Source organism: Pinus tabuliformis, chromosome 9 (genome assembly GCF_031772625.1).
Source record: "Pinus tabuliformis cultivar Carrire ecotype Pingquan chromosome 9, CPIR1, whole genome shotgun sequence".
NCBI classification, from domain to species: Eukaryota; Viridiplantae; Streptophyta; class Pinopsida; order Pinales; family Pinaceae; genus Pinus; species Pinus tabuliformis.
This window is the reverse complement of record NC_142307.1, coordinates 1,481,652,244-1,481,724,332: the sequence shown is the minus strand read 5'-3', so window position 1 is coordinate 1,481,724,332 and position 72,089 is coordinate 1,481,652,244.

Here is a 72,089-nt window from a genome sequence, read left to right as displayed (position 1 = left end):
TTTCCTGAGGGTGATAGGGCGTACTCTTCTGATGATACACCTGAAATTCTTCGAGCATCGTGACAATAGTTTCATTGAGGAAGTGCGTACCCCTATCACTCATCAATATCTTCGGACATCCAAACCTGGTCAACACATACTCAAATAGGAACTTCGCAGCTGTAGGAGCAATATAATCCTTCACCGGTTGTGTTTATGTCCATCTTGTCAAATACTCCGTTGCAATAATAATGTACCACGCACCTGTCTTCTTCCTTGGTGGTTGTATCAGACCTATAAAGTCAATAGCCCACTTGTCAAACACCTGTAATGAAGTTTGAGGATTTAAGGGTAATTCATCTCTTCGCGATGGCTTTCCTGTCCTTTCACAAGCATCACATGGCTGACAGTACGCCTTAGAATCCTTATGCACTGTTGGCCACCATAACCCTGCGCGCATAATCTTCTGCGTGGTCGCTCTACTTGCATAGTGTACTCACGTTACTCCTCCATGTGCTTCGGCGAGGATACTAGAACACTCAAACTCCGGAACGTATCTGCGCAGTATTTCATTAGTACCCATCTTATACAAGTGCCTTGCTATCACATAAAAGTCATCAGCGTAGACCACCAGTTCCTTATTCTGCTAAGTATAATACCCTTTCAGAGTTGTTCCAGTAGTTAGAAACTAAACTATATTTGCAAAATTATCATTTGCTACTCGTACAACAAATAGTTGCGCATCTGGTAATCCTTCATCTAAACTAGTCGGCTCTTCACCTGTATCAATCCTCAATAGATGATCTAGTCCCGCATTCAACTATTCAGGCTTCACAATCACTTCAAAATCATATTCCTGAAACAATAATAACCACCTACAGATCTTTCCCCCCAACATAGGCTTGTTGACCAGGTACTTGAGAGCGGAGTGATTTGTATACATTTTGAAATGCGTGCCCAATAAGTAATGTGGAAATTTCTACAGTGCGTAGACCATCACCAATCCTTCGCGCTCTATAGTTGGATAGTTTTTCTCGGCCTTAGACAATTTCCTACTTGTGAATGCTATTAGATGATCAATCTCGCCTTCTCCTGCCTGGGTCAGTACCGCAACTAGTGCAATGCAGGAGGCATCCACATGAACGTGAAACTCCTTCCAATATGGGACCACAAAGATAGGCACAATCACCATCTTTTCCTTCAGGGCATCCAGGCTGTGCTGACACTCTTCATCCCAGTAGAAGGATGCATCCTTCTTTAGTAACTTCTCCATCAGCGTGGTTATTTGAGAATAAGCCTTGATAAATTTTCTATATTAACCAGTGTGCCCTAATGTTGTGCACAATTGCGTTACATTCCTTGGAGCTTCCAAATTGACAATCACTTCTAGCTTCATAGGATCTACCATTAATCCCTTCTTGTAGACCACATGACCTAGCAGTATCCATAAGGCACGCAAAAGATACACATTCAAATTTAGGGTGATTTGGTATCTGCGAAAAGTTTCCAACATGAGGTGCAGACTAGCAACGTGGTGTTTTACCAACCCAAACACAGTCCAGTCATCAAAATACAGTTCTAAGAATTTATGGATGAATTCTTTAAACAATGCAATTACAACTATTGGAAAGATCGCAGGCGCATTCTTTAGCCCGAATGGCATCATTGTGTATTGGAAATATCCCCACTCCATCGCGAAGGTCGTCTTACTGCGATCCTCCAGCACGATCTTAATCTGATGGTACCCTAAGAACCCATCATTGAATAGATTAGCTTCTTTCCCTCCAACATTTTCTAAAACTTCATCCGTAAATGGTGTTGGAAATTGGTCATGAACACATGCATCATTGAGCTTCCTTAGGTCTACGCATATTCTGATTTCTCCCTACTGCTTCTTCTTTTGAACTACAATAGGGATCACCCAATCATATTCTTCTATCGGCTCAATATTTCCTGCTTCCAGTATTTTGTCTATCTCTTTTCACACCTTTTATTTATACTTAGGATTCAATCGGTAGGGTCTCTATTTCATAGGATTCGTATTAGGCTTTAAAGTGATCTTCATGACACCCAGATCCCCTATTATTCCTTTCAGGTCCGAGAACTTCGTAGGAAACAAGTCCTGGTATTCGCGCAGTAGCTCCGCGACTTTATCAACTATATCTTCATCCTAATAATCTCCTATCTTTGCAAACTTTTGCTGCGCGTTAGATCCAATGTTTACTTTCCTAGTCTTCAAAGGTTCTGACATATCAGGGTTCTCTACTTTAGGTCCTTCAACCTTGTGCTATCCTTTAGTCTCTAGAATATTGATTTTTCACAGCTTCTTCTTCTTCTATAGTCACATTGTAGCATTCCAACATATGGCGTAACTGTGTACTCTAGTCTGATTGAACCCATTCTACCGGATCTTCAGGCATTCAAAAGATAGCAGCCTTAATCTCCTGGGCTTCATCAATGCACTCAAACCCATCCTCAAATTTGAAGGTTAACAAGAAAATTTCCCTTAAGATATCCCATTCAACTGTCCCATGGTGCAACTCTGTTTCAAAATACCAGTTCATTGGGATAGTATCGAGGGTATGATAGAAGATATGTATCCATTTTGGCTGTGGCTCTTCTCCCCAAGATTTAGTCCACTGTGCCAAGTGTTCATGCAGATCATCCTTTCTGCTATATTTCTCAGTCATCCGGGTATTAGCATATCCAAAACGTAGCTTCATCATTCTCTTATATTCCTTTGAATCAGCGAAGCTTTCCTTATGCATACCCCACCAACGGGCATGCGTATCGCGTAGTGCCAATTCAAGTGTCTGGAAACGACGTTCCTCGGGCACATCCCTTTCAAACTCATCCAAAAAAAGATTAACATCATTGATGTCATCATAATGTGGAAGTTTCCTTACCTCCGTGGATACGCATCGCAGTTATTTTGTCATCATATTGCAATGTAGAGTAGAGACCTCATGCAACCTATTCTGTCAGTGTTCGAGCTCTTCATCTGAGTCTGAGGTACAGGAGCCGTCTCTAACCCACACGATCCACCCATCTGCAGTGGGATAGAACCAATCTTCATCACGCGCAATAATCTTGTAGATGATCCAAATCATTGTCCTCCTCATAGTTGTGGGCCGTTTTAGTGTACCGTGCTCCTTCAGCAGGGTCCAGTGGCACAATAAACCTGAGCACCTTCTTCTCAAATGTCATCTTTTGCTTCTTCATATTAATCACCGCATCCATGTCGAAGGCCCAATTAATTCCTACTAGCACAAGGTAAGAATTGTTGTCATCCACTATTTCAATTACCTCAAAGTCAGCCAATGCTCTCACTCCTTCAATGTCCACAGTTACCCCATACAGGCGCCCCATAGGAATGATCTTCTGCTGATTGGCCATGCGTAGCTGTATAGGAGACCATTGTAGCACAGGTCTCCCCATCCTTTCCCATGTCTGCTTAGGCAGTACATTCGCATCAGAACCCAAATCTAGGATGAATTGGTCCATTTCATACACCCCGATCTACGCGGTTAGCCTCATCTCGCGCCCGGTTCGCTTCTTGTGTTTACCGAGTTTCCTCACAGCGTGCTATTCTGAATGAATCTTATTTTTTCCCTTGCAATTATCGATCAACTCATGGAGCCCTTCTACTTCCTTCTGATCCTTCAACAACTTTATACAAGTTTTGAGAAAAGTGGTTAGCAACGAAGGATCCACATCTTGTGCTTCACTATTTCCAACTGATTTCTCTTGACTCCCTGACATAGAAGCCTCAACAAAGTTCTTCTTAGCTTCCATGAAAGTTTCTTTAGCTCGGTTGAGGTCAAACCTAACTTCCTTTTCAGTAGCCTTGCACACCCATCCTTTGGTTTCTGGCTTATTTCCCTTATCTTCTCCTATGGAGATACCACTGCACATTATAATAATAATACTATGGTCTTCTTTACGAGGCTCCGCCCTCATCATCTGGATATTTTGCATAGGTTGTTGGGTTTGCGTCTTCTTTTCTTGCATCTTTGCTATAAGTATCAGGAAATATTCTATCACATGATCGAACTATCTGCAATATTGACAAGATGGATGTGTTGGGTTTGGACAGTTGCGCGCAAAATGTCCAGCTTCACCACAATTTTAAAAAATAACGTGTCCACGACCTTTGCCAACTCCTCCTCCTCTTCCTCTTCCCCGACCTTGAAATCCTTCGTGCGTTGCACCCGCGCTCTGATCCTGAGGTCGATTTTCTATTTGTATTCGATAGGTAGGGTTTCTATCCATCATTAATTCACAACTTTGACAATGGCTCTCATCATGACCAACAAATTTGCAGAAATTGTAAAACAACTGCTGGGGGGTCTATACAAATTTCTGTAGTAAATGAAAATTGTCAGACACATGTTGTCTTGTAACTTGAAAAATAGCACACCACGACATTGCTTTTGTGCTCAGCCCAGTGGTATTTTTTGGATTTAGGGGGACAGGCCCCCCTAATAAGATAATTCTGATAAACCGGACAATGGTCCTTATTGTGACCGTGGCCCTTGCATTTCAAGCACCAAAATTCTGTGCAAACTTCAGGCTGGGCTTCCTTTCCCTTCTTTAGGCTCTGCAACTCCAGGTGCAGACTTGCCAGCTGTGAGTGAATCTGTTGTACTCCAATGTTCATATCTTGTACTGGTGAGGCTTCCAACCTCATCATGATCTCCATAGCTTCTGCTTGCGTTGCTATCTTTTATTGTGATAATGGTAATCTTAGGTGAGGCAACAACGAAGAAATGTACCAATATTTGTGTTGTTCATTCATGATGTTCATATTAGCCTGCTAGATTAGGCATTTTAGCCTCTAATCAAAATCCCATGAGGATTCATTTACCATTTGTTGTATTTCCTTAAACTCTATAATAGACTGCACCTAAGACTTAGGCTTCTTAAACTCACTAGTCAATTCTTTCTGAGTCTCTGCCAACGTCCCACCAGGTTTGTCTTGACAGTACTTGAGGTACCAAGTCAACGGCCTATCTTACAACGGTGTGACCAGCTGCGCTTTCTTTAGATTATCATCAGTGATATGATGCGTTGTACACAACATTTGCAACAAACCATAATTGCTCGAGGTCTTCGCTCCCTACCCCTTTAAAGATCGACATCTTCATTGCGTTTGCCATGTTGAATGGTGGAGTTGGATGTGTATGCAGTGGAGGTGGAGGTGTATGCGCTGGAGGTGGAGGTGTATGTGATGGAGGTGGAGGTGGAGGTGGAGGTGTATGCGATGGAGGTGGAGGTGGAGGTGGAGTGGATGGATTAGGTATCCGCGAGATACCTTGACTTGCCATCTACAACGCACTTCACGGTGTACTCAGAATAGTTCCTTCTTTGTCACTTGAAGAGGATCCCAATGATGGACTATATTCGAAGCTCGATTCTCCGTTCCTTCTGAAGGGTTTTCTGCTTCACGTAGTCCCAAACATCAAGGTAATGGCATAACCCTTTTTTCACACAAAAACATCTTAATCCAAGTTTTCAGAGATTTTAAATACTTACCTCGCGGTCCCTTGAAGAGCTTGCGCTCTGCTTCGCTATAACTGATGGTCGTATCAATCGCGAGCTCAGTGATGAATCCTCCTATGATACGATCAATCCAATGATCAACAACCTGCGAGATGTTATTTTCAAAATCTTCTGAACGCCTCACTAGCTCTAGAGTCCACACAATAGGGCCATCAAGTCTCCACGTACCCTGACTGTCCACTAATCTAGACAGCCACTCGTGCAATTCGCAAGGGAAGAAACATAAAAAGTTTTCGGTTTCGTCTAAGTATAGGTATCTATTCAACCACTATTCCTTGGATAACTGTGTATTTCTGTTCTTCTGAGCTACGAACGTGTGTTCCTTCCGATTGAGTTGCTTCTCAAATTATTTCTTAGTAGGGAACCACTTATTCGACATCACACATTACTCAGTTTGATCCCGGTCCCAGCAACGAAACCATTTGTTGGCTTGATGGGGCTTGACCCAGGTTCAGCTTTAACTGCGCCAACCAACAAAACTCTAAACTGTTAACCCTTTCGGCAAAAACCAACATAGCAGATGTTGCAGTATCACCCGAAGCAGTATTGGGGGATGCTAGAACCAGGTTTTTGCATTCAAAGGCCTGTGTGATGGTTTCCTGATACCTTTGTGGCTTAAATCTTCCTTCTCGCAGATCTACTCCTTTCGACAGACAACTACTACAAATCTATCTAAATGACCTTCATATCTTTATGAAGGTACTTAATTGTACTTATCATGCATACATATTACAGATCTACCAGTTCCACACAGTAAAGAAGCATTACTTCATATTAAATAGATTACAGAAAAAGGATACATAAATTTGCAGAAGTAAATAAAAGGACATAGATGCATCAATTTCATCCCAAAATAGTCTTCATTAGATATAAGCGTTTAGATACAGACTCTTTATCCCTGCGTACCCAGTTGCAGGGGCCAGCGCACTCAACTGCAAACTTACCAAGGTCTCTGCGCACTCAACTGCAGGAGCCTTCCCATTTCACCTAAGTACAAGAAACAAACTTTTCCTTCCTTAGCACCTTGCCCTTACAATGATTTTTCACTTAAATTTATCTCTTAGATTTGCTATGAATCAACTACTTATAGCCTTTTCTTTATAATACCATGGTTTGCAGACCATGGATGGGTCTCAAAACAACTCTATCACCTACCCACTAAGGGACTAAATCCCCTTTGACTCTACTTAGCTTCGCAGTCTGCTTTCCATAGTTCACAAAGACTTTACCTTTTCTACAAAAAGATATTACAAAATTGACCCCAGGGACCCCATCCCAACACACCTTTCCACATGGAATATTTTTAGTGTCTATGAAAACATGAGAGGTCCTTTTTCCATTTCTTTGTAGAGCATGTGACTTGTGCACTTGAAGATCTTATAGTTGATACAAAAGTAGATCAATTGTCTACAATCCATATTAGGTGGTAACATGCACAAGGGTTTATAACTACTTGTAGCCTTGATGGATTAGACAACCCTGATTGACTTGACCCAATGGTGGAGATCCATATCGGGTAGCAACCCACACAAAAATTTACTGCTACTTGCATCCCTAATGGATCCAACGGCCATGCTTGACTTGATCCAATTGTGGAGATCCATATTGGGTGGTAACATGCAAGATTATTTACCATAACTTGCCTTTCGATGGATCCAACAACCATGATTGAGTTGATCCTGCAGTCTAGAACCATATTAGGTGTGGAATTGTATGGACTTAATTTTTAACTGTGCACCCATTGATCTAATGATGGATGTTCATCGTGATCAATGGCTCATATCAATATCAAGCATGAACCATGTAAGGAGTTTTATTTTTACATGTGTTCCCAATGATTCTAACAATGGATGTCCTCCCAATCCAACATATAATATCAATATTAGATGAGAAAAAGTGAGGAGTCTTAGTAACCCATCAATTTTCAATGGAATTCACTCATGACACTTGTCTGCCACTTTTCCTCCTCCACATGGCACCTAAACTTCCACCTCATTGTTGTTGTCATAATACATAAAAATTTAAATGTTTAGTATTTTTTTTAATATTTTTTGTCAATCAAAATTATTTTCTAGAATTTTTAAATTTTTGTTTGCATGAAAATAGTACCTACAATATTTTAATTAACCCATCCATTCACTGATTCTGACCTTGTAGTTATCAATTTGACTTTGATACCTTTATAGTTATCATTCCCAATAGATTTATTCTTCCAATTTCTATCCATAATTGGGTATTTCACCCCATTTCAAAACACCTCCTCCATGGCCGATCTTGTAATATGACCTCGATAATGCCACTTATGAGGTGATGTTTTGTTAAACATGTCTCTAAAAACTCATCTTTTTTTCCTGGGGAAAATTGTATTTTTATTATCATATGATAGAAAATTACATTCTATTTATCCATGTCCAACATGTATTTGAATATATGTAGATCTCATTGATCTAGTCACAAAATTGATTGTAGAACTCAATGTCATGGCATAATCCCTCTCTAAGGATGGCACACAATTGTTTCGTGGGAAATGGTTGATCGTAAAGACATAGAATGACAATTTTTTGAGTACTACCATAGTTCCTTTATCGAAATGGATTAGATGGAGTAACTCCATTATTATTTTACCATAGTTACATTATATGAGCCTTCATATGTTGATAGAATTTATATGTATTTATATTACTTATTTTATATCAACACTTCTTTATGCTTCCTATATGTCGCAGACCTCTTTTTGAGTGCAAAATTTGAGGAAAGGTTTGCACCTCAAGAAATTTTATCCCTCTTAGCGCTTGATAGATTCAGAGTTAAGATGGATCTAGGCCGGTTTAGTGTGTGCATGTGTGTGTGTGTGTGTATATATATATATATATATATTTCATTGATCATTCATTGCCCAAAGGAAAATTATGGAGTCCTCATGCCTTTAAATAGGCTATATTACATAAGAATACCATTAGAAAAACCTTGGTTTGTCAAAACCTAGAGCCCAAAAATATGACTTGAATATTACCTGAACTACCATAACAATAATTATAAGCATTAGTTTGTTATATAACTTTTTTTAATTTTAATTTTATTTTAAATAATTTGACCTCTAAAATTTTATTTTTAAATTTTAAATTTTAATTTTACAGAGTCAAATGTTTACATAAAATTATAAAATCTCTTCCATACTGGGTTGGAGAGTGCCTCTCGGCGTAAAAAGGGTGTAGTTAAAAAAATATAGTACCATTCATTAGAATGTATTTGATTGATTATGAAGTTAATAAAAAAAATGAAAATAACCAACTTTTATCGCCATTCAATGTTAACCCTAGCCTCTCAATGGTCACCTAAGGAATCAACATTAGGTTTGTGTTTCTTCACAGAAAAACTCCTTAGTCCTCAATCCTGTCATTGTGTTTTGACGTCATGTATGTGGACTGATGCCAAATTGGCCCTTACAGTTGCAACCTAAAAATTCCTCCGTTCGACAAATTTTTATTAAATATTATCAAATTGTTGTTTTGAATGATGCAATCATGGGGATGAATTGATCTACAAACCAATAATATTGTGGGGCCTCCCAGGGAGCCCTTGTTTGACAAGTGACCACTTTTGAACAACGATATCTTGAAGATGAATGATTATACGACCTAACAGGATTATGGGGCCTCTCGAGACTACCACGGGCTAACACTCAGGGAGGTTGGGGGGGTGGAACCACCCCATAATACCACCAAATCATGTGGATGGCCAAGATATCCTGCAAGCCCACCCTGCTTATTCTTACAAACCACTCTTGCATCCCCCCACAAAAACCAATGCGTTTGTTAGGAATCAGTGCAAAACCTCATGTTGGAACCCGGAGTTCTAGTTCCAAGAAATGGAATTTAACACAGGTTAATGTGAAGGGTTTCATATTTGCCAATCTGGGTTTGCAACTTGGTATTTTCCAAGGGTCGGATGACCTAATTTTCTCTCGATACTACACAAAGTTATTAAAAGCCCTGATTCACCTTTATGTGGGAACCTTGTGAAATGTTGTTGACCTTGTAACACCCCCTCCTCCCAGGTCATCCCAAGTAACCAACCAGCAGGGAAAACATGTGATAAGATAGGTTACTTTAAGGGATTCAATCTCCTCGGTGACCTTAAGGAAATGGAATCTATGAAACATCACACAATCATCCAACATCATAACCAGAACCCTTAAGAGACGAGTCAGCCATTCTGACACCCTGTCCCTAGGTCTCACTATTGTTATGGATCACTTAGGCTATATTCGCTCTCATGCTATGGGCAAGGGAGTGACCAACAGCCTAAATTCTCTCTCATAGCCCTCTATGCGAACAGATGTGGACTTTTCTTAGCATACTTGTGCCAACGACCCCAAGATTTGAGACACTTTTCTAGCCTAGAATCCCAACCTCTGCCTAGAACTTGCTGAAAACTTCAGAATCCATCAAAGACATGATAAAAATCCCGATAAATAAAAAATCAACCATAGGACTAGGCCTGATCATCCCCAACTGGAACTAACATTATATCAAACACTTGGAATCAATGCAACCTACAAGTCTAGGATACAAGAGAAAGCATAAATGACTGAAAGAACTTATGAAACATAACCCGAAGGATCACCTCCTTCTCCATTGGACTATTATATCATCAATTAGGTCTTGCATCCATCCATTTAACGATTAAAAGTAAATACATGAAATAACCATGACATGAACCAGTCACATAACCATGCTTATAACCAACATTAATCCATATAAATATAAGGTATATGACAGCCATTAAATCCACATATAAACAAGTACAAAAGTAATAGAACTTAGCTTTTATTAAACATTGGAAAATCCGACCAGGTTTGAGACTTCTACGTACCACCCGATCATAGACATGGCTGAACCAAATCTCTCTTTCAGACAGTCACTCCCGTGCCATATTCCAAGCATGAATGTGCGATCTCAGAGAAAAAACAATCTAAGAAAAACCAAGGGAATCCAAAGGTTAAACCGTCTCCACCCTCACCAAACCATGATCACACCAAAGTCGGTGCCTCGATCACAATCGAACGGAACTTGGAATGCCATTTGGAATCCATCACTATCCTTGAGGAATTTCTGTCTCCTTGTCTCTCAGGCTTTACCATAATCTAATCTCATATCACTAGGCCCTAAGCCGAGACCAATCTCTCAGGATTTACCGCAATCCAAACCCCGATCACTAGGCCCTAAACCAAGACTTATCTATCAGGATTTACTGTGTATCCTACCAAAAAAAATCAAGGGATTCCTAGGCCTTTGGGAATGAACCTTGAGACCACCTCCCCCCCGGATTCTGAAATCCATCGGACAAACCAAAGCTCAAAACTAAAATAAACATCCCAACACCATGGCATCCAGAAAAAGGCAAGGCTAGGCTAAAAACCATTGTCTTAACCTAGCAAAACCATGCCACTGACAATAAGAGAACCATACACCAACATGCAAATCCATGCATGTCCAAACTAGCTAGGAAATCACGCATGCAAAAGGTTACTTGCAAGTATTCCCACTGAAACTACTTGATCCTTCTCTTCTTCCTTGATCCTTTCTTTCCTTCATTTCCCTTTGCTTGCTTTTCCTTCCTTGCTCCAAAGCTAGGGTGCTCCAAGAAAACTCTAACTGACCAAGAGTGAGAGAGAGAGAGAGAGAATAATGAGAGAGCTCCAAACTTGAACTGAGAAAAGGTTTCCAACTGATATTCATAATCCTTTTAATTAATGAGACCTCTAATTTCTTCATTTTCCATTATTTTCCTTCAATTTCCTCCTCAAATGCATCATGTGACCTTTCACCTTAATTTTCTCCTAATTTCCTTTATTTTCATAAATAAAGGTGCCAATAATGCCTTTTTTCCTTTTAATGCCTTTGCCTTTGCCAATTTTCCTTAGCCAAAACACACATCCAATGATGCCCACTAGGATATCTTTTCCCAACATTCAGCTTGGAATACGTATCCCTTGTGGTATTATTTTTCCTTTATTTACTTTATTACATGGAATTTTCACCAAGGTTGTTACAAACCCCCCCCCCCCCCCCCCCTTGGGGAACACCGTCCTCGGTGTTAAACCACACCAAGACCTCAACAAGACCACTAAAAATCAAACATACTTCCCATGGAGCTTTATAACTGAGCTCATTGTAGTATTTACAATGAAAGACATGCTAAAAAGCAAAACATAATGACAACATGACAATATAATAACCATACCGCATACTGGAGCTTTATAACATAGCTCATTACGGTATTTACAATAACCACATATATAGATATGCACATTTTCTAAACCAACAAATAAAAGGATATGATTCCCGTATCAACCAATAAGGGAATCCAGAGGATCACACCTCCACCCTCAAAGTAGTACCAAGATTCACCTCCTTCCCACGAAGTACAGAATCCACTGCCACAGTCAAAGTTGCATCCAATGTATGATGCTATAATCCCTCGCCATTTCTCCCCTCAGTGAACAGTTACCGACTCATTGTTTTCGGACACACTCCCAATGTGCATATGATTCCATCTAGAAATTCTCATGACTAAAACAAATATATCCACAACCTTCCCTTCTCTGCTACACAATCCCTCGGGAAATCGGTCACCCCCTTCCGTGCAGTCACTCACCTTACAAGTTCCCCAGAATCCCCTATCCCGGGCGATCCATCCCTTGGCAAGGCTTCCTTGCATCGAAATGTCAACAACCAAGGCATATACCTACCTCAACCATCATACCAGTCATAGCATGCTCATGGAAATCAATCGACACTATTGGGTACCAGTGTCCCACAATGACCCTGCTCCTGAAGTACTCTACCAACATACTGCTACATGTTCCAATTTCTTTTGTCGTTGCTGCCAATTCTTGCAGTTTATTTCAATCACCCAACCGGACATGTTCATGCATTCCTGTTCCAAGCACATAATTTCCATTAGATTCAAAATAAATTGAAATAAATTCACATCATACCTCATTAGTGGCTCGTCAATAAGGTACACTTGCAATTTTGTTCACTTCCTGCCACAACAAGTCAAAATAAATCTTTGATCAAAATATCATGCATAAACATATAACATATGGTTAGGTCAAAACACAACCATTACAGATCAACATCATAAATGACATGTAACCATCATAAACCAGAATCATAGATCACATATAATCATCATATTCCATAGTCATAAATCACATTCATAATAAAACTGAAATAAAATGCCGATACTTATCCTTTAATCAATCCTTAGCTTCTACATTTGTCCTTATTCCATATGCACACCGGATTAGTTTCCACACCCAATAAACACCCAGTGCCTCTCCTCAACCATATGCACATACACATAGTACCACATGCCTGCAAAACATCATGTATGACATGCACATAATACCACAGTACACCAGTGGCATATGTACAAAATTTACACATTACCACCTATACACCACACCACCTACACAATGTGTGCATAACATCACATGTACATGACACCACCTGCACAATGTGTACACAATGCCACATGTACACTGCACCACCTATACAACGTGTACACAATACCACATGTACATCGTACCATATGCACAACATGTCTACAATACCACATGTACATAACATCACATGCATGACATGCACACAAAACCACATGTACAACATGTACACGACACCACATGCTCATAGCACCCCTTGTACAATCATGCACACAACACCATATGTACAACATGCATAGAACACCATATGTACATAGCACTGCATATCCAACATATACATAGTGCCATATGTACACAAAACTTCCAATATGTGCACAAGACCATATGAAAACAACACCACATATCCATCATGTACATAGCACCATCTATACCCAACACTGCATATGCAATATTCGTACAACACTATCTGTACCATCCTGTACATAACATTGCATAAACAACATGTACACATGCTATGTATACACAACACCACATGTGCACAACATCATAGATGCAACATGTACAACATATACAACATATGCACAAAAATAGTACCTCACATCCAAAAGCACATTGTCTCTACCAAGAAACCTTACTCCCAGTGTCTTATCTATGCTTGTCCCAGCATGTCGCAGACCACACTGCTTTCATTTTGTTGATGTATCCTTCCACATTACCTGTCATAACATAAACATAGGCATAATACAATATCAATTCATATCCACATGATACTGACCTCATATATTTTTCATGACTACTCTTCCCACTTGATTCCTCATAGCGAGGAACTTCTTCATGCCATTCGCCTGCATAGGCAATCATTCCACCACAAGAACGATTCCTGATGACCCTGTCAGACGGTGACATAGATACATGCATGCATACATATATAATCATTAGCATAAAATGATTATCATTCTGTTAGAGAACACCATACATACATACATACATGTATACATATATAAACATCAACATAATCACGATCATAACATAACTACCAGTAACATAAGGTGTAGGTTAGGAGAAATTCCTTTATTCATGCAAAACATGAACAACATTGAGAACAATGGTTCCCAACATAGCCAAGGCATCCAACACCTCATATTCATTTACTTTACCTTTTATGGTTACCTTTCTCATGTCTGTGCTGCCACCATACATTTACCATAATGGACCCAACCAATCCAACCGACTATTATAGTCTTACCTTCCGCTGTGCTTATTCATGCACAGAGCTTCATCTGAGTATTACATTACCTATTGGGTACCACACAACTCTCTTGATCTCCCTTAACTTTCTTAGACTTCCCCAAACCAATTGCCAAGACTCAAAACATAAAGTGCAATACCAAGAAACATCCAAGAAAAAAACATGAAAACCAATAACAACACAATATCACAATAAAGTGGCATAACTATGCACCAGACACACGCAAAATCGCAAATCAAGCACAACAATCACAAAAGACCAAAAGCACAAGACTAACCACAGACACCATGACTCAATCACCATGGTTCCCAAGGAAAGCTCAACCAAAGCCTTCTTCAAGATTCATGGCAATCTCTTTTTCTATGTAACTCCCTGCATCATACTGCCATAAACACATAATGCCAGTGAATCATTAAACATAACAAGACACTAGTTACCTTACCTTGCTGTGCCAAGCATGTTTCTTGGAACCAAGCACATCCATGCCATCTCTCAAGGGACTCCAATCCCCTTGACATATCCACCTGTAACTAAAGACTAGCTAATATACCTGTCAAGTACATGTTCATGAATATAGCATGTATCCACATAATGTCAGACAAATCAAGGTTAGGAAGACTTCCTGTATGAAAATAACTCATTTGTTTGGAATTAGGGTTTTCCAAACATAGCCAAATGAATTCTTGTCCAATTCCTTTCTTTTACCTTTTTACTTGGTTGCAATCGAGGCTTACTAGTACTATCACATCACCCAACTATTAGTTATATAAGCACATCAATTGTTACCTTGTCACGCTAATAACAAGCATGTTTCCCTGCAACTTGCTCACACATGTTAGTCTCACATTCTAAAGATCAAAACAATCATATCTAACAATTTGAAATCAACCTTTACCAAGACTAACAATCATGTCATAATCCATAGTCAACTCATAGTCCTTAGACACAATGCTACAACTATCACCTACTATACTCAAGTACATATCAACTGTCTCAACATATATGTGTTAGTACAATCATCTTAAAACAAAATCATTTGAACACATACTCATATTATGCAATTCATCAAACATTCAACCAACTTGCAACATACCATGTTAAATAAATTAACTAGATGACATAATCAAACAGTCAAGCACCAAATATACGACATAAGCAAACTCGTACCTTACTATATCTCAGGGGAGGCTATCTTGTCTACACAATCAAGCTAGTTAGCACAATATAACTTCTCAACACATCAACTTAAACATAAATAAGATCATGCTATCCATAACAATCACTAACTAACATGTTCACATCCTAACTCATAAACAATTATCATTTATGCATAGCAATCACATATGTATGATCAGTCTAGATTAGTACGACACCAAATAAAAAATATGTTGGCTCATAGCTGAATATCACAACCATAACCATCTGCATAGGCCAATCCAACTTAGTGTGATACATATAAAATCAAGGTATATGTAGAAATTTTGAATAATAAACACATATTCAATGGAGATTATCTTGATCATGTACTATTGCGGAATACATACACAATACATAAGCTCCTCTACGTTGATCATCAATATAGCAGCATCAATAACAACAAAACATTAAGAGCATGCACACATTAACACAGTATGTAACCGGGGGAAAACTTACAGCTGAAAACCCCACACTATCTGTATATTAATGATTGAGAACATGTAACATTACAATAGTCAATACTATTCACAAGTATCCAACACTATCTCCACCTGTTACACACAATATAGCTCAGATCTGATCTCCAAATCTATTCCACTGCTTGCCTGCCTCCACTGCACAATACCTGCTCAAGAATGAATGAGAATGGCTTAACCAAACTCGTATTTACCTCAAAAGAATCACTCACACTGGGAATCACGTGAGCAGAGGCTATATTACTGGGCAATACTCATTGGCATACTCAATCCCTTGATTGTGCAAATCCTCATGCACAACTATAGTCACAACTGATAGCAATCTGATCCTCTAACACCTGTCCCTGCTGAACTGTACATGCACTGACATGCAACTGAGTTAACTGATGTATTATTTAGTTGCATTATGAGTTAATAATTAGTTTAACAATTCATCATTAGTCTATTTGCAGTTAGACTAATTACAACTAGTTTAACCAAGTCAAACTAAACACAACTCCATCAACTCCACAATCAACTCCACCAAACTCAACTGATTGAGTTCTAACTGAAGTCATGCATGCAACAACTCAACTGACCCACAAAGAAAGCGTATTTCCTTCTGACAGCTGCATGTGCCACATCTGTAGCTCAAACTGAAGTGCTCCAAGAGAATAAGATAAAGTTTATAGTCTAAATATTATTATGAGACAATAATATTTGACTTTTCTATTTTTGACAGCCAGTCTAAAAATAGACTTTGATCACTCCTGCTGTGATCACTCCTGCTGTGATCATCCCTGCTGTGGTCACTCCTGCTATGATCATCCCTGCTGTGATCCAAAAATAGAACTTGCGCCATAATTTGCCTGCGGGCCCACTTAGTGAAGGCGACTCTTTTCACTAAGCTCCATCATCTTGTTGCAATCTCAACACTCCCTCTCGACAAGATATGGATTATCAGCAACCCCTATCCTGCCTTGGTGGTATTCGAATTTGCTCCTGGTGAGAGCCTTCGTCAGAATATCAGCATCTTGATCCTCCGTTGGAATGTATGAAAGTAACATGATCCTTCGCTGCACACAATCTCTGATATGATGGTACCTGATGTCAATATGTTTAGATCTATCATGAAATACAGGATTAGCCGAGAGTTTAATGCAACTCTGGTTATCACAGTAAATCACAGTAGGATCCAAATGAGAACTGAACAAACCAACCAGGATCTTCCTCATCCATATAGCCTCGCATGCAGCCAAACTTGCTGCCATATACTCGGCCTCTGCTGAACTGAGTGCCACGGATCTCTGCTTCCTACTGTACCAAGAAACTGCTGTTGATCCAATACTGAAGACCCCTCCTGATGTGCTCTTTTTGTCCGTTGGGCTCCCTGCCCAATCTGCATCCATGAAGCCACAGAGCTTCACCTCATCCTCCTGTCTGTACCACAATCCATATCCCGATGTGCCTCTCAAATAACGCAATACATGCTTGCCCGCCTTCCAGAAGAGCTTGGTAGGCTTAACCATAGCTTGTGAAAGCTGGTTAACTGCATAGCATATATCGGGTCGTGTATTGACTAAATACATCAGTGACCCCACCAACTGTCGATAAACAGTGGCATCCACTTCTTCTCCTGAAGTGGCATCCTCCTTCCTCCAACCTCCAAGAAGAGGAGTATCAACAGGCTTGCAGCCATGCATGTTGAACTTCTCCAGTATCTCCCGAGCATACTTTCCCTGAGAAACAAACAGTCCACCATTGTGCTGCCATATTTCCAATCCTAGGAAATAGTGAAGGAGGCCCAAGTCCTTCGTCTCAAACTCCTTAGCAAGATCATCCTTGCATGAAAGTATCAGCCGCTCATCACTTGTTAGAATCAAATCATCAACATACAGTACAATGATAAGCAACTTACCCTCCACCACAATCTGGTATAGGTTAGGATCCGCCTCGCTCTTAGAGAATCCAAGTCCTATGAAATAGCTGTCTATCCGTGTGTACCAAGCACGTGGTGCTTGCTTCAACCCATACAGCGCTCTCTTGAGCCTGCACACATGCAACTCGCTGCTGAAGACCTCAAAGCCTTCGGGTTGCTCAATGTACACCTCCTCCTCAATGACTCCATTGAGGAATGCAGTCTTCACATCCATCTAATGGATGTGCCACCCCATCTGCACTGAGAGAGTAAGAATAATCTGTATGGAAGAATACCTTGTGACAGGTGCAAAGGTCTCCTCATAATCGATCCCCTCTATCTGTGAAAAGCCTCGGGCAACAAATCTTGCCTTGTACTTCTCCACACTCTCGTCAGCTGCCTGCTTAACTTTGTAGATCCATCTCGAACCCACCACTGATTTCCCTTCCGGTCTAGGAACAATCTCCCATGCACTGTTTCTGACAATAGAATCATACTCTTCCACCATGGTGTCTACCCATGCGGGATCCTCCACAGCTTCCTCGAAAGAGGATGGCTCAGTCACAACACACTTGCTCATAAGAGCCATGTATCCAGTGTACTGATCAGGTGACTGTCTCTGCCTGCGTTGGGCTGTAGGTGGTCCTACAACTTTCTTTGCATCTTGAGCCAGTCGCTCAGCTTCTGTCAAGCGCTTTCGCCCTCTGATGGTTGGCGCTGCATGAGTGGTCTCTTCCACTCCATGAACCTCGTATTGTGGCTGATCCACGTCCTGAAGCTCATCCTTAGGAACTAATAGCTCCTCATCTGCATGCAAGTGTAGCTCCCTCTTAAGCGAACACTTCATGGCTTTCTCCTCCTGAAATTTTATATCCCGTCGCACAACAGTTTTACCACTGTTTGGCAAATAAACATGATAGTTGTGGGGTGTATCGGTGTACCCCACAAATATCCCAACCTCTGCGGTCGGCTCCAACTTCTTCCTGGCATCCTTCGTCACATGCATGTAAACGTTAGCACCAAAAATCCTCAAATGAGAAAGATCAGGCTTCTTACCAGAATAAGCCTCCTCAGGTGTACTCATGCCAAGTATCCAGTGAGGACAACGGTTTTGCACATAAACTACTGTATTGCATGCTTCTGCCCACAAGTGAAGGGGTAGGACCTGATCATGCAACATTGCCCATGCAGCACCCACGATCGTTCTGTTCTTCCGCTCAGCTACCCCATTCTACTGTGGGTTATGGGGAGCTATGAGCTCTCTTCGAATCCTTTATGCCTTGCAGAAATCCTTGAACTCGTCCGAGATGTATTCACCACCATTATCACTCCTAAGAGACTTCACCTTCTTCCCTGACTCCTTCTCGACCAGTGCTTTGAATTCACAGAACTTTGAATATGTCTCGCTCTTCTTCTGCATGAAGAAGATCCAGCACTTACGAGAGAAATCATCAACAAAAATCACATAATACCTGTGTTTTGTTGTCGAAGCAATTGAGAAAGGTCCACACACGTCTGTGTGAATTCTCTCAAGGATTTTCGTGGCGCGACTATCCTTCTCGTGAAAGGTGGTTTTCACAAACTTTCCCAAAGTACACCCCTTTCACTGATCTGACTGCGCAAGTGTGCCTTTAAGAAGCCCTGCAGTGATCTGCTGCAGTATCTTCAAAGCTCCATGGTGAAGGTGACCCAATCTCCTGTGCCACAACTCGCCATCTGTCTAGTTAATTTAATGTCTTAAATTGCTCTACATAAATTATCAATCCGGGTATCGTAAACTGATGAAGTGTGGTGCACCATATGTGCTTAGTTAACCTTTCTCTTACTTCGTTGTTTTATAGTTTATGTTGTTTTTGGGGTTTTGTTCTTGTTGGTTTTCTAAAGTGTTTAATGCAAATGGAAATCCTATTATAAGGTCTTAAGAATACTTTTAAAGGACAAGTATGGATAAAGATTTCAAGACAAGGCCTATGTCCCTAATGGTAACTTCCAAAACTTAGCACTTCAAAAGAACTTAAAACATGTTATTAATGGAATTAGTATTTAAAAAAAAGTGTAAATATACAGCTAATTCAATCAAAATAAAATGCAATAACCAAACAATGAGCTAGTGACTATGAGACCCAGTATCCTTGCTGCTTCAGTAGAAGGACAAGATGATTCTATCATGTCATTAGTCATTAAAAGGATATGTGCATCACTAATCTACAATCAAAATAGAATGCAACAACCAAACAATGAGCTAGTGACTATGAGACCCAGTATCCTTGCTGCTTCAGCAAAAGGACAAGATGATTCTATCATGTCATTAGTCATTAAAAGGCTATGTGCATCACTAATCTACAATCAACCGGTTGAACACACTTGCATGAATTAAAATTGCATGAATGAAAAATCTAATCTATCAAACTTGAAAGCAATCAAATAACATAATGAAATCAAAGCAAAATTGAACACACTTGCATGAATTAAAATTGCATGAATGAAAAATCTAATCTATCAAACTTGAAAGCAATATTTACAAAATGAAATCTACTCTACCTTACATTATTTACAAAATGAAATCTACTCTACCTTACATTCTAATATGCTCCATGACATCTACTTTACATCTCCTTCCATGTTGAGAACATCAAAGCTTTATTCAAATTCTTCAAAAGTACAAAGTACAACAAAGTTCTCCAAAGCTTTCAAAAGCCATCAAGGAAGAACTACAAGCTTAAGAACTAGGGACTAAAAAGCTTAAGCTAAATAGACTAACTAATGAAGGAGAGAGATCTCCTATTTATACAAAAGATGAGAAGCCATCTCATTAATGAGAATCCATGAATCTCTCCCTCTACCTCTAGAGTCCTAATCAAAATAGGAACTGATAAGACACATGTCTTCTTAGAGTTACAATACAATTAGGAGATGTGACACATATCCTCATGATCCCATGATTCTTTCCAACCAAATTCGAATTTGGCCTTAGAGTGCCACATAAGGGTCTTCTAGAAGTCTCCTTTCAACCTACACATGTCAACAACCTCAACCCATTTGTTAGGTGTAAGCATATGCACATTATTTTCTAATTTTTAACCACAAATTCACTTAAAAGACTTATAATTAATAAAGATTGGAAAAACATAAATGTGGCCCAATGATAATGAAAGTGGGATGAATGTGGTGACATAGTAGTGAAATGGAGGTGAAATAGAGGTGATATAATGGACATAATAGTGAAAGTGTAATGGAAATGAATGACATTTTCAAGACTCAACATACCCCCCAACTGAAGCTATTGCATGTCCTCATGCAATATATATTACATTAACTCTTTTGATCTTTGAGCTTTGGCTTAACTTTGTATGATATCATTTGATAACTTCATATTTTTGCAAAGTGTTTCACTTGAATTGCAACATGGTTGGTTCTTGTGTTACAACCATTTTTTTGTTGTTGCCTTCTATTTTGATCTTTGAACTTTGCATAATGATATTTTGATTATTGTTGCAAAGTAAATCTTTATTGAATTGCATGATGGTTGGTTCTTGTGTGACAACCATGATTTTGTTTGTATCCACTTTATCCTTTAAGCACTTTTTCAAAAGCCATTGTATGCTCATAATAGCAATGTAATAGTTAATATATGTTGGAAGCATGTGGGCTCCTGAATATGATATGGACATGGCAATATATGAATATGAATGTATTCCCCCCCCCCAACTGATGGTATTGGCAATTTTATGAAATGAGGAAGAGAAATGTTTTTCCAACAATTATCATTCTAGATTTTTATGGAATTCTATGGTCAAAAGTTAGAAAATGACGTACCTTCACTTACCCTTTGGAATGGATAAGTTGTATGTGTGGTGGCTGAAAATTTCTGATCATATTCTTCTTCAGGTGGCTGAACAAGAGGAATCATGGATAGAGAGATAAGATGACATTTTATTGCTTCTACTAAAACTTGCTGAATCTGCTCCAAAATGCTGAAAATAATAGTCTTCATGTCTTCAAAACTCATTGGCACAATTCCTACTATGTGAAAAGATGTTCTAATGTCGAACATAGTAGGAAATTGTTGGCTTAGTGGCCATTAATGGATGCCACTAGTCAACACGAGAACTCTCACCATTGATGACAATGAGAGTCAAGATGCCCAAACACATCTTGCTAGGTACGAATGAATTTGCTGAAGTCGAGTCACCTAGAAGATCTGACGAACAAGGGACATTAATGTATTCTCATTGTTTGTCAGCATGAGGACTTGCCATTAAGACATGCAAGCCTCAAGGTGTTTTTACAAAGAACTTAGACTCAAAGGACTATGGACTCAATAATTTGCATTGAAGCAGGGCTTATTTGCGGAATGAAAATGACAGGAAATGGAAGATGGCAATGGAGAACAGAAATGGCAATGGGCAATAAGCATGTGAATGAGCCTCTTGCTTTTATTTGTGGGTTATGAATGGACAAAAAAAGATGGAAAGTGTATGTGAATGTAAATGGAAAATATGGGGTGAAATGAGGTGAATGGTTTATTATGAAGTATGGATGTGATGGATGTAATAGAGACAATAGTATCTGAAAGTTTTTCAAGTGTTTGGATCTGATTTTGCATCATCATATTTCCTCTTTGTTGCTGATCATCCTTTTATGAAACAAATTGGTCTCTTAGAGAGACACCATTCTCTTGTAGTCATTTGTCCTTCCTCCTGGAACCTGCAAAAAAACTAATACTTCTTCTGCAATGGAATATAAGATTATCAAAGGAGAGAGGTGATCAATCTCTCTAGTTATGATATTTACACACAAAACTAAGAATTTGTATTAATGAAACAAGTTTTCAAAGGAAAAATCAAAAGAATTTATACCTGCTTTGAAATTGGTGCCCAAGTTGAATGTTGCTTCTTTTCAGCAATTTATTTCATTATTTGTCATTTCAAACTCAAATGATGGATTTCTCATTGTGTAGATCTTGTTGAGATCTTTTCAATGGTACTTAAATCATCAAAATCTGATTTTGTATGAAAAAGTTAGGCTAATTTGAACAATGAGGTTTTTCTGGCTGCGGAATTAGAGAACAGTTGCGGAATTGGACTTTAGCTGCGGAATGTGCACGGTTCTATAGCTAAAAATCTTAGATACAAAGTTAGGCATTCATCTTTCATCATCAATCCAAAATTAATCAATACCTTCAGAAAAGTGAGAAAATAACTTATTCATTTCATTGATTCAAAATTATTATTTTTTTCTTGACATGCAGCGACTTAGTGTGGCGACTCAGTGTGGCGACTTTGTGATAACACACAATTTGACTTCCCTTTGACCGGGGTCTTTTTCATCAAATTTGATCGAATGAATAGGACACCATCCATGTACCAACATTCCCCCAGCTACCCATGTGACTTGTTTTGCTTGATGACACCTGCAACCTAGAGTTTAACAAAACAGCTGCGGAAAGTTGAGCCAGCTGCGGAAAGTTGAGCTAGCTGCGGAAAGTTAAGCTAAAACAGTCGATCATCAATTTTGAAATTTTTTTCATTGTCTGCATGTAGGAACTCTGTGAATGGAGCAAAACAGTTTTATTGATGGACTTATAGTTTGATAAACAACCTATAACCATGATCATAACTATTTGGCCCTTTCATAGACTTAAGCCCTTCCGGTTCTGCCCTTAATAACCGACCCATCCTTTACTCTGTTTAAAATTTGTCTGCGTGTGAGGGTTCAGAAAAAAAAAATGGCTCGATTACAGGATTTAGGATAGACTGTAGTGACTGCAATCGGAAATGGAGAACAGGGAATGGAAGTACCTGAGTTACCAAGGGAATAGAGGATGAGCAGTAGTAAACAAGTTCACAAGAAAATACGAATGCATGCGAGGAGTATGGTATAAGTGGAGTGATAACGAGTAGAGTAACGGCGGGATCCTTTTGGATCGGATGACTGTGTACACGTCTCAATAGACGGCTGCGGAAATTACGGCTAAGAAGAGCCGTAACACAATAGGTCACGTCTCAAGAGTACGACTAATAAGTGGAAGTGCAGTCAGTCTTGAGTTTAAACTCGGAATAAGCATAAGACTGTAATTAAGCTTGAATAACAGCACATAGTTGATTCCTATTTGGATTTCTCTTCCTCAGGCACGTGAAATTGAATCACACATTCAAACTATCAGTTAATTAACTCAAATTCCGTTTTTCTTCACGCGGCGGCAAAAAAGAGGCTCCAAAGAACCGAGGATTTCTCCCAGACCACCACAAATTTCTTCAAACGGTTTCTGGGTTATCTAATTGACCCACCTGGAAAAAAAACCCATGTTTTATTTTCTTGAAATTCGTCTCTGTTTGGGCAAATCGAGCGTTTTAAATTTGACGTTTTTCTGTTGTTCACGTTTTTCTGAGTTTTACTGTTCTGCAGGTGTATTACACAGGTTCAATAATTACAAGAAGCACAAAATCATCATCAATTATTGGTTCCTGAATCTCAGGTTTAGCCACAACATATTGTTTCAATAACCGATTGCCAAATTCCCTAGATACAGCAAGAACACCTCCTACTCTCCATGTTCCAGCCCACATAACATTGCCCCCGGCTTGCTCAATACGCTCCCGTTCATCAACCCTGTTAGGCTTGTGATCTTTAGACAGAGGGACAGAGTTGAAGAATTGGGGTGACTGATAGTCACAGGTTTGTTATCTGAAACGTTTCCAAACAATTGCTGTAGTGGTTGTTTTTAATAATGATACCTTGCATTTTTAAAACAACGACTTAAGAATTTTGTTGAACTTACAGCTCAGGTCGTTTATATCACAGGTTTTGTAGGTGGCGGAAATCTAAGTGGCAGCAATTGAGCTTATTGATTCATTCTAACTCAGATCAATCTCCAAATAATTATGGTGAATGCTGAACTCATCCCATGAAGTAGACCTGCAATCTGATGGATATAATGGCAGAGGAAATTGGCTCCAATAGTAAGAGGATTTGACCCCTGAAATAAGATAAAATTCAGCTAACAAATTTGTCCTTTTGTCAGCAAATGTAATCAGCTTACATGCTCTCGCCCTTGGAGAAAAATGACTACTCTGCCCTTAATAATTTAATGGATCACCAGAAGCTACCTTCAAGAATTCAACCCTCTGTTTCTAATCGATAATGTAGCTATCCAAATGTGAAATCAAATCAGAAATCTGCCACTAAATGATGAATGCCTCCTACAGGAATCAACAGATCAAAGCTTGAACAGGGAGGCATATTTCTTGTTAAGCCCATAGTGGAAGCTAGGATTGTTTTTCTCTTTTCTTCTTCTCTGAAATTGTAAAATTTTATAAAAATGATTAATGATTTTCAATTTCAGGCAGCAAATACTTCAAGAAAAACATGTTAAAAATAGGACTTTGACTGAGGTCCTAGGCTGGTTTTTCATCGATCTGAGCTGGGTGACTAGGATAGGATCCATGTCAGGACGATTCTGGAGATGCCCATGTGGTCGATTTCTTCATTGGACGCTTGTAACCTGCTAAACCTTGAAACAGCTGCGGAATTCTCAACTAGCTGCGGAATCAGGGCAGTTTCCGCAGCTAAGTTGCAAAACCTTATTAGAACAGGATACAGTGTTTTGAAGACCACTACAAACCATAACCAGACAATTTTGGACAATTTGAACCTATCAAAGCAGTTGAGTTTCATTTTTTTCATTTTTTTTTTTTATTGAATCAATTGAAATGTTGAAGTTTATTTTGTCTCCTTTTTTTTTTTACATAACAATTCTTTTTTTGATCCTCCAGATCACACAAAGTGCAGGAGGAGAGCATACTCAAGAATTATTAATTTTTTTTCTTAACAATCCTTTTTCTGATCCTCCAGATCACATGAAGTGCAGGAGGAGAGCATACTCAAGAATTGTTAATTTTTTTTTAGATGTAAGAAATAAGGTCTCCTAATTACACTTCCCCGGCAACGGCGCCAAAATGTCTAGTCAATTTAATGTCTTAAATTGCTCTACATAAATTATCAATCCGGGTATCGTAAACTGATGAAGTGTGGTGCACCATATGTGCTTAGTTAACCTTTCTCTTACTTCGTTGTTTTATAGTTTATGTTGTTTTTGGGGTTTTGTTCTTGTTGGTTTTCTAAAGTGTTTAATGCAAATGGAAATCCTATTCTAAGGTCTTAAGAATACTTTTAAAGGACAAGTATGGATAAAGATTTCAAGACAAGGCCTATGTCCCTAATGGTAACTTCCAAAACTTAGCACTTCAAAAGAACTTAAAACATGTTATTGATGGAATTAGTATTTAAAAAAAAGTGTAAATATACAGCTAATTCAATCAAAATAAAATGCAATAACCAAACAATGAGCTAGTGACTATGAGACCCAGTATCCTTGCTGCTTCAGCAGAAGGACAAGATGATTCTATCATGTCATTAGTCATTAAAAGGATATGTGCATCACTAATCTACAATCAAAATAGAATGCAACAACCAAACAATGAGCTAGTGACTATGAGACCCAGTATCCTTGTTGCTTCAGCAAAAGGACAAGATGATTCTATCATGTCATTAGTCATTAAAAGGCTATGTGCATCACTAATCTACAATCAACCGGTTGAACACACTTGCATGAATTAAAATTGCATGAATGAAAAATCTAATCTATCAAACTTGAAAGCAATCAAATAACATAATGAAATCAAAGCAAAATTGAACACACTTGCATGAATTAAAATTGCATGAATGAAAAATCTAATCTATCAAACTTGAAAGCAATATTTACAAAATGAAATCTACTCTACCTTACATTATTTACAAAATGAAATCTACTCTACCTTACATTCTAATATGCTCCATGACATCTACTTCACATCTCATTCCATGTTGAGAACATCAAAGCTTTATTCAAATTCTTCAAAAGTACAAAGTACAACAAAGTTCTCCAAAGCTTTCAAAAGCCATCAAGGAAGAACTACAAGCTTAAGAACTAGGGACTAAAAAGCTTAAGCTAAATAGACTAACTAATGAAGGAGAGAGATCTTCTATTTATACAAAAGATGAGAAGCCATCTCATTAATGAGAGTCCATGAATCTCTCCCTCTACCTCTAGAGTCCTAATCAAAATAGGAACTGATAAGACACATGTCTTCTTAGAGTTACAATACAATTAGGAGATGTGACACTTATCCTCATGATCCCATGATTCTTTCCAACCAAATTCGAATTTGGCCTTAGAGTGCCACATAAGGGTCTTCTAAAAGTCTCCTTTCAACCTACACATGTCAACAACCTCAACCCATTTGTTAGGTATAAGCATATGCACATTATTTTCTAATTTTTAACCACAAATTCATTTAAAAGACTTAGAATTAATAAAGATTGGAAAAACATAAATGTGGCCCAATGATAATGAAAGTGGGATGAATGTGGTGACATAGTAGTGAAATGGAGGTGAAATGGAGGTGATATAATGGACATAATAGTGAAAGTGTAATGGAAATGAATGACATTTTCAAGACTCAACACCATCATCCCGGCTCACCAATCCTTCTGCCTTGCCTGCCATTGTTGCGCATCCATCTACATGCAACTGATAAAGGTTCCTTACTCGAACCCCTATCTTCCAGGTCTCACCAGTTGTCTTGTTGCGCAAGAAAGCTTTTCCCTTGCTGAAAACAACATCATACCCCTTGTCTTCTAACATCGCCACAAAGATAAGATTCTTCTTCAATCCTGGAACATGCATGACTTCCTTCAATACGAAGGGTTTACCAGACTCCCTCTCAAAGGAAATGGTATCGATATCGGTCGCACTGTATCTACCATCATCGCCCATCTCGATGTGCACTCCAAGATCTTTGTCCTCCATATCAGAAAACAAATCTCGATCTCCCGTCATGTGAAAAGACGCACCACTGTCCAAGAACCACACCAATCCCATCACACTTGAAACCAAGCATGCGATCAATGAAAAATCAAGCTCAAACTGCGAGGCTAGAGCCTCTCCTGCTGCAGATCTACTAGCCTGCTTGTTTTTCTTCTTCTGCGGACAATTAGTGGCATAGTGTCCGTGCTGGTGACATTGAAAACACTTCACCTTGGACATGTCCTGCTTCTTGCCTTTCGCACCAGACTGAGAAGCTTTCTTACTCTTCCCTTTCTTTGCTTTGGTAGCCAAAGCACAATTTTCTTCATCAGCTCCCTTTGATGAAGATCTGTCCCTGGTACTCTGCCTAATCTCCTCCTGCACAAGATCTGACCACAGTCTTTCCCATCCTGGCAATTTCTCCCAACCATTGACAGAGTCCTAATAGGAATTCCAACTCTTCGGAAGACCAAGGAGAGCCAAGCTCACCAAGTCCTCATCATTGACAGTAACCCCCACACTTCCCAGCTCATCTCGACACTGAGTGAACTTCGTGAGATACTTGGGCATACTGTCACCCTTCTCGCATTTGATGTTTCTGAGTTTATCTTTGAGCGCCAGCTTCCTCTAATCGCTCTTGCTTTGGAATAGATCTGTTAAAGCCTTCCACATCAGATATGGAGAAGTCTTTCCATGCAGGCTGGACACAATGTGATCCTTCACGCCCTCCAACAGAATCCTTCGACATTTTGCGGTCTTCTTTTGCCAAGCATCAGCTTGAGTAGCATCAGTAGGCTTTGGGACATCCGTCTCTATGAACTCCTTCAGCCCGTTATCATCCAATACTGCCTCCATCCTGTCCTTCCATGCAATATAGTTTGAGCTGCCCTCAAGAGCATACTCCAATCGCAATCCGTTGAAAGACATTTCCTCATTGACACCAAGAAAACACTGCTGCAAATTCGAATTCCACCAACTCCAAACTCAACCGCCTCGGATCTAAGATTCGTGAGAACAAAATATTTCTCGTACAGAGATTGACTGTATGGGCATTCACCAGATATCTCACCTTCCAAAGGAAGGATGAATCCAGAGGCTACCTGGCCCGATTACAGACTCTGCCTGAAGAAATAGAATGTAAACACTTCCTGAATAGTAGATCTGATGATCAACAGCTCTGATACCATGTAGAACTTCTTCTACAAATCAGCTAGCTCTGATACCATGTAGAAATTTTGAATAATAAACACATATTCAATGGAGATTATCCTGATCATGTACTATTGCGGAATACATACACAATACATAAGCTCCTCTACGTTGATCATCAATATAGCAGCATCAATAACAATAAAACATCAAGAGCATGCACACATTAACACAGTATGTAACCCGGGGAAAGCTTACAGCTGAAAACCCCACACTATCTGTATATTAATGATTGAGAACATGTAACATTACAATAGTCAATACTCCTCACAAGTATCCAGCACTATCTCCACCTGTTACACACAATACAGCTCAGATCTGATCTCCAAATCTATTCCACTGCTTGCCTGCCTCCACTGCACAATACCTGCTCAAGAATGAATGAGAATGGCTTAACCAAACTCGTATTTACCTCAAAAGAATCACTCACACTGGGAATCACGTGAGCAGAGGCTATATTACTGGGCAAATACTGGGCAATACTCATTGGCATACTCAATCCCTTGATTGTGCAAATCCTCATGCACAACTATAGTCACAACTGATAGCAATCTGATCCTCTAACACCTGTCCCTGCTGAACTGTACATGCACTGACATGCAACTGAGTTAACTGATGTATTCTTTAGTTGCATTATGAGTTAATAATTAGTTTAACAACTCATCATTAGTCTATTTGCAGTTAGACTAATTACAACTAGTTTAACCAAGTCAAACTGAACACAATTCCATCAACTCCACCGAACTCAACTGATTGAGTTCTAACTGAATTCATGCATTGCAACAACTCAACTGACCCACAAAGAAAGCATATTTCCTTCTGATAGCTGCATGTGCCACATCTGTAGCTCAAACTGAAGTCTCCAAGAGAATAAGATAAAGTTTATAGTCTAAATATTATTATGAGACAATAATATTTGACTTTTCTATTTTTGACAGCTAGTCTAAAAATAGACTTTGATCACTCTTGCTGTGATCACTCCTGGTGTGATCATCCCTACTGTGGTCACTCCTACTGTGATCATCCCTGCTGTGATCCAAAAATAGAACTTGCGCCATAATTTGCCTACGGGCCCACTTAGTGAAGGCGACTCTTTTCACTAAGCTCCATCATCTTGTTGCAATCTCAACAGTATAAATGTTATAACCCTAATCATCAAGCTAACTAACATTTAACAACAACAAGTTAACCCATAAGATATTTCATCAACAACATATAATGTAATCCTTAAGTTATCTAACCTAAAGGAACAATAACAATGCATACAACCATAGGTTACTATCATTCTTGACTATCCTACACATGTGAATATAAATACACTAATCAACTAACATCTATCATGAATGTAACCATAACATCAAAATACATGTACATAAACCTAATGTATATAAACCTAATGCATATAACAATACTTGAATTACATACCTACATTCCAACATACAATACCTGTATGACGATCTAATCTTACCCCAAAGTCTAATGTTGCAACCTCATTATGATGATCTGCCTCTCCTGCTCTATCTCAGCTAACACATTAGCATCATAACATACCAATATGACCTTGATGACCTAAATTTCATACCATGACTTCACAAGGCATGTTTGACCTACTATTCATGCATGAATATAACCATGACCATACATGCATGACAACTGCATATAGACATATAACACATGAGTACCAAACCATATTCACATCACTCTAGCTAGGGTCCATTCATCAATGCATAACCATATCAACTTCAAAAACCATGACCTCATGCATGACAACAAACATTACTTCATTGTACACATTGCCACATGCAATCATCAACATGCATAAGTGATGCCTAATCAACTACACATATGCATGAACGCATGTAGTCGAGCATGAGCGATAAATTCTTGTAAGCAACCTACAACACTGATACATGTAATTAAACATATGAGAATGCAACCTAACATACAAGGATGTAATCAAGATGCATATAATCATGTAGCCAGCCATATAATCCTGACGATACATTCCACAAAATCAACATCAAGATCCTCATGATAACCTTACTACAATCATGATCAACATGATGCAATGTAACAAGCACATGGAATGCAAGTGTGAGAAACACACATGCAACTGATATGCATGCATAACTAACACATTCACCCAGGGATAGTGCAACCATTCTCTGATACCAATCTGTAACATTCCCTCCTCCCAAGTCCACCCAAGCAACCAACCAGTCAAGTAAACATGTGATGGGAGAGGTTACTATAAGGGATTCAATCTCCTTGGTGACCTTAAGGAAATGGAATTGACAGAACATCACACACAGTTATCCAACATCATCAACATAACCCTTAGGAGACAAGTCAGCCATTGAGACAACCTATCCCTGGGTCTCACTACTGTTATGGATCTCTTAGTCCATAGTTGCTCTCATACTATGGGTAATGGAGTGACCAACAACCTAAAATTGCTTTCATAGGCTTCTATGTGAGCGACTATGGAATTTCCTCAGCAGACCTGTGCTAGCGACCTCGAGATTTGAGCCACTTTTCTAGCCCAAAATCCCGATCTCTTCCCAGAACCTTTTGCAAAATTCAAAATCCATCAAAGACATGATAACAATGCTGATAAACCAAAAATCAACCTCAAGACTAGGCCTGAGCATCCCCAACAGGGACTGACATTCTGTCAAACACTTGGCATCAATGCAACCTATAGGTCTAGGACACAAGACAAATCATAAATGACTGAAAGAACTTATGAAACATAACCAGAAGGATCACCTCCTTCTCCATTTGACTATTATATCATCAATTAGGTCTCGCATCCATCCATTTAACAGTTAAAAGTAAATACATGAAATAACCATGACATGACCTAGTCACATAACCATGCTTATAACAAACATGAAACCATATAAATATAAGAGATATGACAACCATTAAATCCACATATAAACAAGTACAAAAGTAAGAGAACTTAGATTTTATTAATAATAGGCAAATCCGACCAAGTTTAGGATTTCCACATACCACCAGACCATAGACATGGCTGAACCAAATCTCTCTTTCAAACAGTCACCCCCAATCCAAGAACAACCAAGGGAATCCGGAGGTTAAACCACCACCACTCTCACCAAACCGTGATCACACCAAAACCAGTGCCCCGACCACAACCGAACCAAACTTGGAATGCCATCTGGAATCCATCACTATCCTTGAGGAATTTCTATCTCCTTGTCTCTCAGGCTTTACCACAATCTAATCCCAGATCAGTAGGCCCTAAACCAAGAATAGTCTCTCAGGATTTACCACAATCTAATCCCAGATCAGTAGGCCCTAAACCAAGAATAGTCTCTCAGGATTTACCACAATCTAAACTTGGATCACTAGGCCCTAAATCGAGATTTCTCCCTCAAGATTTACTGTGTATTCCGCCAAAACTGGTCAAGGAATTCCTAGGCCGTTGGGAATGAACCTTGAGACCACCTCCCCCCCAGATTCCGAAATCCATCAGACAAACCAAAGCTCAAAACCAAAATAAACATCCCAACACCATGACATCTAGAAAAAGGCAAGGCTAGGATGAAAACCACTGTCTTAACCTAGAAAAGCCATGTCACTGACAACAAGAGAACCATACACCAACATGCAAAGCCATGTATGTCCAAACCAGGTAGGAAACCACATATGAAAAAGGTTACTTGCAAGTATTCCTGCTGAAACTACTCGATCCTGCTCTTCTTCCTTGATCCTTGCTTTCCTTCCTTTCCCTTTGCTTTCTTTTCCTTCCTTACTCCAAAGCTAGGGTGCTCCAAGAAAACTCTAAGTGACCAAGAGTGCATGAGAGAGAGAGAATAATGAGAGAGATCCAAACTTGAACTGAAAAAAAAGGTTACCAACTAATCCTTAGAAGCATTTTTATTAATGAGGCCTCTAATTTCTTCATTTTCCATTATTTTCCTTCAATTTCCTCCTCACATGCAACCTGTGACCTTTCACCTTACTTTTTCCCTAATTTCCTTTATTTTCATAAATAAATGTGCCAAAAATGCCTTTTTTCCTTTTGATGCCTTTGCCTTAGCATTTTCCAATTTTCCTTAGCCAAAACACACATCTAGTTCCCACTAGGATATCTTTGCCCAACATTTAACTTGGAATATGTGTCCCTTACCTGTGGTCTTATTTTGCCTTTATTTACTTTATTACATGGAATTTTCAGCAGGGTTGTTACAAACCCTTGAACCTGAGAGAACTAGATAGTCCCACAACCAGAGAGAGATGCCTCGATGTGTTTGGATGTGGATGCCTCTACGAAATGGGGTTGGCCTTGTGACCTCAAAGAACTATATGTGAAAATTCCTTGAAATGCAACAACTATAAGTTATTATTCCAATTGATTAATTAGGTAGTTTATTTGTTATGACAAATATCTAATAAATAACACTAAAATTTCTTCACAATAAAATTATGTTGTGGAAATAAATTAGAACTGAGAAAATAGAGCACATACAAAAATAAAAATGACACCAATATTTTTGGACAAAAGTCCCTAGAAAAACCCAACTGGGAAAGCCGATGCAACAAATGAGGGTTTATTTTATTATATGAAACAAACAAATATGAGTACAATATCTGGATGCCAAAATAGAAATCCTGAAAAAAATAATCTAGCTAAATAATTTTGGATAAAATTTCTCCCTTCTACAAATTATCTTGCCCTCCCTCTGAGCTACCCAAACCTTACTAAGAAACTCTAGCTCCAGAAATTCACATTGCCTGGCCTGGGAAAATCATATGGCCTACTAAGTGGCTCCAAATGATTCATCCTCCCTCCCTCTACCACTGGAAAAATCCACTTGGCCTTTTGGAGCTTGATATGATCTCCGACAACATTGCAAACCCTCTTTTGACAACTTGCACTGGATTTCTAGCTACTCGCATTGGATGTTCGACCTTCTTACATAAATATTTTAGTCCCCCTAGTCTTATGTTGTGAATATCTGTTGGAATACTCTACTTCTTCTCCCTCTATCTCACTCCTTCTTTCCTTCTGGCTTGAACTCTTCATCCTTGCTTGATTTCTACAACTAGATAGTTTGATTTTCTAAGGAACTCACTCTCCCTCTCACTTGCTTGATTTCTGCAGCTGGATAGTTTGATTTTCTAAGGAACTCAATCTCCCTCTCACTCGATGCATCTATCTCCATCCCCACTAACCTGCTTCTATAATCTCTTGATGGTGAACCAACAACCATGATTATATCTCCATCAACGACTAAGATCATATCAAACTCAATCCGTGTGAGTTTCTAGAGCTTTCTCACATTTCCTTAATAAATTACTATTAATTAACCAGTTTTCCTACGTTAGACTTAGGAAAAATTAAAATGATGGTTAATTAATTTAATTAAGGTGTTTCATAGGATTATCTCGCGAAATTTTTTATGGGTTTTGAAGATCTTGCGTTCTTAACCTCTCTGACACAAATCGAGACTAGAACCTGTCAAATGCTACAAAAAATAACACTCCTTCTTAGTGAGGAAGGTGTTCCATATTCTCTCATAACATATTCCCTCACATTGCTGATGTCTGACATCTGTAACATCCTACCACTTTCCACCAAGCTACTTCGCATAATTTGATTCATTTGCTAACTCTATAACTGAACCATCCCTCATCTGCACTGTTGCTGACACTGTACTACTACCAAATCTGCTCTGTGCTGCATCTAATCTCATGTTGTTGCTACTGCTACAACTAATGCAACTGAGAACCAAATCCTAGCAACTGGATTTATAATTGTTCACTGAGTCTATGACTGCAACTAACTCTGCTTTTTCCACTGAGGAACTACCTATGCCAAATTTTCATTCTACCCCTCTATAGCATACTACAACTAACTCTTCAACTATCCCTTAGAATGTGATTGCGCATGCTATATAATATGATCTAATTGCTACTGAATACTGTGGGCCCCTATAGCAAGGGTACTGATCCATGAGGAAACACCTTCCGGATGCTATCATCCTTGGACCCTTCCTAATTTTCAATAACTCAAGGGACTAGGGTTCAAGGTCTCCCCACCTCTTTCATAGAGGTATTGCTACATACAAGGCAAATATGTCCTTAAATCTAGTGGAAAAATAATCTGTCTATCGAAGCTGTCGTCTTCTGCTACCCCTTCTTATCCTTCTTCTTCTTTGGACACTAAGTATTGTAGTGACGAAACTCACCACATCTGAATAATTTGATCTTCGACATATCTTTCTTCTTGTTTCCTCCTCCCTTTGATTGTTATCCTTGAATGGGACCTTTCTTCACCTTGCCTTTAGATTCAAGGGCTACATTCTCCTGATCTTTCATAATCTTTAGTCCTTTACTACTATTGCTGTTGATATTACTCTCAATAAGATAAATCCTCATCTCTTCCTGAGTGAAATCACTCCACAATCGATCCCAAATAGATAGTTGATCTCGTCTAATGATACCCTAAACGAATGTTGCCCAATCCTTGATGAAACTATTGAGAGATGTACACACTAGCTCATTATCTAGAGGTGTCTCTCCAATTGTTTCAAGCTCATCTCAAACATTTTGAATTATGGTGATATAAAAAGTCACTCCCTCACCCTTCTGCATCTTGGTAGTCCTCATGTTCTCCTTCCCAAACATCTTCTTATTCTTAGAAGGATCTTGGAAAAGCTTTACAACGACATCCCACATCTCTTTAGCAATATTATTTCTAGATAGATACGGAACTATATGACCTCAAACTCCATCAAGGATCATCCTCTTCACCTTGGCCATCTCCTTATTGTAATTTTCTAGCTACTATTGATCTATAGGTATGACTACAACATTCTCTACATACGTCTTTAGCCCATACTCATCTACAAGGGAAGTCATTCTGGATTTCCAGACACAAGAGTTATAGGTTCCTTTAATCCTATCCTGATCTCGAAGTCCTGCTGAGGCCATCTTTGCGAAAAACTAAAAACTAGGAAATAAATAAGAATCTCCTCCCTTTCTTGCTTGACCTCTCTCTGCTACTCACACTCCCTTCTGGAATGCGTAGGTCTGCTACTGATTTCCTCAGGATGTCCCTTCTCTGGTATTCACTCTACCTGCTACCTCAACTGGGAAACTCGCTACCCATTCCAGAAGTCCTTCTTTGGAATATGGCACATGATCTGTTGCTCCTGAGGCTCGCTCTGGCTCACTGGAAAAACTGATATGACCTACTGCAATTGGAAATTATGGATCTCCTCCTAAAAACTAGATCTGAAAACCCTCTGAGAAATTCTTAAAATTCCTCTACTGTGTGCTTTTCTCTCTTCCACCTGACTCTGATCTGCTATTGTGAAATATGTTTCAAACCACCTATGTCTAAATATGCTCAACAAAATCACTAATCTTCTCACTGGAACTACTTCCCGAAAAATACACAACCTACAATTCTCTGCTTTTGAGGCTATTCAAATTTTTCTGTTGGATGCAACTAAAAATTGAACCCTTGCCTCTACAATGGCCTCTATGCATATCTAGAAAATTTTACTCAAAATTCCCTCTAAACTACAAAATTTCCTCCTTTGCCTATGTGATTCTAATCTATCTTCAAAACTACTTTGGTACCATGTCAAAATTCCTTGAAATCCAACAATTGGAATTTATTATTCTAACTGATTATTTATATAGTTTATTTGTTACGGAAAATATCGAATAAATCACACTGCAATTTCTTCACAATAAAATTATGCTGCAGAAAATAAACTAGAACTAAGAAAATAGAGCACGCACACAAATAAAAATAACACCAATATTTTTGGACAAAAGTCCTTGGAAAAATCCAAATGGGAAAACCAGTGCAACAAATGAGTATTTATTTTATTATGTGCAACAACAAAATTTGAGTACAATATTTGGATTCCAATCTAGCAATCCTCTAGTAAAATAATATGACCCAATACTTTTGGAGAAAATTTCTCCCTTCTACAAATTATCTCAGCCTCCCTTTGACTTACTCAAACCCCACTGAGAAAATCGACCTCTAAGAATTCGCACTGCTTGGACTGAGAAAATCGTATGGTCTTCTATTTGGGTCCAAATGAACCGTCCTGCCTCCCTCTTCCACCAAAATAGATTCTCTTGGCCTTATGGAGATTAATCTGACCTTCAACAATGCTACAAACCTTTTTCCAACAACTTAGACTGGGTTTCTGGCTACTGGCACTGGCTATTCAGCCTTTTTGCATAAATATTTAGGCTTCCTTGCTCTAATGTTGGGAATATATATTAGAATACTCTACTGCTGCTCCCTCTATCTCACTCCTCCTTTCCTTCTATCTCAAACCCTTCTTCCTTGCTTTATTTCTCCAATTGCAGAGTTTGATCTACCAAGGAACTCACTCTCCCTCTCGCTCGATGTATCTATCTCCATACCCATTGACCCACTCTTATAATCTCTCGTTGGTGAACCAATGGCCATGATTATATCTCCATCAACTGCTAAGATAATTTCAAACTCAATTCGCATGAGTTTCTAGAGCTTTCTCACATTTCTTTAATTAATTACTATTAATTAACCAGTTTTCCTAAGTTAGACTTAGGAAAAAAATTAAATGTTGGTTAGTTAATTTAATTAAGGCGTTCACAAGCTTATCTTGCGAAACATTTTATGGGTTTCGAATATCTCGTGTTCTTAGCCTCTCTGACACAAATCAATACTAGAACACCTATCCGATGCTACAAAAAATAACACTAGATAGTCCTGAAACCAAATATATACCATTATTTGTTAGTGATTGGTTACAGTGAGAGAGTAGAAAACCAAACAAATTGATTTAGAATCCAACACACAAATATTACAAAGGGTATAAATCAAGCCCTGAAATTAAATTACATAGAACAAAACAATTACATGGGAATCAATAATTTCCCTCTCGCTCAACTCAACTCATCCTTTTTTCTCCAACTGGCTCTCCATATCCTCCTTAACTAATAAAATATCTCTATTACAAAATTGAAGTTGTTAACTAACAACCCTCTCTTATTTTGCTACATCTATCCCCCTTGTAGAAACTAATGCCACCTCATCCTAAAATTGTTTTTTACATCTGTCCCTTAATGACGCTTTAGCATAACCTCCTAACTACATAGATTCTCCTAAATTAAAATATCACAATTTAAAGAAAATGCCAAAGGGAACCACTCCCTTTAGTGAAATAAATTTTCTGTTAAGATGCTTCAGCATCAAACTCCTGGGGAAGAAAATATTTATCCATCAGGTCTTCAACATTAATGCCAAATTTGGAAATTTCTATTTCTTTCATCCAACTGGCATCTTCTATTGGATGGTTTTCCCATTTGAACAAATTATGAAAATATTCTCTTTCTCTAGTTCTCTTGATCACCCCCATTTCTAACACTGGTTCAACCTCCTTCTAATTTTTTTTTTGGAAATCAATCCTCCCATCTGTAAGTTTGGACTTCATCGCTTGTAGGTGCATATTCTACCTCTTTAAAGGGATATAGATATGCTACATTGAAAATTAGTAAAATCCTAATATCACCTGGGAGTTCTAGTTCATAAGCATTGGAAACAAATTTCTTTAGGATTTTACATGAATCATTTTCTTAAGCTTCAATCTATTGTATGTCCCTCTAGGAAGCCTTTCCTTCTTGAGATAAGCCATTACTAAGTCACAAACTTCAAAGTCCAACTGTCTCCTTCTTATTTATACTTTATGTTTGTACTTGCTTCTGGTGTCTTGTAGTTATTTCTTGACTCTCTCTTACGGTTCTTACGTGCCTACTGCAAATTATTCACCTTAAACACCGATTTCCTACTTTCCCAAATTCCTCAGATCATAAACCCCTCTTGGGGGCATTCCATATACTATCTAGAATGTACTCATTTTGGTGCTTCTATTAGAAGCAAACTTAGTTTGAGAAAACACTTGGTTCCGCTACTTGGGATGTTCACTTTCCATACTTCTACAAATTTTCCCCAAACTCCTATTCACAAGCTCTATCTACCCATGTTTTTGTGGGTTATAAGATGCACTAAAATTCAAGTTATTTCCTAGCTTCTTCCACAATGTGCTCCAAAAATGACGTACAAAATTTGTTTCTTGATTTAAAGCAATACTTTTGGGCAACCTATGTAACCTTACTCTTTCCTTAAAGAATAAATTGGGTACATTTGTTGCATCACTAGTCTTGGCACAAGTAATAAAATGAGCAATTTTAGAAAACTTGTCCACAACAACATAGATAGAGTCGTTGCCCATTTGGGTTTGAGGTAATCCTCAAACAAAATCCATACTAATATAACCCCATGGCCTGGTTGGAATTGGAAATGTCTGGTATAATCTTGTGTGTCAACTCATTCCTTTGACATCATGGAACATTATGCATTTCAAAACAAATATCTTTAGATAAACTCACATACCTAGCCAAAAATAAAAATAATTTAACAAAGAAAAATTTTTGTCAGCTCCAAAGTGCTGAGATAGTCAATCACTGTGATTTTCCTTTATTAAATTATCTCCCATGGAGCATTTTGGTATGCAAAATTGACTATCTTTGAACAACAAGCCATCCTGTATCATATAGATTGACCAACGTGTTCTATTCATGTTGGTTGAGTTTTCACAGGCTGCATATGCTTCTTTGAAATATGTATCCCACTTACATATTTCTCTTAGTTCATCAATTCCTAAAATATGAACTTAGAATTCTTGTAGCATCAAGTTGATTCTACTTAAGGCATCAACTACCTTGTTTGATGAACCACTTGTATGCTTAATCACAAAAGTAAAATTCTATAGAAATTCTACCCATTTAGTATGTATTTGGTTCAATTTGGTTGGATGTTAATAAATTGTAGAGCATGATTATCCGTACATAAGACAAATTCCTTGGGCATCAAGTAATGCCTTCACTTTTTCAAGGTCTAAATTATAGCATAAAATTCCTTGTCATATGATGAATACTTCTGCTTCGCTTCATTACACTTCTCACTGAAGTAAGCGATCAATATCCCTTTTTGACTTAGCACTTCTCCAATGGCAGCTCCACTCACATCCGTTTAAACTTGAAAAAAATTGATAAAGTCTAGTAGGGCTAGAACATGCTATTATGTGATCTTGTGTTTTCATAATTTAAAATTTCTATCAGTTGCTACAGTGCATTTGAAGGGTCATTTGCTCTATATAATGGTCTCTATAATAGGTGCACATATATTGCTAAGTTCTTGATGAATTTCCTATAAAAACTTGTGATACCATGAAAGCTCTTGGCCTCAAATACATTCCATGGGATAGACCAATCGATGATTGCTCTAACTTTTTTCAGGGTCCATCTCCAAACCAACTTTAGAAATTATGAAGCCAAAATATACCAATTTATTTTTCACAAAGGCACATTTCTTTAAATTAATCATCAACTTTTCTCACTAGAAGGTATTTAAAACAAACCCAAGATGTCTCTGATGTTCCTCCTTTGTTTGATTGTACACTAAAATTTCATCCAAACAAACGATAAGGGACTTGCCCATATATTCCTTCAAAATTTCATTCACCAACCTCATAAAAGTACTAGGTACGTTAGTGGAGCCAAAAGGCATCACTAACCACTCATACAATCCATGGCTTGTCTTGAAGGTCGTTTTCCATTCATACCCACTACAAGGAAAATACTTTCTAGCAGAGGTTATAATAGAGGTTTTTAGTGTTATAAAATTGACAAATTTTGTCAAAAAAAATATCTACTAAAACATTCATTTGAGATAACGGATGTTTTAGCGGAGATTTTAATGAAACTTCATTAGATTTACTGAAAAAATCTGGGTGGTTGGAGGTTTTCGCGAATGTTGTTGTTTCTTTTTTTTTTTTGTCACGCTTCATGAATGAAGTAGCACTATTGCGCTACATAATAAATGCACTGGGATGTAACTAAAAGCAGGGAGGTGTTGAATCACAAGAACACTGGTGCATAATATATAACACACTGGTGCTAATAGATAACAAAGGCATGGGGCATTTGTGTAAGGAACGACACTGGGGCACGCAAAAAAAATTGTTGTGTTGGTGCTTTTGTTTAAACTTGCAGTGCAGATGTGTATAGTTTGCATAAACACCTCGATGCATTAGTGATATAAAGGAACCAGTGTTGTTACATTTCATAATGCACCTGTGCTAATAGATAAAAAAATCCCTAGGGCGTTCGTGTAAGGAATGACATCGGGGCATGTAAAAAATAATTACAATCCCGATGCTTTTGTTTAAATTTGTAGCGTTGATGCGTACCATTTGTATAAATGCATCGGTGTGCTTTTTATATAAAAGGACCAGTGCCGTTAATTTTAATAATTCACCGGGGCTGGAAATAATATTTTGTAGGACTAGGGTGTTAGTTCTATGAAAGTACTAGTGCGTTAAGAATTACAATGCATCAGGGCATTAATTACAAACAATACTAGTGCTTGAAGAAATAAAAGCGTCGGTGTTGTTGTTTTCTGAAAAGGAACCGACCATGCAAAATGATTCAATCACGATGCTTTTATATAACATAATGTGCCGATGTGTTCTTATCTTATGGATGCACCAATTTTTTGTATGAGATTTTGTCTTTTTTGGAAACATCGACCTGTGAGAGTGCAATTATGTTAGGAAACCAACTCACAAAAAGATAGAAAAGATATATCAACGCCTTAGAATTCATCCTCTTCAAGGGGGCAACCTCCTTTACATTACACAAATGAACAATTCTTGGATGATACAAATAACTAAACCTCCCTTCTATATGTAGGGGTCTAAGGGGTCACAATGTAATCAAGCTGAGATAACAGTAATAACATAAGGGCACAAAAATAACAATAGTGGGTTTCTACGGGGCATACTAATAACAATATGGGGACAATAGGGGCACAATAATAACAATAAGGGATACAATGACAATAGTAATGGGGTAATCACTAGTATTATAGGGGCCTAACAAATTATTGTAATTTTTAAAATTTGTTATTCATCAAAAAATCAACATATATCTTATAACAAGATTCATATAAATTAAAATTTGATTAATGCATTTGTATATGATGTTTGTATTAATTTGCTATATTATCTGATTTCACATCTCTTCATTATAACATTTAATCATCCATATATTTAATCAAAGGTGTAACATTTCACAAAGACATTGAAAAACACAATAGAATAAATTAAAATGTATTTTATTATATATCAATAAGATGCTATTTGTCATACAAAATATGATTGTTATTGGTAACTCCTTGTCTTTCAATTGGAACACTATGTCCATTACATTAAACAAACATTCTGATTTTCACAGATAATTATTTCAAAAAATATAATAGGCTGCATTGATATCAAAATAAATCATCATTCTTCATTGAAACTGTTGTCAGTGCTCGAGCTACTTCCATGACTTGGGTTATTTGATTGCATTGATTCTTTTCATCTTCTTCAAATTCCGTCTGCAAACATGAAAATAAAGTGTAATGAGTGTATCTACATTGGTGAGAATAATGAATATTGAAATAAATAATATACACCAATGTAAATTGAATAACATGTTGGAAATAGTACTGAGAGGGGGGGGGTGAATCAGTATTATCACATTAATAAAAAAATTTCATTTCCATAATCAGATTCATATATGCTACTTCCACAACTTCTTATGATTAAGTTAATTGATCTTCAATGAGTGCAATAGAACATTATCAACCATATTATCAGATAACAGATGCAGTAATAGAGAATAGATCATCACACATAAGGCACACACATGAACACCATGATATAAGGTGGAAACCCAATGCGGGAGAAAAACCACCTGCTGCAAGTCATCTCAATCTTCTTCTTAATAAGAAAATCCTTTTACAATATTTGTACTGGTGCAGTCTTATACCAGTACGGGAGCTACAACCCCCTTTGCTCTTGTACTAGCCGATCCATTTACTAGTATGCAGGCTACTACCTGCTACAATGCTCCAAAGATCTCCCTTAGCTTTTGTACTAGCTTAGATACTAGTACATAGGCGCTGGCCTACAATCTTCTCTCCTCCAGGTACCACGTTTCATCAATTTTCAGACTGGATACACTAAAGCACAACACATAATCTGAAAGGCCACTTTTCATCCAATTTTCATACTGGACCCAACAACAACATTGAAGCTCATAATCAAACAACCTTCTGAATCACCCAATCACCAGATCCATACATATACAATGATATTATGAGAGTTATCAACCAGATCTAGTACATAAAGATAAGTCATTAATCATGCTATTATCTGAACTCAATACAAGTAACCAAACATCAGTTATGCACCCAAAACCCTCCGCATCTGCGCCTTCTGTGGCGCCACGACCACCGCACCTGCGCCTTCTGTGGCGCCTCCGCACTGCGCCTTCTGTGGCACCTCTGTGGCGTCTCCGCACTACGCCTTCTGTGGCGCCTCCACACTGCGCCTTCTATGGCGCCTCTGTGGCGTCTCTGCACTGCGCCTTTTGTGGCGCCTCTGCACTGCGCCTTCTGTGGCGCCTCCGCACTGCACCTTCTGTGGCGCCTCCGCACTGTGCCTTCTGTGGCGTCTCCGCACTGCGCCTTCTGTGGCGCCTCCGCACTGCGCCTTCTGTGGCGCCTCTGTGGCGCCTCTGCACTGCGCCTTCTGTGGCGCCTCCGCACTGCGCCTTCTGTGGCGCCTCCGCACTGCGCCTTCTGTGGCGCCTTCGCACTGTGCCTTCTGTGGCGCCTCTGTGGCGTCTCCGCACTGCGCCTTCTGTGGCGCCTCCGCACTGCGCCTTCTGTGGCGTCTCCGTACTGCGCCTTCTGTGGCGCCTCCGCACTTCCACAGCTGCAGCGCTCGAGAGATCACCCTTCACAGATTCGCTTTCAACCTCACTTTCATAGATCAAACTTTAAAAACAATAACCCAATATTTCAGATCTTAAGATATTCAATTGCAAGGATGAATTAGCCAAGTGATCTCCTTCCTCTTTTATAGTCTTAGGCCTTTCACAATACCACGGGCCAAAACCATAGGATCAAAAAACTGTCAGACTAATACCATGAACCAACCATGAAAGTACGTGAGATCAACACTTTTGGATGCAATACCACGGGCCAAAACCATAGGATCAAAAACTGTCGGACTAATACCATGAACCAACCATGAAATTGCGTGAGATCAACACTTTTGACGAGGTACCATGGTCCAAAACCATAGGTTCAAATACCAAGGACTAACTACCATGGACCAAAGGTAAGTTCTCCAACATATATGCACTTTTCCTTGCATGAAAGTGCGTGAACTTTTTCTCTACATGAAATAAACTTTTCTCTGCATAAAAGTGCGTGAACGTTTCTCTACATGAAATAAACTTTTCTCTGCATAAAAGTGCGTGAACTTTTCTCTACATGAAATAACCTTTTCTTTGCATATAAGTGCGTGAACTATAATTTATTATCTCAGATGAGTGGGTTGCCATCAAGTACAACATATGTATCATAATGCCAACATAACAATGTACCATAGCAAGAAGTGACTCATGCACTATGCACATGGTCTCAAAACCAAGTCTCATACCTTGTTGCAACAAGTCTTCTGTTGGTGCAGTTCCATACTTTATTTCCTGCATGTTTTAAACCCCATTATAAATCATAGATTTGATATCAATGATTATTTTGTTCTATTAATTATAATCTCAAAGAAGTAAAACAACATAGATACTTACAAATTCCACAATTAATTTTTGATATGCCAACATATACTCACAACCCTTATTTAACCCAACGTCAAATTTTTTTTCCGATGACTCTTCTTAGTATGTTAACACCTATTTGAAGACATTCAAGGAGGGTTGCTGTAAAATAACTTAAAATATACAAAAATGAAATCTTGAGTTGTTATAAGGAAATATTAACAATTACTCACAAAATTTGAAATCAACCCTTTTCTTCCTTGTCGTCATGTTTTATGTGCTAAATGAGTTCTATTTTGTTTTATTTTCTGCAAGAAAATACTTGAAAATTAATATTAATGCTAAATTATTTTTTTATATGTACAAATTCAATCATGATTACATACATTTGAAGCACGTTGTTGTTGAGATGACTCCTCTTATGATGCAATTATGTCCATTTCTTTGACCATCTCCTTGTACATTTTTTTGGACATTCCTATTAGCATGTTTCGCATATTAGCTCGTTGATCATTTGAGATTTTCATAATCTTCCTGAAAAAAGTAATAAACTATTTTTATATTGATATATGAAAACTAAATATAACAAAATCAATATTAATAAATGAATGGTTTGTAGTAATATATATATAATTTTAGAAAATCATTTTAATTAAGAATATTACCTTTTGAATGATTCTTTTTTGTTGTTGTATGTTTTTGTTATTGCAAGTTTGACATGTCTCATTGACCATTTCTCTAGAAATGCTTCCTGTAGTTTAGATATAATTTGGTTCTTAGAATCATTGGATTTATTTTTGTATTGTAAGTGGAAAGTATGTCTATACGTTCATTCCACTAGATCCCTCGTAGTATGTAAAAAACTTCCAACGCCACTCTAGATGAGCTAATGACCAATTCATCGTCATTTACATGTTCTATAGTTTTTCTTTTCTTAGAATGATTTGATCTGTTCCTTCATTGTTTCCCCCTGTAGAACATTAAAAATATATGAATTAGTAGATTGTTTGAAACATGTTATCTAATATTATTAAGTATATTATTAATGAAAATTCAAAAAAAAAAAAATCGTATAGAATAATATTTGTTCATTCACTTGATTTATCCTTCTACAATTTTTCTATCAGGATTTTACACTCTTCTGCACTTAGATTATAAATAATCTTATCGACCTTCTTCATTTTGTGGCTCTGCATGACACACACCAACCAATACATATTAGTTAAACTTACATATAGTTCAAACATATTAATTTTGTAAAGAATTTACAAAGAACTTGTTTTCTCTGCTTTTTTTGATGTGCTATCATTGTGTTGATCAATATTTTTATTACTTGACATCTTCTAAGACATTTTTTTATCAATATACAACCTATACCATTCAATACAGAAGCCATTAAATATATTTTACAAATAAATCAAATAATTTTTAGCCAAAAAGAGCTTTGGTAACTGGTGCGTTTATCCCATTAAACACATCAGCTGTTTAATTATTCAACACTATCATGGAAAATTATTATTTTTAAATAATTTTAAATTATTACAATACGATTTGTAAGGTTAAATGCACTACAATGATTTAACAGTGCTATTTGGAAGAGGCATTTGGAAGAGGCTTGCCAATGCGTTATATACATCGGGATCAATGATGAACAAACTGGACATAATCAACAATGTTATCATACACTGGTGCGTTGTATTACATAGGGTGCACTAGTGTGTTATATTGCAGAGGGTGCACCGCGGAACATATAACCATTTAAAAAATCATTGGTGCGTTATATTACAGAGGGAGCACGATGGAACATATAACCATTTAAAAAAAAACGAAGAGGGTCGACAGGGTTTGGATCTAATTCTATAAGTGATTCCCCTAATTTACATGTCAAATGCCCTATATATACAAAGTCAACAAACCCATTAAATCTAAAATGCCTCAAATGAGAAACCCTAATTGTGAAGTGGTAGAGATAGTTAAACCCTAAGGTGAAAATTTGCAATAAAGAAGCAAGGATTTAAGATAAGTATTACATTTTTCTTTGTTTGTTTTTTTATTTTTTATTTTTTTCATATATATATATATATTCTTCTGAATTTTAATTAAATTTAAAGTTGTTTCCATCCACGATTTTTAGTGAATCACCTTACCTTTCAAATTCTGATCTTTCTGCAGTTCCAAAATATTTTGCTAGTCTAGAGTGCTCCTAGTATGTCTCTTTTACAAATGATCTCTTTTAATAAAACCCTAATAGTAATTGTAAAATTTTTACTATGCAGGGTTTTGAGTGAATCACCATACCTTTCAGCTTTTGATCTTTTGAATAGTTCTGTTGTTGCACAATGTTCCCGGTATGTCTCTCTTGCAAATCACTCTTTTGAAATTTTGGGTAAAAAAATAAAATAGTGAATAATTTTTTACTATTTAAAATATTTTATGAAATCATATTTCAAAAAATCAATTGCCTCTCATTTTTGAATATTAAAAAATGAAAAAAAAAGTCGTGTTTTTTTTTTTTCAATTTCTCTGCACATCGATGCCTTCCATAGTCAAGTGTACCAGTGCGTTTATAGGAAAAGTGCATTGACATTGTCAGGTGCCAAATTTTTTCAATGCACCGACATGATACACATTTTTTCTTTCTTTCAATATCCCAAAACGGTGTGATTAATTTTTTAATGCAATGATGTTGTTTCTATTTAAAAGCATTAGTGCTCTAATTGTTATAAGAGCACCAAGTTGGTTGAATTCATTTTTATATTTTAAAATCTAGAAGCAGGTGCATAGCGGTGTTGTATTTTTTGAAACACATCGTTGCGGTTTTGTATAAGAGCACAAATATGATGACATATTTTTTTGGAATGCCAGAAATCGATGCGGGATTATTTCAATGCCCCAATGCTAGTATTTTTAAACTCATTGGTGCATTTGGTTCTCATAAGCACACTGGTAGGGTTTAAAATCTATGAATTATAGTAGTTTGTAGTATACATTATAAGAGCACTCAATTGGTTGAATTCACTTTTATTTTTTAAAATTCAAAAACAAGGGCATATTGGTGTTTTTTTTTAAACACATAAGTTCCTTTTATACAAGAGCACTGATATGATAACAATTATTTTTTGGAATGCCAAAAAATGTTGTGGGTATTTTTAAACACCCCAGTGCTAGTATTCTTTAAAAGAATTGGTGCACTTTGTTATGATAAGCACACTGGTTTGGTTTAAAAACTATTTGAAATTTGATTTTCATATAAATTGGCATAATAATCTCAAATTATCCTTTTAAGAATGCATCCACACGAATTACATTAGTTCATAGTATACTTTTTATGCTTAAAGTCGTATTACTCTTGAAAAATGGTTTGAAAACTATATTGAAATTTAGATAATGGTTATATGGTTCTCAAGATTAATTTTAGATATGCACACAAAATTTTATTTTTGGTTTTTCTCAAATTCAGGGACAAAATCTCAATAATATCAAATGGTCAATTCTTCAAATTCTAGCTAATTCCATATTGATGATCAAAGTCCTTCATGGAGTTATCCCTTTCCATCTCCAGTAAGTTCATATTTTATTTATATTTCAATTATCTCATTGATTTTTTTTTAATCCATGCCAATTTGAATAAAAATGTATCCAAACTTATAGGATCCTAATTCAGAATTGAGTTTAGATGTAGAAAATATTCCTCCATTTCAAAAATGCCAGAAGCTCTTATCAGGAGCAACATATTGCAAGAAGTTGGTAGATGAAAATGGACAACATTTTCACCCTGCTAATTGGAACATGGCATCTTCCAACGCAATCCTGGAACAACGATGTTAATAATTATTTGGTATCGTGTAATTTCAACAAACCAATTGCATTGACGTGCTTACTAATATCATTGATATTGTACTAATAACGTTCAATATTTTTTGAAATTAGGATTCTAGTGATGATGAGCGACCCACCTACCATCTTCCGGTGCACCCCACTACAATGTCAACTCGAGAGAAAGTTGCATTAAGAGCAAGACTCAAAGAGGAAGCATACAAAGAATGGTTGAATCAACAACCTATTCAATTCCCACTACGTCTAGATTCACCAATTAGGAATGATTACAACAACATTAAATCTTCGTCACAAGTTGGAAATGGAGGCAATCAAATAGAGGTTGGTATGGATGATTACTTATGGGATATGAATTCCATGGAGGCAATGTTGTTAGATGCATTCCAGAACAATGAGTTAGGGAATGATGTTCATATCATTGATACCTTATTCGAAAGCCTGAAATATGCTTCCACCACCCCTCTCTTTGGACCTAATAGTAAGTCAAAGTCTACTTAGTTGGGGACAACGATGTTGTTATACAATGTGAAAGAAAAATTTTACATGTTGAATGCATGTTTCTCGACAATATTGAGGTAATTGACCTGCATGATTGATCAAGTTCCTTATATTTTGTCACATACTCAAAATTAAAAATGGTTGATTTTATGAATGTTAAATATTAAGATTGTACAATTATATTCCCCACCAACTACATGATATTCAAAGATAAGGTTCTTCCGAGTGAATTTCTTGCTAGGTAGTTGACAAGAGGAAAAGAAGTTGTTGAAAATGTTGGGTGTTGAGTACATATCATATCATGCATGTACGAATGATTGTATTCTATATGGAGGAGAATATGCAGACAAAGAGATATGTATGAATTGTGGGCATGAAAAGTACCGTAATTAAAGAAAAAAAAGTAAATCACAGGGTCCTCCTCATAAGATATTGAGGCACATTATAATCCCAAGGATTCAAAGCCTCTTTCATTGCAAATAAATAATTATATTGTGGGGATGGCATAACTTACATAGAAGTGAGTCAGGAGTTATGAGAATCCCAACAAATTCAATAACCATGAAGCATATAGAGGATACATGGCGTGAAAAATTCAGGCATGAAGTAGAAAGTCTACGACTTAACATAGCCATGGATGGCATCAACCCATATTCCCTCCAAAAAACCGACTATTTTGTTTGACCTGTAGTAGTGATCAATAACAATATCCCCCATGGTTTTCCGTGAAGAATGAACATCTTATGTTAGCTCTTATAGTCCCTAGTAGAAGACAAGTGAAGAATATGGATGTCTACTTACAACCATTGGTAGATAAATTGAAAGAATTATGGGAAGGGATAAATGTGTACGATGTATCAAGGCCCATCGCAACAAAGAGGAGTTTTACGTTGTATGACATATGTGTTTACACCATACATGATTTTCGTGGGGAGTTTGCTCTAGTAAATTACATTTTTATTGATTTGTTTATATACATAACAATATTGTTTTGCATATTAATTGTTCAAATCTTCATGGTCGATAACACGTTGGGTTGTGTACAATAATTTCCTAGGTCTTGTAACAAAAGGGTATTATGGATGAAAATGTTGTGGACCTTCTCTAAATTTTCATGGCGGTGTGTCGCACTTATGCACCAATTCATGTATAACCTTTTCGCATTGATATAGAATGTTCATATCATTTATGATGGTGTTTAAGAAGCATTTGTTCGACTTTCAAATAGACTTGATGATGCATCTTTGTTTCATATTTAGATTATGTAAAATAAATATTTATTTTATTGTATTTATAAGTCAATTATTTAAAGTAGACATGCCTTTATCATTGTGAATATGATGTAATATTAACTAGGAGAAATATGAAAACTTGAATTTTAGTGACTATCTCACGATAAGTATGTGGAGAAAATAATATTTTTTGAGTTGTTCATTAAGAAATAATCAAATATATTATTTATCAAAATTTTAAATCTATTATAGTATCATTTTTGTATTATTTAACTCATATTTATTATTAAGTACAGGCTAGATCCATCTTAAGGGATCAAATCTCCCCAGGTGAAAACCTCTTTTTGAGTGCAAAACTTGAGGAAATGTTTGCACCTCGAGAGATAGATAGCTCCGTAGTTAAGATGGATCTAAGCTACTTTAACTATTAATAATTAAAAATTATAATATATATATTTTAATTTTTTAATTTTTTTTTGTGTAATTTCCCTCGGCCAAAATGTTTTAATTAATAAATTTATTTTTTTGCTTTTACTTTTATTTTTATTTTTAACTTAAACAAGTCAAAATATTTTGATAACATAACATAAGAGGACATTAGAACATCTCTTCCAAACTCGCTGGAGAGTGTCTCTTCATGCAAAAATGTAATAAAATTAAATTAAAAAAATATAAAATATTTTGATTGAGAAATGAGAGATGGTTTTTGAGCATATGGCATTGATGAGTCATGGGAAAATGAGGGTGACTATCCATGACTAAAAATCTTATTATATTGTAAGTATTAAGTTTTTATGTGCAAGTTAAATATGATTACAAAATCATTATTTTAATTTATATGGTGATTAATTGTAGCTATTATTTATAACTTATATAATTAATTGTGATAGAGGGTTTAGATATATCTCGAAAGTAATTATAAAATATTTTGATTGTGAAATAAGAGATGGTTTTTGGGCATGTGGAATTAGTGAGCTATGGTATTGGCCCATAGTATTGTAACAAAGCCTATTTACAACTTAATAATATCTATGGTAACCTGGACATGAATATCCATGGTTAAAAATGTTATTGTATTGTAAGTCTATTGTAAGTATTAATGTTTTTATGTGCTTATTAATTAAATTTACATATGGTTAGATAATCATTATTTTAACTTTGAAGTAAATGAATCTTAACTTATAGCTACAATTTATATGTTATATATTTTAATGGGATATGTGTATTAGGATTTTCTTTTATATAAAAAGTTGTTCATAATTTTATGAAAAAAACAAAATTACAACATAAAAAATTGAATTTTATTATTTTTATTAATTTTAACATTTTAGGGACAATGCAACATGTAGCCCATATTGGGTTCTATATTAGTTTTAACATTTTATCATTATTTAATTGAGCAACACTTACAAATCTTTTACCTTTTGTAAATTGAACATATTAATATAAATTCAACATATTGAGTCGACATTTAAAAAAGCTGACAAAATTTCTTACATTACACCTACACATCTACAAAATTTCTTACATTACACCTACACCAAAATAGCACCAAAATGTTATATCTTTATTACTAGAAAAAAGTTTGCTTGCCTCTTTAAGGGAGAACTTCCAATAGAGCAAATCTTCAACTACAAGTGACTTCACAAGCCTTATTTTACATCTCTTGATCTTCAATTTTAGAGAAGAAATTTCTAATTTAAATTGGTAAGAGTTGCTATAAATATTAAATATTAAATTGCTTGAAAATCTAATAACTTTAGCAATAAATTAAATTTTATAAAAATATAAATTTTTAAGTTATTTTAAATCTAAATTAATTATAAAAAATATTGACTTAAATTTTTAAAATTAACAATAGATTGAATTTTATAAACCAATATTGAATTAGTTCAATTTAATTTTTGAATAATTTATTATTATTAATATTTTATAGTAAAAATTGAATGGGTTACATTTTCGTCTTATTTAGAACTAATTAAATTATTTTACCTTTAATTATTTTTCCATGTGAGTATTGAGATATTTTACTAATCAAGTTAGATTGAATATCAATGAACTATTTAAGCAATAGAAAAGTATTTATCTTAATTTTACAATCATAGTTTCAACCATACTAAACTTTTTAATTTATAAAAATATCTTTGCATTTTTTTTGAAGTAAGTCATTTTGCATGCAATTTCATATATAAAAGTTTGATATAAGTTCATCAATACATAATCTATAATAAATATTATTTCATAAAAATAAAAATAATGATGATAACCATCTAACAAACATAAACATCATCTAAGATACACATTCGAATTCACTACCATCATCTAATTAGATACAACTCTAGCACATATAAACGCCATTAGCTAGCACACAAATCTAATAATCTAGCAAGGCATTGTTTGGTCAATTTAGAGTGTCCTAAATTGCTATATTAATTGTCAATCCGGGAGTCGTAAACTGTTGAAGTGTGGCGCACTATATGTGCAAGATAACCTATTTCTTACTTTTTGTCGTTTTTTATTTTTTATTTTGTTTTGGAGGTTTTTATCTTCGTTTATCTCCTAATGTGAAATGGAAATTCTAAAAGACAAGTATGGATATAAATGTTCAAGGCAATTATGTCCTTTATAATGGTTTCCAAAACTTCAAACTTCAGAAGGTCTTAGAACATGCTAATGATGAAATTAATTCCTAAAAGAAAATGAAAATGTGCCACTATTCTAATCAAACAAACAGTGAACTATTGATCATGAAACCATTATCCCTGCTGCTGTCTAAATACAAAAGAAATGAATTAAGCTACTGTACTCAAAGAAATCCAAAAAAATTGCAAGTAAAGTAAAGCTAAAATCAAATTACATCAATTCATATTCTGACCCCTCGCTAGTTAGTCTCGCTATGGCTTTCAGAGGTAATCATCAACAACTTGAGCAATCTGATATCTAATTGCAGAAAAGTAAACTTAAAATCAAATCACATCAATTCATAGTCTGACCCCTCGCCAGTTAGTCTCGCTATGGCTTTCGGAGGTAATCATCAACAACTTGAGCAATCTGATATCTAATTGCAGAAAAATAAAACTAATATCAAATTACACACTCATACTTCAATCCCTCGCCATTAGTCTCGCTATGGCTTTCGGAGGTAACTGACAATGATATGAGCAATTTAATATCTAAGCTAACTAATAAAGCCAATGAACAAAATTGAAATAAACAAAACAGAACTAGAATTAAAAGCTAAGAAAAGTAAGTCAACAGAAAGACTGATTCCATGTCATTAGTCATTGTGAAAATTATATGCAAATGCCCGGGCTGCCTACTGTAATCTGGAACATACACATTGATCAGCGTTAACAGCAATGTAAAGCATGTAAAATTATGAACAAGAATGAAACGTTAGTACCATAGTAAATGAAATATACATAAGTGAATAACTATGGCATAATAAACATAAAGAAACACAGCATGAAACTGTACAGCAAATAAGAAACAAAACCTCGGCATGTGCAGGGGCCCTCTGCACAACCTCGGGCAACAGCTATCAATCAAGAATTATGCTCAGAAACAGAGTCTTCTCATATATTTCAGAACGCAGTCACAACAATGAAACTAGTGTCACGGCACAGTGGGCTTTTTAACAGCAAAATTACATTCCAAAAAACTAACTCCTATGCGTATAGGAACACATTATTTATAACAAAAGGCTACATAACTATTTTCCTATAAACTACGCTGACAGAGGACACATGAATGACAACGTCCATGGATCTAGCATCATGGCTGCCGAGATGATGCAATCTATTGAAAGCAGCTTGTTGGATTTACATCGTGGGCAGCCTACAGGTGTCAGTGTGCCTCCAGAAATCTAGAAATGGCCACGAAAATCTTTCACGTGCTTGGAAACAGAGTCCTGTTGCCGTAGGACTCTTCTGTTTGACCACCGCTTGACCACCGTTGACCACGGCCTCCTCTGATGAATCCGACTGAGCCAATAGGACTCGGTCCATGTCCAAGTCATTTCCAACTTGCCCATGTGGCTCGATTTGCCTGAAGACACTTGTAATGTAGACTTTAACAAAAACAGCTGCGGAAAGTGACAGGATTCCACAGCTCAATGAGCAAAAATCTAGTTCAAACAGCAGACACAAAACATAGTTAAAAACCACTTTAAGTGATCTTTTATGATTAATATGCAATGATGTTAATAGCTTAGGAGGTCCAGGTGAATGGAAAAAGTCTAGGAAGGTGTATAGGAAAGATGCAAGTTCAGGGCTCAACAGGCATCATCATTGTGATCACATCTAACAAAACACAAACATTGTAATCTAACATCATCACCACAAACATCCTCAAATTAATATAAATCTCATGTCAAATAACTGCTATTACATACACATCTATCTGTAAGCACATTAAATGAACATATCTAACATGACTTAACAATATAAACATCAACACCAACATATAAGTTAAGTACATAAACATGAAAAGAAATATGCAATATATATATATAAACACACACACACACACAAGTCAAATAACTGCAATCAAATATATGATACAACATATGTAGTAGAACCAGCCTGGTCTGTAGTAGAAGATGATGGATGGTCAACTACTATCTCAAAATTTGTTGAACTCAGCTAAGGTGGAGGAGGTGGCTAGTCTATTCTATCAGGAGAAACATAAGGCACATCCTCTAGCTCTGGTATCTCATCATCAGGGGACTAACGGAGAGGTGTACTAAAATAAGGATCACTGACACCCTGATGATCATGATCCAAAGGGGTGGTACTACCAGAAGCATCATGATCACCACCCTCATCATCATCATCACCACCATCATCTGATGTATTTGTTTATGCATGCCCTGCATCCCTCATTGTTGCCAATACCCTACTAGCTCCGATGATATGACACATAAGAGATATCATATCACGAGGAAAATCGCTATACAGATCCACGAACCTAGGATTTGCGCTGATATCTTGAGCCTTTGTAGGGCATACTTCCTCATCAACCAAAAGTCTAGCCAATCTAACATAGTAGTCCATCCGAAATTGCAGACTAGCCCTATGACCCCAGACACCCACGCCCCCTTGAGGATGTGCCTCATGCTCTTGGGCCTCGCCCTTCTCCTCATCTCCTCCATCCGATGGGAGAGGAGGCATGTCCCCATAAAATGTGCCAATGTCTACAAAATATATAGTACACAACAATAATTAGACAATTTCATTAAACAATTTAATATAATAAGTTAAAGAATGTGCTAGAATAAATTTTATTCTAATTAATTAAAAAAATAAAATGAAACTAGATTAATTTGGAGAAAACAATAATATAACCTCTATCATCTAGAGGCTCAACTGTTTTGAAGAGGATGTGAGACATTATCTCTAATCAATCCCCATGTATGGAAAATCCAACACGACAAATGCATGGTCATCCTCACTGGCTAGTAGCGCCAATACCTCGGCAGAAATCTTGGCCAAATACTCTAATAGGCCCCTCTTTGGCATCATTTACCCCCACATGTGCATCTGGACCTCTGTGATCGGCCTAAGATGGTGATGGTCAAATGTAGGCCATGACTTTGGAAACCTCTCAAAACATAAACAAAAAAGCTCTAAAGCACAAGGGAAGGTCATCCTTCCATGTCTAAACCCACGACATCTATTTAAATCCATACACAACTGCCTCAAAAAATGGCAGACCATCTAATAAAACGTGGCACTTGAATCAAAGAATCGACACAATACAAAAGAGGGAAACTAATGCATTTCCCATCACTACTAGAGTGTGCAATGGTGGTTACTAATAACGAGAGACACCTAACCTCTACAACAAAAGAAGAAATACATAGTTTTGCACCATGCACCTGAAAATCTGTTGGATGTACTACATGAGGCCCTACATATATCTAATTGTAGGAAAGCTGAGTCTCAACTGCAACCCCATGGGGGACATCAGGGAATTAGGGAAAATCCTCCCCTCTCCTGAATAGGCCAATGATAAAGTATATGTCCTCCTTAGAGGGTTTATACCACGCCCCATGACCGACATGGAAACCCTGCTCCTAGGCACTCCGTCGGTGGATCAGATATGCCAATAAGACAATGCACCTTCAGGGATGTAGCCTCCTCATAGTACTTGAGGAGGCCTATATTACTTAAGAGCGCTTGGGTCATTGCAGTAATAGGGCAAGAGTATAAATACCTCTCCCTCTCTCTGGCCACCCATGTTCAGACCATATTGTATGGGTCCACCTGCTACTCCTGCTCCCGATGATTATCCCTCTACTAACATCTCTGCTACATGATTGACATATAAAATACATTAGACTCATACATAAAATACATTTTTTTTATTAAATGAAACATGTATTTATAAATATGGAAACATAACTTTCAATGAAAAAAAAAATCATCGGTGTGTTCAAAACATAGTCATGCATTGACTCCAGTGCGTTGTCAAACATAACCACACCATTGTCAGTTCGCACATAAGTTTCACACGCTGTTGTTGGTTTACAAATTTAAATTTTCATTGTGGTGCATCACCCTTATGCACCAATGCGTACGTATAACCTTTTCGCACAGATACAAAAATTTCAGGTTATCAGACACGCCAAGCTATATCTATATTTTTAAATATTATTTTTGTGGTGCGTTTATTAAATATAAACGCACCGAGAGTAATGAATCGATGTACAATTTATCTCTTTCCTAGTGAGTTTTCATTTAAGAAACGCACCGTAAAATTCGTGGTGTGTTATTTTCATGCATCGAAATGTGGCGCACTCTGTAAATTTACAAGGTGCACTGCTATTGGTGTGAGCCGAACATATCGAGCACATCGTGTAGGGATTTTTTTTTTTCAAAAAAAATGGAAAATTTAATCTAATTTGCAATTCTAATTTGCTAAAAAATTAAATTAGAGAGAAACATAAACATTATCTAGGCATTTGGTCATTTGGGAGGCATTGTTGACACATAATATAGAAAAAAAAAATTTAACATGGTTTGAAAAAGGTGGAAAGTGAGGCAGTGAGCATAGTATGAAAGGATGGTGAGCAAGAGAAGCACTGACGTCAGGGTGCTTGCATGAGGCAAGAGTGGCACCGGTGCTTCAGAGCTGTCCAACATGGTAGATGGTAAAAATGAAATTTACGACCGAGAGGTTTTCTTTTATTTAACCCTCCTTTGGTGTGTTACTCTAACCACACTAGTGTTAAATAGATACAAGAGCACCATGTTTTTTTTAATTAAGAAATTTATGTCAATGCTTTTATTAAGACACCCCAGGGCATTGTAATACAGGTACCTCACTGGTGATTTTCTTGACTACAACATTGCTCTATTTTTAAAAATTAAAAATTGCTTAACTGTTCTCTTTAGAAGACACCCTCAAACGTTTTAATACATTTACCTCACTATTGCATCGTTGGAACATATCACTGCATTTTTTCTTAAATTTAAAAACTATAGCAGTGCTCCTTTGTGGTATGCACCAGGGAGTTTTACTACATGAAGGGTGTCGATGTTATCGATTATTAAAGTGTCAGTGCATTGTGTTATTTAGCACACCGTGTTTTTTTATTTTATAAAAATATTTTTTCCACGATGCACCATGTTCTATGTGGCACTGGTGCTTGTATGGATGGTAAAGCATTGATGCATTTGTAGATTGTAAATGCACCATCAAATAAACATCCGCTAAAAATCTTCCCACCACCTCTACTACAAACAAATTTTTGGGCTATTTTTATAGGGGATTCCATAAAAACCTCCACTAGAACGTCTTTTTATTGTAGTGACGCTTCTCTAATTAAAATTTGACGGTACCCACTCTTCAAAACAAATTTTGAGAAATATCTTGCACCACTCAAACAATCAATTAGATCATCAATACGTGGAAAATGAAATATGTACATGATAGTTATCTTATTGATGGCTCTTGAATCAATGCACATCCTCCATCCACCACCCTTCTTTGGACTGATAACAATGGGAACAACACACAGAATGAGGCTTTCTTTGATGAGGTCCTTATCCAACAACTCCTGTACTTGCTTCATCACTTATTCATTTTCTTAAGGAGCCATTCTATAGGTCACTTTATTTGGAAGACTTGCTCTAGGAACTATATTGATATGGTGCATAATGCTTCAAACAAAAGGTAATTTACTTAGTAATTCATCTACAATTATATTAATAAAATCATCCAATATAACCTTGACTTCCACAGTAAAATCATCTAAACTTTTGCTGGTAATAATTACCTTGGGTTTATCAATCAAGGCAAAATTTGCTTCCTTTGTTTTGACCCCTTGCAACATCTCCTTTCCACTCATCAACAACACACTATGATCGACTTCTTCATTAACTCCTTCATCTTGTAAAGGTAGTAGTGTGTGCTTATGACCATATTTCTCAAGTTTGTAGGTGTTCCTTCTTCCATCATGGATAACTCTCATATCAAACTACCATGGTCTTCCTAACAAATTATGGCAAACATCTATAGGAATTACATCACAAAATATTTCGTCTTTGTACCTTCCAATCTAAAAATCTATTTTACATTTTTGATTGACTAGGATTTGATGGCCTTTTTATAACCATGAAACTTTGTAAGGAGTAGGATGTGGTGTTCTTTTTAAATATAGTTTCTCCACCATATTTGTAGAAACATGATTATTTGTATTGCCACTATCAATTACAACAACACTCACCTCTTGACTTGCACATGGTCCTAAACAAACTTCTCCTCTACGATGATTCCTTAATTTCCTTTTTTGACAGAGACTCTCTTGCTTTAGTAGTTACTTTAGTGTTTAGTCAATTTAGTGTTATCTAAATTGCTAGTATTTATTGTCAACCCGGGGCTCGTAAGCTGATGAAGCGAAGGTGTACTATATGTACTTAAGCAACCTCTTAGAGTTTTTCTTATCGTTGGGGGTGTTGTTGTGGTTAATTATGTTCCTAAGATGGAGTGATAATTTATAAACAAGTGAGTGATGGTGTGTGTGTAGAGTGAATCCTAAATGAGTGAAAGTGTGTGATTAGTGATTTCTAACTACTTGCTTGAAAGGAAATGCTTGAAAGGAATAAGTAAACTGAAATGACTTGAAATAAAATTGAAAGCAAATGACCACTTCCAATGGCACTAGACACCGTTCAAGCTGCTGCTAATAAAAGAAAAGAAAGTCACTTTTAAAACCCAAAAATAAAGATTATCTCTCTCTAACTCGATGCTTCAAAGCACATGTACTGTGTAAAGCACGGATAGAAAGTAGCTTAAGTTGAATTAGAAAAGTGAGAAAAATCTGCTTGAAAGACTAATGATAATGGTTTGCTCTTTCTAATTCTCTACTTCAGCCATATGTACTATGCAAAGTATGATTAGAAAGTAGTGAAAGAATAGTCTAAGAAGCACTTTAAAATCAAAACTCTACTTTAAAGACTAGTAGTAATATTTTGCTCTTTCTAACTCTCTACTTCAGCCATATGTACTATGCAAAGTATGGTTAGAAAGTAGTGAAAGAATAGTCCAAAAAGCACTCAAAACTGACTGCAGGTTAGTGATATTCTGATCTTAAAAGATAACAGTTTATGATGAAGATCATTCATGTGTTAGCAGCTCTTTGAGAAATAAGATTAAAAATCAGCTATAAAAACAAAAGCAGCACTTGAATTTGTCAACTTCAAATACCATTAGTTTGTAAAGCAAACACACACACATAAAAATAAATCCCGGGCTAAAAGAAACCTGCAAAGAAATAACACTGATCAGCTTGAAAGAAAGGAAAACAAGTAAATGAAACTATACATGCTTAAGGAAATAAACAAGAAAATAAAGAAATACTGCACATAAAATACTTTACAGAGGCTGAGATGAGCAGGGGCCCTCTATTCATTCAGCCACGAGAAAACTCAAAGATCTGGAAACTTCAAAACAGTGCTATGTTTATTCCTCCATTTGCAAAAAGTGTACAAAACAGAGTGCTAGGATAGCACTAAAAAAACAGAGTTCACAACGCTCTTAAATTTAACACAAGTTCAGAAATTACAACTAATAAAAATCTGATGAGCGTACGCAGACGCAGCTATTTATAGAGGTTTCTAAGATAGCCTACTCGTACAGCTAATTAACTGAAAAACAACAAACAGTCATGCGTATTTATGGTTCCTGGACACATCATACGGCTGCGTGGATGAGTTTAATGCTTCTGTCGTCATGGGTAATGAATCCCATGTTGGATCATGTCCCCTGCCACCTGTAGAACGTGGACAAGTCACCGTTTAAGATGACGTGACCAAGCAGCTCACAATCACCGTTAAACAGCCTTGAGTTGACCGTAACTTGACCAGCTTTGACCATGGGTAAAGATGATGTGGATGGCTGGAAAAATGGAACAGGAACCTCGAGCACGTTGATACCTAAGTGCCCATGTGGCTCATCTAGCAAACTGACACGTGGAACATTGCGTTTAACAAAAAGGCTGCAGGATCTTCAAATAGCTGCAGGATCGTCAGATAGCTGCGGGATTCCTGCAAGTAACTCAAAATCTAAACAAATAGTCATTCATTAGCAAAACTTGCTTGATCATGCTTAATGACACCTAATGTAATGATCTGGGTGGTTTTATGGTGAAAATGAGGCAAAAGTGAAGGAAAGATAAGGAAAAACTGAGGAAAATGGTAGACAAGTAGGTGTAGAATAGAGGCTCTACATACCCCCACTCCGAGGGTATTGCATGTCCTCATGCAATGAAAACACAATTCAATCCACCTGCTGGGATGCCTCAGCTAAGACATCCAATCTCCTCCTCTTCCTTTGTGTGGAAACATTAACCTTTGGTCTCTTGAACATGCATTTGAATTTCAAATTGATTAAGGCTCTGTTCAGCCTTCTACATCTCTTCTTGAGTCTGCTGTGTTTCTTCTGCCACATGCTCATGTGAAGAAAGGTGTTATCTTGGATTGCTTTGGCAATATCAGCTTGCTGCTTCATTTCTTCATTTCTCTGTTTAATGTGACGGTTTAGCACCTCAAGTTCATAGATCTCTTGTTTGAGTAAGTCTATTTGCTGCTCATGAGGTATGACATTACTTGGGCCAGCAGTGTTCTGCTCCAATGTTTCAAAATAGTTGTACACCTCTTGTTGAACTGGGTCAACAATTGGTGACTTCCTTGGACTGTATTCATGCTCAATTTCAGTTTCAAACTCCGGCTGAAATGGACTGTCCTCCCTTGGAGGAGTAGCTGCCTCACGTTGTGGACTATCCTCAAGGTCTGTTTTTATAGCACCCTTCTCAGGTGTGCTTAGATCAACGAAGAGTATCCTTGTGGCTTTCCCTTTATTCTGCAATCTACTACTCCTTCTTACAGTGGCAGCACTCTGTGTTTCTTTTTGTGCCTTTTTCCTTGGTTTTTGTACTTTTACTTTCTTGGAGAGGGAAATTTTCTCATGGAGTTTAGCTACCCTTTGTGCTAAGGGCTGGCTATCTCTTTCTTCATCACTAGCATGCTCTGGAGTCTGATCAGTTTCTTGAATTATGGATTTTCCCTTGTCTTGTTTTTGTTTCTTTTTATCTTCTCTTCTCTTTTTGGCAGCTTCTTTGGCAAGTTCAGCGAGGGTTTCTGAGATAATCTCTTGAGCACTGTCTTCAGTGGGTTCAATCTCAGGTTCAGGATGATGTACTTCTATTTCCTCTACAGTTTGTCCTTGAACAGTCTCAGAGATACTTTCTTTTCTCTTCCTTCTGCTTTTCCTAGGTATAGAAGATTCTCCAGGTTCTTCAAAATGATTCCTTACAAGGAATTTCTCCCATGTGTCTTGTTTTTCTTTTAATTGTTCTTCTATCAATAACTTAACAAGACTATGGTGACAGAGGTAAGCTTCTATGTTTCGTGGATTCCGTTGAGCCATGGAACACATTTTCCTAAGGCTTTGGAATAGAAAGTAGGGAAGATTTATATCATGTTCTCCTTGAAATTGCAGCATAATTTTACCATGATAAACGTACAATACTCCAAATCTCCCTTCACACGTGAAAAATTTTTGCACTAACAACAGTAGAATTTTCCATTCTTCTTTAACATGAGAGATAGGAATTCCTTTGGTGAAAACACTTGTATCCATACCTGGGTTTTTAAAAATCCGCTTCCATTGTTGATCCTGGACTGCCCGGTTTTTGAACCAGCGTTCACCGGTTTGTGGAAGAGATGTAGCCCTTGCTATGCTTCCTTCACTGACTGCAAATGTTAAATCACCCACCTCTACTTGACTGTCTTTATCCTCGAATGACCTTGCAAAGGCTTTTGTTACTTCTTTGTGGTAGCCCTTAAACTTCTTGATGCACTGTAGCCAATTGGCTTTTTGCAATGTCTCCTCAACTTGAGGGTATGCCTCCAAGAATTTCGAACCTTCTGGTTCAGCCCTTAAAAGTTTTCCCATCGATTCCTCAGCTCTGTTTAAAACACGACTTTGATGGTGACTTTACACAGTAATTCCGTGACTTTACACAGTAATTCCTCGGTTCCTGTTCAGACTTTGTGGAACAGAGGATATATGGGTGCATCAACAGCCTCAGACACCGAGAATTCACGGCTTGAATCAGAGTTAAGTGGTGGATAACAGCGTGAACACAGTGAAACGGTGACTAGCAGTCGTAATACAACTGTATCACACGTTTACTGGCTATACAGCAGAGGGAAAAACAGAGTATGGTTTATGGAGGTAATCGTAGTGAGTGAAACGGAATAAGGGAGATGATAGCGAGGAATGGAGTGTTATGAGCGCAGAGGGTTTCGAAATAATGAATGGAACAGCTATATTCTCCGATTTCGGCTGGGGATTGACACATGGCTGCGGGATGAGAACTGAGAGACGTAATACGGTAGGTTACGTCATTAGGGTATGAGACCTTAATGACGGAAACAGCCATATGTGATTTCAAAAATCATGGGTATTTATGAGCTGGTAGACGTGGAGGATTCGTGGATTTGTGGTCGCATGGGAAAAGAAAATGGGTAATCATTACGATTAGTGGCCAACAAGACATAATCCAGAAAATTCCGCGTAATGAAATAACTATAGGTTTAAAATTTTAAACATACCTCAGATCCGCATTTGATTTGGCTTCTGATAATTTGCTACTAACCTTTTGTTAACTTTATTGCTAGCACATGATTCTTTCCTCTTTGTCTTTGATGATTTTGAACTGTACATATTTTCTTCAGACAGACTGTGTTTCTTGTGCAGGTGCAGAAGGCTGCAGAAAGGCTAAACGGCTGCAGAATTGTCAAATAGCTGCAGGAACTGTAATGAAGTCTTCCAGCTGCATAAAATACTTTAGTTGCCTAAAAAAAACTTTATTAATGAAATGAAACGGAATGAATGAATGAATGAATGAGTGGAAAGCAGTGAGGTGAAGTGAGGATGGCGAGATGGAAGGAAATGGTGAGATGGAATAAATGAAATGAGATGAAAGAGAGAGAGAGATTTTTTTGGAAAACATGAGGTGTCAGGTGACCCTGATTTTCACCTCATGTTTTCTGCATGAGACTGCCAATCAAAGATTGGTTTTCAGGCTCATACATTTATTTATTTTTCCTCTTTTTTTTTTCTTTTTTTTTTTATTGAAATTGAAAGAAACAGAGATTAGGCTGATGGAGGAGAAGAATTCTTCTCAACCAGCCTCATTTCAGAATCGCCTTGGAATAACTTAACAAACTCCTCTTTTGAGAGTGGCTTGTGGTAGACTTTCAACCTGTGGCCATTCACAATAAAGGGAGTTTGAAGTTCATCAATAGTCTTCACTCTAACTGCTCCATTATTAAAGACTTCATCAATCTCATATGGCCCAAGCCAATGAGTTTGAAATTTTCCTTTGAAGTCCTTAAATTTTGAATCAAACAAGAGTGCCCAATCACCCTTTTGAAACTTCTTTTCTTTGATATTTCGATCATGCCATTTGCTTCTTTGGTGCTGAACTAGATCGGTTCTTAGAATTGCATCTTGTCTCATTTCATCTAGTTCGTTTAACTGGTCCATTCTGTGCTTCTGGGCTTCTGATAAGCTCATCCCCAATTGAACTGCTGTCTTGAAGGTCTTGATTTGGAACTCAATGGGGAACATGACTTCCTTCCCATAAACAAGTTCATAGGGAGAATGTCCTGTGGTGTTCCTCCAGGTAGTTCTATAGGCCCATAAGGCTTCAGGAAGCCTTTCTGCCCAATCTCTTCTATGAAGATGAACAGTCTTTGTGATGATGCTTTCAAGAACTTTATTTGTAGATTCTACTTGACCATTCGCTTGCGGATGGTATGGAGTAGACGTTCTATGCTTGATCTTATATTCCTCCATCAGCTTCTCTATCATCCTTGATGTAAATTGGCTTCCCTGATCTGTTACAATTTCTCTTGGGACACCAAAACGAGTGAAAATATCCTTGAAAAGAAATTGAACAACTGAATTTTCAGTAGCAGAAGTTAATGCTATAGCTTCTGTAGGAATTTACAGGGTAAGTTCCTCAGAAAGAATACCAAAAGGACACCGCTCACAACCAGATCTCAAATCAATACACCAGTATTTTTGACGTGGTTAAAACCCTCAGAGTGCAAGGAGGGAAACAGTCCACGGCCTGTCCCAACGTGGGTACAGACAATTTATTAATCAAAGAATGAAAATTTACATAAGCTTCTCTCATGCACGGATTACCCGAACAATGACCCTCCATGCGCTTTAAATAGAACTCATGGACCAATCGGGTGTCAAGCCACGGATCAAGTGTCGGTAATACCGAGGTGAGAGTGAACCGTCGGATCACTACATATCGTGACCGTCGGATTGTAAGTTACAAAATGTACAACGGTAAAAAAACACACTTTACCTAACTCTAACCTAACTCTATACTAGACCAAGTTGAACTTAACTATATCCTATGTGTCGGAATATCCTAACATCCCCCCTTAAGAACAACTTGGGATAGGATTGAAGGATTTACAAATATGACACAATAGGAGAAGGAAGGAGGCACTAGAGCCTATCCCCCCTTAGTGACAACTTCCTGAACTCCAAGCATATATCGAAGTTTAGTGAACTTCGCCTCTGTGAGAGCCTTTGTGAAGATGTCTGCAACCTGATCATCTGTTGGACAATATTGCACTTCAAGAACATGGTCATGAATGAGCTTTCTGATGAAGTGCATGTGTAGTTCAATGTGTTTGCTGCGCTGATGCTGGACTGGATCTTTGCATAGCTGAATGGCACTTTGATTATCACACCAAAGTGTGGTTGGATGCTGCTGCTCAAAGCCAAACTCTGATAGGATCTGACGAAGCCACAAGGCTTCCTTACTAGCTTCCACGGCACCACGATACTCTGCTTCTGCTGACGAAAGAGAAATGGCAGCCTGTTTCTTACAAGCCCATGTAATAGGTCCTGAACCAAGAGTGAAGACATAACCGGCAGTAGACTTCCGATCATCAAGGTCACCAGCCCAATCAGAATCAGTGAAACCAACTAACAGAGGAGCTGCTTTGGCACTGTAATGAATCCCAAACTGTACTGTACCTCGAACATAACGAAGTATTCTTTTAGCTGCTTTCCAATGACTTTCACGGGGGTTTTGCATAAAACGAGCAACAAGGCCAACAGCAAAGGAAAGATCAGGACGAGTATGGGTTAAATACAAGAGTTTTCCGACAAGTTGACGGTATAAGGTAGCATCAACTTCAGGAGAAGTACAAGAGACTGAAAGTTTGACTCCAGACTGAAAGGGAGAAGGGGCTGGCTTACAGTCTTCCATGTGAAAATGACGAAGAATATCACAAGCATACTTGGACTGGGAAAGGAAAATACCTTCTTGGGATTGCAAGACTTGAAGACCGAGAAAATAGTGTAAGTGTCCTAAGTCTGTCATTTCAAATTTCTTTTTAAGGCTGGACTTCACATGGTTTATAAGGTTGGGATCACTACCAGTAAGAATAAGATCATCAACATAAAGAACAAGGATGATAAGAGAGTTGCCCACTTTCTTGGTGTAGACAGTATTGTCAGAATGACACCTAGAAAAGCCAGATTCTAAAAGAAAGCTATCCATTTTGGCATACCAAGCCCGAGGAGCTTGCTTGAGGCCATAAAGGGATTTCTTAAGTCGACAAACGAGGCTGGAGTCTGTTTGTATGAAGCCAATGGGTTGTTCCATATAGATTTCTTCCTGCAAGTCCCCATGCAAGAAGGCAGATTTAACATCCATTTGATGGACTTCCCATTTTAAAGAGGCAGCAAGGGAAAGAACAAGGCGGATAGAGTTCATTTTGGCAACTGGAGAGAAGGTTTCAGTGTAGTCAATGCCTTCAACCTGTGAAAAGCCCTTAGCAACTAGACGAGCTTTATGTTTATCAACTTTCCCATCTGGTCCATACTTGGTTCTGTAAACCCATTTGCATCTAACAAGTTTGCGTCCCTTTGGTAGAGGAACAAGATCCCATGTATCATTTGTCATCAATGAATGATATTCTTCATTCATAGCTGCTTCCCAATGTGGATGGCCTGAAGCTTCTGCAAAAGTGTCAGGATCATGATTTACTGGAGCTTGAGCCAGTAAAGAAGAGGCTCTTTCAAACTGAGAACGTGTACGTCGCTGATCTGTAGGATCACCGGCAAGATCACCTGCTGCATCCCGAGTAGCACGGACCCATCTTGGAAGTTGAGGATCCTGAGAAGGTGGGGGAGGATTATCATCCTCGCTTTCATCATCAGAAGAAGAAATGTTTTCAAAGATAGAAGAGATAGGAAGAGGTGGCACATCCGCCGGACTAGGCTCGCAGGCCGATTTATTTTCATCAAATTTTACATCTCTTCTAATGATAACATTTTTGGACTTAAATGGAATAAGTCTATAACCTTTTACATCTTCAGAATATCCAACAAAAGTACATTTCTCACTCTTAGGTTCTAAAGCTTTATGCTTTTCATCTGGAATATGGGCCCATGCTTCACTTCCAAACACACGAAAGTGACTTACATCTGGTTTAATGGAACTCCAAGCTTCTTCTGGAGTGATATTCTCTAGAACCTTAGTAGGAGTGCGATTGATTATATAATTTGCACAATTAATTGCTTCGGCCCAAAAACTAAGACTGAGTCCTTTAGATTGCAGCATACAATTAGCCATTTCCTTTAAGGTGCGATTTTTCCTTTCAGCTACACCATTTTGTTGTGGAGTGTATGGAACAGTATGTTGCATTTGAATTCCATTTTCGGTGCAAAAGTTGATGAATGTGTTTTTAACATATTCTCCACCATTATCAGTTCTTAGCTTAAGAATTTGATGTCCAGATTGTTTTTCAACAAATGCTTTGAAGGCCAAAAAAGTGTTAAATACTTCGCTCTTGAGTTTTAAGAAGTATACCCAAGTGCGTCTGGAGAAATCATCAATGAAAGTTAAGAAGTACTTGCAGCCAGAGAATGAAGCAACAGGAAGAGGACCACATAAATCACTGTGCACAAGCTGTAAAGGGGCTGAGGCGTGCCAAGAGGCACGTTTGTCAAAACTGTCCCGATGATGTTTTCCGAGTACACATCCGGAACAAACACCATCTTTGCAAGATACCATAGGAAGACCTGTCACCATATTTTCTTTACATAGATGCTGAAGGGAGCGATAGTTTAAGTGACCAAATCGCTCATGCCAAAGTTTGCTCACTTCATCATTATGAGCAACAAATACTGAGGGAAGATGGATGACCCAAAGTTGTGAAACTTATACAACCTTTTGGAATCATCAGCAAGACCAGTAGCTAGAATCTGTTTAGGATCTTTTAGATCCTTGATTACAACATCATGAGGTGAAAATTCAACAATTTTACCTTCACCTGAATGAGTTATCTGATAGACAGATAGAAGGTTGCAGGATAAGTTTGGAACACATAATACATCATTAAACTGACCATTGTCTAGATGAACAGTTCCAGTCCCTACAACATTAAGAGATCTATCATCACCAACATATATATTTTTGGTGTTACAATCATTTAAAGAAGAAAACATGGCTTGGTTTTTGGCCATGTGACAAGAGGCTCCAGAATCAATGAGCCACTCATGAGAATGAGAAGAAGAAGAAGATACATTTAATGCATAACCAGACTGAGATGATTGACGATGACATGCAGAAAGTGCCATTCCGGAAGTTGAAGTTGAAGTAGGCTCCACATGGATGTTATGTTTCTTCATTGCGGCTTCCAAGGCTTCCATCTTCTTAAAGCATTTAGATTCTAAGTGGCCATCTCGATTACAAAAGTTACAATGTCTATCAGTCTTCTTCCATTTGTTTTTATTGGTCTTATCATTTTGCTGAAATGATCTTTCATCTTGAGGCTGAGTTGGTTTAGGACCATTCCTTTGAGGATAAGACTTCTTAGGATTCTTTGAATTTGGTTGCTGCTGGGCGGCTAACGCTTTCGTGGAAGAGTTTCCAAGATTAAGAAGACCAAGGTGTAAGAGTTTTTCTTGTTCTCTTATTAAGGAATCACAAAAGGAGTCAAAGGAAGGGGGTTTGTAGTCTTTGCCTTGACAAATGAAAGCTTCCCTTGTAGAATGGAAAGTGGAAACAAATACAGAGTAGGCTGGTCCCAACTTAGTAAGGATGGAATAAATAAGGTTACCATCTTCTTTCTTAACTTTAACACCTTCCAAGAGATATCTAAGGGTCTTGAATTTGGACAAGAAATCTTCAATGCAAGAAAAATTATTAGGATCCAAAGTAAGCAACTCATTTTCAAGTTGATGGGCTCTAATTTCATTTTTAATCCCAAAAACTTTAGCAAGTTTTTCTAATGCTTCATGAGGAGTTTCAATTTCTGCAATGTGGAATCTAAGATCAGGAGAAACAGACATTCCTATCAAACCACGTGCTTGATCTTGTCTATTTTCCCATTTTTCGGCCTTGTCTTCATCTTTGGGTTTCTTCTCTTGGTCTGTGGCTATTCTGAAGAGACCTTTACTTCTAAGTAAATCTCCCATGTAGGCTACCCATTGGAAGTAGTTAGTGCTGTCAAGAATGACTTGGCATGGACTTTCCATTTTTTGAAAAAAAACTGAAGCTGAAGATGCTGAAAGTAAGTGGTCCAATGGATAGATCTCGAAAAAATAGGCGGTTTTAAAAAAAACGGCTCTGAAAAAGGCTTCCGGATGAAGAAGTTATGGCTTTTTGAAAAAAAATTGTTGACGTTGCCGGCAAAGTGCGCGAATGTGCGGGAATGAAAAAATCCGCCCCCACAAAATGGAGACTTGAACCCAAGACCTCTACTCTCTTAAAAAGTCTTTGAACCAATTGATCTATACAAAATATTTGAGAGAGAGAGAGAGAGAGAGAGAGAGGGGGGGGGGGGGGGGGGCCTCGATTTGCGTGCTTGCCTTGGGAAGGCTCTTTTCCCCTACAAAACACAAAACACAAAACCCAACACGAATATGCAAAGAAAAACGAACCTTACGGCTCGAAGTTAGCTTTAGCCAAAAAACTAGAATTTTTAAAAAAAATCTCAAAGTTAGCTTTAGCCGAAAAACTAAATATTTTTCTCAATGTTTCTGATTTTCCGAGATCACACTAAGGTGCAGGGAAAAGAGCATACGCATGAGAAAAATCCTTTCTTTCTGTTTCTGATTTGCCCAGATCGCACAGAGTCGCAGGGCAAAGAGCATACGCAGAAATGAAAGGTATAGATCCGGGAAAAAAAAAGGCTAAATAAACCGAAACCGAAATAAGCAGAGAGAAAATGACAGTAAACTGCAAAAAAAACACTGTATACCTCCCGATCTGAAAAATGACGCAGCTAGGGCTACCGGAAACCTTTTCGCGTGAAACGAAAGGGGTTCCTCACTGAAACAGATGCTCCGAACGCAACAGAGCAGTCCTCTCGGCCCGAAAGCAGTCAGAAACAGCAGATCTAGGAAACGACAGCCGCATGCAGTTCTACCGGCTTCAGATTTGGATCACCAACGGACGCGGCCCTCAAATAGCTCTGATACCATGTAGGAATTTACAGGGTAAGTTCCTCAGAAAGAATACCAAAAGGACACCGCTCACAACCAGATCTCAAATCAATACACCAGTATTTTTGACGTGGTTAAAACCCTCAGAGTGCAAGGAGGGAAACAGTCCACGGCCTGTCCCAACGTGGGTACAGACAATTTATTAATCAAAGAATGAAAATTTACATAAGCTTCTCTCATGCACGGATTACCCGAACAATGACCCTCCATGCGCTTTAAATAGAACTCATGGACCAATCGGGTGTCAAGCCACGGATCAAGTGTCGGTAATACCGAGGTGAGAGTGAACCGTCGGATCACTACATATCGTGACCGTCGGATTGTAAGTTACAAAATGTACAACGGTAAAAAAACACACTTTACCTAACTCTAACCTAACTCTATGCTAGACCAAGTTGAACTTAACTATATCCTATGTGTCGGAATATCCTAACAGCTTCTACCCACTTGGTAACATAATCAGTACAAACCAGTATATATCTATTTTGCTTGGATGGCGGATTAATTGGTCCAACAAAATCTAGAGCCCATTTCTCGAAAGGTTCGATGCATACCTGTGGCTGTAGTGGCATTTCATTTGAAAGAGTTGGTCTCCCAATTCTTTGACAACTGTCACACCTTTTAACATATTGCTTTGCATCCTTAAAGAGAGAAGGCCAATAATATCCTGATGAAAGGATTTTATAGGCAGTCCTCTTATCAGAAAAATGTCCGCCACAAGGTTCGTCATGACATGCCTTAAGGATGTCAGGCATCTCATCCTCCCGTACACATCTTCTGATCATCAAATCTGGCCCTGTTCTGAACAATTCATTAGAAATCCAAGAATAATGTGAACTATCCTGAATGATTTTCCTTTTCTCATTAGGAAATAAATGTAAAGGTAACTTTCCAGTAACTAAATAATTAGTAATATCAGCATACCAAGGGGTTTTGGTAGTTACTACAAACAAATACTCATCTGGAAATTTATCCTCTACAGGAGAGTCCTCATTAGTGTTTTGGATTCTAGACAAGAAGTCAGCTACCGTGTTCTGTTTACCTGGTTGATCTAACACAGTTATGTTGAATTCTTGTAAAAGCAAAAGCCATCTTGTAACTCTACCATTAGTGACTGGTTTGTTCATGAGGTATCTAATGGCAGAGTGATCAGTGTGGACAAAGGTTTCATAGCCGGTTATATAGTGTCTAAACTTGTTTATAGCATGAACAACGGCTAGAAATTCCTTTTCAGTAACAGTATAATTTAACTCAGTAGGAGTCAAATTCTTACTTGTGTAATAAATGGCATAAGGGATCAAATCCTTTTGTCCCAAAACAGCTCCTAAAGCTGTATCTGAAGCATCAGTAGAAATGTGGAAAGGGAGTTTCCAATTTGGACCCCTTAAAATGGGTGCTTCAGATATTCTAGTCTTTAAAGCTTCAAAGGCAGATTGACATTCAGGATCCCACTTAAATTCACAATCTTTAGTAAGTAGTTTGAAAAGAGGGGATGCTATCTTAGTGAAGTTTTCAATAAATCTTCTGTAATAACCAGTAAACCCAAGAAAACTTCTAACATCTCTTTGGCAATTCGGAACAGGTAACTTAGAGATGACTTCTACTTTAGATCTATCAACTTTGATTCCATCTCCTGAGATATGATGTCCTAAAACAATCCCTTCAGTAAACATCATAAAACACTTTTCATGACTTAAAGAAAGATTTGTTTCCTTACATCTTACCAGTACTTTTTCCAAATTTGTCAAAGCTTCTTCAAATGTATTACCATAGACTGTGAAATCGTCCATGTATACCTCTACACAATCATGAATCAGATCTGAGAAGATTCCTAGTACAGCCCTTTGAAATGTAGCGAGTGCATTGCACAATCCA